The sequence below is a fragment of the Mytilus edulis genome, chromosome 1 (assembly GCF_963676685.1).
Source record: "Mytilus edulis chromosome 1, xbMytEdul2.2, whole genome shotgun sequence".
NCBI classification, from domain to species: Eukaryota; Metazoa; Mollusca; class Bivalvia; order Mytilida; family Mytilidae; genus Mytilus; species Mytilus edulis.
In genome coordinates this window covers 111,043,782-111,096,981 of record NC_092344.1, presented here as the reverse complement: position 1 = coordinate 111,096,981, position 53,200 = coordinate 111,043,782, and the positions used below count along the sequence as shown (strand labels likewise).

Below are 53,200 nucleotides of genomic sequence, written 5' to 3'. Positions count from 1 at the left end.
AGCTCACTTGGCCCAGGTGAGCTAAAAAGCAAAGATCATATAGAAAAATGAAAATGTTTTATAAATAGAACTGTTTTCATTTGTACCAGTAGGTTAAATTCAGTTTTTTTTATCAGCTTGGAGATGGAAATACACTTTTACAGGAATATAATTTTAGTCCAATATGAAAAAGGGGAGATAATCAAATTTACTTACTTCGTTACATGACAGCATTAATGTGGTGGCGGGGGTTTATCCTGTTGTGAGTTCAGTTAAGTTTAAGTTAACCCTTTCCTCCATAATGACGCCTTTTGACGCCACCCCCATTACTCCATAATGACGCCTTTCGACGCCTGTGTAGTGCCTCAGTTGAAACATATTACCTAGGATAAAACTTCATCAGACTTAAAAAAAAAATGAATCTAATATAAAAAGGATATTCATGAGAACATCTGACTGGAATTTCATTGATGAAAAATTTGTTTTCGCAATGCATTAATACTTTAAACCTGTTGATTATTTTTCATTGAAAAAATCCTATGCGAATCAATAAAATTGAGAATGGAAATGGGGAATATGCCAAAGAGACAACAACCCGACCATAGAAAAAAACAACAGCAGATGGTCACCAACAGGTCTTCAATGTAGCGAGAAATTCCTGCACCCGGAGGCGTCCTTCAGCTGGCCCTTTAACAAATATATGCTAGTTCAGTGATAATGAACGCCATACTAATTTCCAAATTGTACACAAGAAACTAAAATTAAAAATAATACAAGACTAACAAAGGCCAGAGGCTCCTGACTTGGGACAGGCGCAAAAATGTGGTGGGGTCAAACATGTTTGTGAGATCTCAACCCTCCCCCTATACCTCTAGCCAATGTAGAAAAGTAAATGCATAACAATACGCACATTAAAATTCAGTTCAAGAAAAGTCCGAGTCTGATGTCAGAAGATGTCAGTATTTAAAAAAAAAAATTCAATGGAGGAAAGGTTAAGAGGTTATTTTGAATTTTCTGAAAGCCAGCGGGTGCTCTTGAAATCTCATAAATAAATGATAAGGAACAGAAATTCAAATCATAATGGACATACCATATTAACATGGATAGTATGCATCTGTTACTTTATATATTGGCTAGTGTGTCCATCAAAGAGACCTGAAGTCAATCTCACAAATAACTAACAAAAAAACCCAGTTTTCAAGAAAGATGGGTGCCTATGCAATTGGGCAATCCAAGCTCTATATCACAAAATTCCCCAAAAAGTTGAGAACAGATAGCCTCTCAAAGATATGTCAAAAGACAACCATAAAAGATGTTCCTGACTTTATACAAGAAAATAAACAACTTGTTTCTTGAGATCACACATTCTTTTCCTTTTTAGCTCAATTCAACCAAGAGGTCTTATGTGAGCTTTTGCCATAACTGAGGTTCTGGCCTTGTATCACAATTATTATGAATTTTCCTTGTTTATATTAGTCTATTTGAATAACATGAGTGCACACACAGGAATGTCTCACCTTCTTTACTAACCATTGATATTATGTTGATAGTCCTAAATATAAATTTAACACATAAACACAACATAATCCTAGAAAATGAGGTCAAGGTCATATAAACCAAACGAAAAGTACACCTAACAATCATTCAATACACTAAATATAGTTGACCTATTAATAGTAGTTTCAAAGAAACATACTAAACTTTGAAAATGAGGCCATGCCAGGAAGACGTGAACAGTTTACAATCCTTCCATACAACAAAAAAAGTTGACCTATTGCTTATAGTTTAAGAAACAGACCAAAACACAAAAACTTAACACTAAGCAATGAACCCTAAAAATGAGGTCAAGGTCAAATAAAACCAGCGAAAATTACATGTATGTACACCATAAAATATTTGCATACACTAAATAAAGTTGACCTATTCAATATTTAGTATTAGAAAAAAAGACAAACTCAAAAACTTAACATTGACCACTGAATCCATGAAAATGAAATCAAAGTCAGATGACTTCTGCCAGTTGGATGTACACCATACAATGATTTCATACACCAAGTTTAGTAGACCTATTGCATACAGTTCGTTCATTGTGTGTTTATTTGTGATTTTTTATTGAGTAAAGCCTTACAATTGATATTTTATAGCGTGTCTTTCTATGGTGTGATGTTATACTATTGTTTCAGAAAAGGGAGAAGGTTTGGTATCAATAAAACATTTAATCCGGCTGCAAATGTTTGCACCTGTCCTAAGTCAGGAATCTGATGTACAGTGGTTGTCGTCTGTTTATGTAGTTCATACGTGTTTCTCGTTTTTATATAGATGGTTTTACACTAGTAATTTTTGGGGCCCATTATAGCTTGCTGTTAAGGCCGTACATTGACCTATAATGGTTTACTTTTATAAATTTTTAGTTGGATGGAGAGTTGTCTCATTGGCACTCATACCACATCTTCCTATATCTATAGTATAAGAAAACAGACCAAAACACATAACTGAAATATAACCACAGAACCATGAAAATGAGGTCAAGGTCAGATGACACCTGCCAGTTCAACATGTACACCTAACAATCCTCTATACACCAAATATACTAGACCTATTGCTAATAGCATCTGAGATATGGACTTGACCACCAAAACTTAACTTTGATAACTTTTTTTTCATGTAGTCCCTGACCCATAAAAATGAGGTTGATCAATGGACATGTGTGACGGAAACTTTGTAACACAAGGCATCTATATACAAAGTATGAAGCATCCAGGTCTTCTTCCTTCTAAAATATAAAGGTTCACTATCCCTATGTTGTTCTTTCTGTGACAAAAGTCTAGACAGAGTTCGCATGACATTGACCTCATTACATGGATCAGTGATCAAGGTTAAAGCTAAGTGACTAGGTTCATTTCTCAGAAACTAGAAGCAATAGTTCAACTATATATGGTGTATTGAATGATTGCAAGGAGTACATGCCAGCTGGGCAGGTTTCATCTGACCTTGACCTCATTTTTATATTTCATTGGTCAGTGTTAAGACTTTAGTGTTTTGGTCAATTTTTAGGGTACTATAAGCAATAGGTCTAATGTATTTGGTATGAAATTTCTGTTGTACCTTTACACCACTGTCCCAGGTTATGGGGAGGGTTTAGCAAAGCAAACATGATTAACCAAACCACATTTTGTATGCATCTGTCCCAAGTCAGGAGCTTGTAATTAAGTGGTTGCTTTTTGTTGCTGATCACCAGTCGATAAAATGGAAGTTGTGGTCAAGTGATTCCCATCTGACAAAGATGTCTAAGAGAATTTCAGCTGATAAATGTAGATAAACTAGAGGCTTTCTACGAGCCTGTGTCACTCACCTTTGTCTATGTGCATATTAAATAAAGGACACTGATGAATTTATGACAATTTGTGTTTTGGTGATGGTGGTGTGTTTGTAGATCTTACTTTACTGAACATTCTTGCTGCTTACAATTATCCCTATCTATAATGAATTTGGCCCAGTAGTAACAGGGGAAAATATTTGTAAAAATTTGTAAAAATTGACTTTAACCCTTTCCTCCATGGAATTTTTTTTTTTTACATACTTGATTTGCATAGGATTTTTCAATGAAAAATAATCATCAGGTTTAAAGTATTAATGCATTGCGAAAACAAATTTTTCATCGATGAAATTTCAGTCAGACGTTATCATGAATATCCGTCATTATGGAGGAAAGGGTTAAAAGGGCAATAACTCCTTATGGGGTCAATTGACCATTTTGGTCATGTTGACCAACTAGTTGTCTTACTTTGCTCTACATTATTGCTGCTTACGGTTTATCTCTATCTATAATAATATTGAAGATAATACTGTGAAGGTACTTTGATTCGTGGGTATCAAATTTCGTGGTTTGAGCAATATTTACATGTTCGTGGGTTTTTAAATTTGTGGATTTGAGTTTTAAAAAAAATAATTGAAAAATTAAAAGAAACAAAGGTTACAAATAGTCTGGATTGAAGGAAATGGCAAAGTAAACATTGACTGTGTAAATCGTAGTGATAACACTAATTAAACCATGATAAAATGATCAACAGATTAAAGACCATCAAAGGACTTAGGTGTTAATTAGGCCATAAGCATGTCAACTAAAGAAAACAGTAACATAAACCAAGGAGGTTATATGAACTCCTTACAAAAACAAATGCTATAAATGTATCTTGAATTTTTAAATAATTCTTATCAAAATCAAGCCCAGCATGAAATTATTATTTCCCATGTGTACGAGAAGGATATAAAATAAACACTTTATCATACTAGCATATCAATACCGAAAATCTTACTTTCATCGATCAAAAATATTTTATGAGAATTTAAAGATCAAAAGTTATACAGTTTAGGTTATTAAAGATTAAATGGGTATAATCCTACATGCAGTTGTAGTTCTGTGACTGCTATTAAAGTATTCTAAGATTTGGCATTATTCAATATATCCTCTAGATCATATCAGTAGTCAAACCTACCAACACAACAATGAGGGTTGCACGATTGGTCTGGAAATTTCAGGGCAGATAGATCTTAACCTACTATACAATTTTACCACAGTCAGTTTTGCTCTAATGCTTTGGTTTCAAAATATGAGCCAATAACTGCATTTTACCCTATGTACTATTTTTAGCCACACCGGCCATCTTGGTTCGTTGTTGGGGTTGTCAAACACATTTTTTAAACTAGATACCCTAATGATGATTGTGGACAAGTTTGGTTAAATTTGTCTCTGTAGCTTCAGAAGAGAAGATTTTTGTAAAAGATTATTAAAATTTACGAAAAATTGTTTAAAAAAATCACTATAAAGGGCAATAACTCCTTAAGGGGTCAACTCACTACTTTGGTCATGTTGACTTATTTGTAGATCTTACTTTGCTGAACATTATTGCTGTTTACAGTTTATCTCTATCTATAATAATATTCAAGATAGTAACAAACCAGATGCTCTGCAGGGCGCAGCTTTATACCACCGCAGAGGTTGAACCCTGAATGGTTGGGGCAAGTATGGACACAACATTCAAGCTGGATTCAGCTCTAAATTTGGATTAGGTTTCTGACACAGAATGAATGTGGTCTAATAAACTTAAAATTTGTTTTTTGCGTCTGAGCAATTCACTATGCTGTTGAATATTAATCCTCTTAAAAAAAAGTTTGAAGAAATTTTCTTTTTATTTATGAAATCTGAAATGAGAAAAATTTCCCTTATTCCAAAACTGATCTCAATTGAAATTTCTACAATAACTACTCATTTAAATACATCATAAAATATCAAAATGTAAAAAAAAGTGCTTGTTATCACTGAATGGTAAAGATTGTTTTAATTTATCAGTTGGTAGTACATTTAACAGTGAATATACATTGTATATTGTATAAAACAATGATTTAAGTTGATTCAACTACTATTCTGGACATAGAAAGATAACTCCAATTGATAATTTCTTGCTATTGCGCGATTGAAAATACTTGCTATTGCACAATACTGTGCAACTGAAGATTTCTTGCTATTGCTGAATACTGTGCAATTGAAAATTTCTTGCTATTGCACAATACTTAATATAATAATTTTGAATCCTGATTTGGACAAACTTGAAAACTGGGCCAATAATCAAAAATCTAAGTACATGTTTAGATTCAGCATATCAAAGAAGCCCAAGAATTCAATTTTGTTAAAATCAAACAAAGTTTAATTTTGGACCCTTTGGGCCCCTTATCCTTATCTCTCAAAATCAATCCCAACCTTTCTTTTATGGTCATAAACCTTGTGTTTAAATTTCATAGATTTCTACTTACTTATACTAAAGTTATGGTGCGAAAACCAAGAAAAATGCTTATTTGGGCCCTTAATTCCTAAACTGTTGGGACAAAAACTTCTAATATCAATCCCAAACCTTCCTTTTGTGGTCATAAACCTTGTGTTTAAATTTCATAGTTATAGTGCGAAAACCAAAAGTCTTCAGACTACGACGACGACACCAACGTGATACCAATATACGACCAAAAATTTTTCAATTTTTGCTGTCGTATAAAAACTGCAAAATTTCCTTAAAATTACCAATTCAGGGGCAGCAACCTAACAACGGGTTGTCCAATTCATCTGAAAGTTTCAGGGCAGATATATCTTGACCTGATAAACAATTTTAACCCCTGTCAGATTTGCTCTAAATGCTTTGGTTTCAGAGATGTAAGCCAAAATATACATTTTATCCCTATGTTCTTTTTTATGCCATGGCGGCCATCTTGGTTGCTTGGGCGGGTCACCAGACACATTTTTTAAACTAGATACCCCAATGATGATTGTGGCCAAGTTTGGTTAAAATTGGCCCAGTAGTTTCAGAGAAGATTTTTGTAAAAGTTAACAAAAAACGGACGCAAGTGATGAGAAAAGTGAGCTAAAAATGGTCACATGCTGATTGTGCAACAAGTCTTTACCCAACAAACATATGGCAATATTTAGAGACAATTAAAATGTTCTTAATCAACTAACAGAAGTTCCAGAGTATGTTTCTTGCACAACTGTTGGAATGTCAATGTATATTTTCAGTTCCTGCTTCACAAAGTTTGTGAGCTCTAGACGCTACCATTTTTACACCTATGCACGAAATAGAGTTCAAGTACTACAATTGGTAAAAAATAATGTATTTTCAGAATAAGTGTGATTTTTATCAACCAATAGTTTGTGCAACATTGTTTTCACAAATATTCGCTTATTCTCCCAAGGCTGGAGAGGAGGAGACTGGATTGTAACCCTTGGCAAAGGAAGATGATATGAGGTCATGGACAATAAACATTAGACATGAACTAGATGTGTCAAAGCGACACGAATGGCCCCTTCTCAAAAAGTTGAAAAATCTACAATTTCAATAACACATGTGGACACAAACATGATGGTAGTCTCACATATAAAAAATCAGCTCAAAATCTGGAGGCATATAGAAAAAAAAGCCTGTATAACTATGATTTTCAACAATTTTTAAAGTTTGTAAACCCTTAATTTTGGCAAAAATTAGCGGAGCAGAACAAAATTTAAACTTGATCTGTAACTCATCATGAGTAACTTACATACCAAAAATCATCCCAATATCTGAAAGCGTTTAGAAAAAGTCTGTATAACTGATTTTCAACAATTTATCGAAGTCCATAGCCCTTAATTTTGGCAAAAATTAGCTGAGCGGAACTAAACTTAAACTTGATCTGTAAGTCATCTTGGTTAACTGACATGCCAAAAATCATCCCAATATCTGAAAGCGTTTAGAAAAAAAGTCTGTATAACTGTGATTTGCAACTATTTATCAAAGTCCAAAGCCCGTAATTTTGGCAAAAAATAGTGGAGCAGAATGAAACTTAAACTTGATCTGTAACTCATCATGGTTAACTCACATACCAAAAATCAGCCCAACATCTGAAGGCGTTTAGAAAAAAACTCTGTATAATGGTTTGTTGCGGAATGACGGATATACAGAACTACGGACAAGGGTAAAACTATATGGCACGGACAACTTTGTTGTGGGGCCATAAAAATGTAGACTTAATGTCCTCAAAATCAATATAGTTATCTTCCTCACAATACCTGTGATAATACAAATTAGGTTGCAATAGACAGTATTTGAATTAGACAGAAACTGGCTGTTAACTTTATAAAGATGGATAAAAGCCTATATAACCCTAGATTCATTATATGGTTGAATATAAAAAGTAAAAGCATCTAGTCATGGCAATATGTAATGAGCTAGAAAGGCATAAAATAAGCATTTTCTATTTATATAATTTATTTAACATGTAGGTTTTAAATTAACAATTATCCTGACTTTTCTTCTAGTTTAAAATCAATATTATTGTCAGTACATATATAAAAAAAAAAATTAACATCTTTTGACAATAAAACTTGAACTTCCACATGTACAATAAAATTGCATAAAAACTTTTTTTTTATATCTTATGTCAAAATCATAACTTTTTACCTTGATTTGTCTTAATAAAATTGTTCCTTTCATTTCTTTAAAATAGCTTAACCTCTTTCTATAAAGGTTTCAAGGTTTTTTTTAAATAGATTGCAAGTCCTTTTCACATGTTTTATAAAATTTACTCCATTCCAAATAAGCAATAACATTTTAAACTTACAATTGAAACTAATAAAAAAAATATTTATTTCTTTCATATTCAGTTCACGATTTGAAACACGATATATGAAACATTATTTTATTTTTAAGTTCAAAACTTGCTTGTCAATATCTATTAATAGGTTTTATTTTTAAAATGAACAGATGGTTCTTTCATACATAATTATGAATAACACACATACATTTATTATACAAAAGTACTACACAATTGCTGGTACCACATGATCATAATAGCTTGTACCACATGATCAATATTGCCCTGATCACATGATTAGAATTTTCCAGCTAAAATAATCCTACTTTGTCTTTAAGACATGGTAATTTGATTCATGTTTCTTCTATACAATGAATAATTGGTGACACAATGACATGAACGAGTAAAATGATGAATGAGAATGATAAGCTGATGATGATAAAACATTGGTTAAAAACGACAGATGATACAATAAAAGCTAAATGTATAGCACAAATTTACAGAGTTTGCTGCCCCCTCAGTTCATTCCTCTTCAGTGTAATTTCTCTCTTTGACGAATTGTGATGTATGAACAATCTTCACTGTTTCACGATAAAAACTGAAGAAAAAAAAACATTCAAATAATCGTGAATATAAGCATATCTTAACTTATAGTCTACCCTGTAAATAATAATTGCATGTGTTGTTACAACAAAATTTGGAAAGCTATTTCAATGCCGTTAATGAAATGGTGAGGAAGGATGAATGTTTATTAGTCATGGGGGGAAAAATCAGATAATCTTGTGTGAAAACATTTCTATTTTCTGCATTTACCTCAAAGGATTGACCAACTGATGCAGTTTGAAAGGGAACCATATTTGCTAGAATCTTGCTAATGTGTTTCCCTTTAAAACTTCAAGATTCTTGCCAAATACATGAAATTGATTAATTCAATAAATCTATATAGTTTTAATTGTTATGTTTCAAAACACTGTCTCTAAAACACTGAATCAGAATGTGAATGATGAATAGGTATCCATTGCACCTAATCAACGACGGCGTTTTGCATTTGCGCCGATCTGCATTTCATTAGCGCAGATTTTTTCTTTCATTTGCGCCAATTTTTTTACAGGTAAATTACAGGTTATTACAGGTGAATAGATATAATAAGATGTGTTATGAGTGTCAATGAGATAACTCTTCATCCCAGTCGTTAAAGGCGCACTAGATACATCTTCAGACTTTTTCCTTGGCCGTACCCGTAGTTCTTAAGCCTTGGTCTTTCGGTCAACAGCACATGAGTATGTTCTTTCTGTGTTTTGACAATGGTCTTCCCATCAGAATTCGTTGTGTCTCTGGCTTTACACGATTTGGTGGTACATCGGTAAGATATGTTATTTTTCAGGACACTCGCCTTCCGATATGTATGGCCATCAATTAAAAAAAAAAAGAAGAAAAGAATTGACTCCTCGGCCCGTTTAAGTGAACAATATGTCCATCGTGTTACAACGAAGTTCCAGAACAATATGAATCAAAATAAACTTTAAAATGGTTTACTTTTATTAATAGTTACTTGGATGGAGAATTAACTCATTAGCACTCCTACCACATCATCCTATATCTATTTAACATAAGTGAACAACATTGATAACCAGATTTACCAATATACCATCAAATTATAGTTCATGTAAAAGTATTAAAACTTACCTGTAAATCCAATTAGGAGAAATTATAAAATCGGCGCAAATGAAAGAATGAAAATTTTCAAAATCGGCGCAAATGTCATACGCCCATCAACGAATGGTTGAACTAACTTTGATTAAATTACCAGTATATCATGCGTCTGTAGGACAACATGCCCATGTTCAGTAAACAATAAAATCTTGGTTGAAACCTTCTTTGACATTTATTTTCTAAAAGTTCTGATCAAAATGAACTGAACATGCACACTTTGTTTCAATTTGATGCAACCACACCTTCAAACTACTTTGAACCCAAACTTGACCCTGACACAGGATGGAGAAAGGGAAAGAATGCATAGACTAGAAAATTTTAAAATATACATACCTGTTTTACTGTGCTTTTAATGAATTGTTTCCTATCCGACAGATCAAAAGTTGGAAATTTATCATAAACCTAAAACAGAAATCAGCAAAATATATATTGTGTTTGGATTACATACAAATACTTAAAATGAAGTGAGTATAATTATTTACAGGTAAAATGAAGGCTAAACATGAAGAATTGAATTCAATAGCTCAAAAGGGTTTCTCATTCTTATCTAAATACATAACATTTCATAACTGTTGGAGCTCTACATGGCAATCTAATAAATCTGAGTAACTGTTACTACTACAAGTGACATGGTCTCTTCAAAGTATTTTTTAGAGATGCTATAAGATAAACTTTCTTCAAAATGTGTAAAATGATATAAAAGCGTTAGATGTTTCTTTTTTAATAATTCCGTGAAAAGTGTAATAGTTACTGTATTTCAACAAGTTCTATCTTGTTTCTAAACAAGGCTTTCCTGATTATAACTGAATTTATGCTAAACCTCTAAATAACTTTCTATTGTCAATGATTCAAGAAAATAAGTGCAAGTTCATTTGAACCAGATCAGACAAACATGCACATTTATAATGTTACAAATATAGTTGACTTAACTATTTTACAGTACTGCAGAAACTGATGATTAGGAAAATCTTGATATTGAGACTGAGGTCTCAGTCAGTGGCATGTTTTGCCAAAGCAAAAGAAATAGAATATAAAAAAAATCTGTAAAAATTTTGCCACTTTCCCAACTAGTCAAAGAGCAATAAAGCTATCTCATTCTAAAATCAAAGCCTTAAAGGCTGTTACAGCGGATTCCATTGAGTGTGTAGCCAAAGGTAATATATTTGGTTAGCTTGCTTGTTAGCTGAACCGTGAAGTCATTGTTAGGTAAGGTAAACAACCCTACTTTAAGAATAGACTCATCTGACAGAAAATCAATCGATCTGTCTGTTGGACTATGCTACTTCGAAAGGAGGGTAGTATACCTGACCTTATAACGGCTTCACGGTTCAGCTAACAAGCAAGCTAACGAACGATATTACCTTTCGCTACACACTCAGTGGAATCTGCTGTAAAGCAATTGCTGCCAAGTTAATGTTTTTGAGACTTAATTTTTTTCATCCACATGCATACACCTAAAAGGTGTCTTGTCTAGTTAGAAGTAAGAATATTTTAACTTTATATATCAATAAAAAACTTATCCAGCAGAAAGTCATTTTAAAATTGTTTTACATTTCCCAAGGAGGCGGCATGTTTACCAGGCTAACAGTGGATACAAACATATGAGCGGAAACAGGAAAGATAATAACTCAATGAAGAAATCATAATAATATACAATCCCCTGCAGTTTGTAAAGAGTGTATACAACTGGGAAATAATTTCCAAGCTTCCTTTTTCTTTAAAATGCATTATAATTGTCATTATTTTTAACTTATCTTTGTTCGTTTAAATATATCCATGATTCAGTTGAAGTGTTTCTGATTTTTCGCTTTAATATAGATTAGACTGTTGGTTTTCTCGTTTGAAAGGTTTTACACTAGTAATTTTGGGGTCCTTTATAGCTTGCTGTTGGTTGTGAACCATAGCTCCATGTTGAAGGTCGTGCCTTGACCTATAATGGTTACTTTATAAATTGTTACTTGGATGGAGAGTTGTCTCATAATTGGCACTCATACCACATCTTTCGATTTCAGCTCAATTCATTCCAGAAAAAAAATAACCTTACACGAAGTCATAAGTATTTAGACTAGGATTTTTTCATAGAAGCTGAGACTACTATACTTGTATACTAGTCTCAGTCAGATATAAGGCACAAAATATGGAAAGACTCTGATCAGACAGTGGAAAAAATCCAAAAAAGACATAAACATGTAACAAGTAAATATATATATTTAGGCCTACTAACATTTTGTTTTATAATGCTACTTTGTCATTATTTCTTATATCTAAGTCCCAAATATTATTGCTCAGATATAAAGCTGATATGTGCAATCATCATGCAATTTAGCAAGGATCTTACTATACAAATACTTGAATTTAGGAAAGACATGAAGGTGTATTTCAGGAGCTTGAAATCCTATCAATAACAGGATAAATAAATGACAAACTCGACTATCACAGTAGAGTTTTAATATTATCAACTTTCAAGAACGTTGCAAATAATTATCTCCAAGCTCGAACTAAAATTGCAAAAGCATCAACTTTACTTGTCCGAGATTATTCTGACACCCAACGGCTGACTACGACTTCAAACACGAAGTACTTGTCCACTGGGAATACGAGGATATAATATCGGTTTTATCATTTGTCATTAATTATAAGTTTTAATATCCAAATCCGTCAAACTTTTTTGGTCTTCTAATTTATGAGACCAGATAATTCTAAATTAATTTTTTTGTGACTATCTCTTCCTCTTTTCTTGTACTTCACGTATGGACGGGTCCATTTTTTATTATTAAGGTGATTGATAAATCTTACAGAAAACGAACTTATTATTATGTGTTATAATACGGGGTTCTTTCTAATCTGAATAATTAGGTCGTAATATTTCACTCACTTAGTTCGCTACATTAACTCCTCTTGAGAACAATGGACTTAAGTGGACGCTGTAATAATTCCGGTTAGCCTCTTTCCACAAAATTATTTGCGCAAATAAAATAACAAGGTTGATCAGTTCAGTTTGTCTATTTTTAGATTGTACAGGTAATCATTTGGGTTATATTGACATTCGACATCGTTATGCATTACTGTAACATGCATATTGATTTATTAACGATAAATTTATGAATGAACAATGATTTTATAAATGAACAAGAGCAGAAAATTGTATTGTATGTCTCTGACAAGAGCAACTTGACCTCTACCAGTGAGAAACACAAACTGAACAACATCAAACCGTGTAAGAGATAATTCAGTCAATTTTTGATATTGAAACCTAAATCTGAAATTATTCAATATTTTGTTGTAATATCTCAAACAGGTATAAAAATGCACTTTTTTGGCTCAGACTTTTATCTTCTATGATAGAAAAACGTTTGTCCCTTCAAAAACAAATATACATATACAAGAGCATATGTTGAAACTTTTCAAATCCACTAATGCTTTTCAACAGTATCAAGCTAAGTGTTGCATTAAAAAACATAAATCAGTGTTTAATAATTACACGAGGAATCTGCCTAATTGGCTTAATATGGACGGAGTTTCTGATCTGGGTCACAAAGATGGCCATACACCACAGCATTAAAGCAATTGCTTTAAAAACTCAGGTTGTAAGATGTGATATGAGTGCCAATGAGACAGCTCTTCATAATAGTCACAATTTGTAAAAGTAAACCATTATAGGTCAGTCAGCCTTCAACACAGAGCCTTGGCTCACAATGAACAGTAAGCTATAAAGGGCCCATGTTTGTAAAAAGTACAGACTTCCAGTAATTTCATATTTGCAAAATGCCCAAATGTAGCTCTTCAGAAAAATGCAACAAAAATTTCATGGAAGGGATAGACTGCTGTGATATTATAGACCTTATTGGCATTTGTGAATCTTTGACACTTGGACTATTGATGTCTTGCAACAATCACTTTTCCTTTGTGGCTACAAGACATTTTCTATTGTGGTGTCAAAATTTTTGGAAAAACCTCTGTGATGTTCTGTAATAGCAGACAATTTGCGATAAGGTGTATTCTTAGCCTTGATTAATAAATCAGGTTTATATTCAAATATATGGTTCATTATTTATATACAGAAGGATTAGCTATGTGCACTTAAACACACCTTCAAGATAACTAATTACCTGTTTTACTACAGTTTTCATTGTAACCTGTTCTAAATTGGCCCCATCTAAAATTTTCTTTACTAATTTCTTTAATTCATCATTCTGTAAAGAAAAAATAATTTGTAAGTATTCAATTTTTATTTGTTATAAAGCAGTAAATTATAAATTATTCAATTTTTATTTGTAATAAAGCAGTAAATTATAAATTATTCAATTTTTATTTGTAATAAAGCAGTAATTTATAAGGGATACACATTCTTTTCATAAATTCTAATTTTGAATTGTGTAGGCTTTAAAAAATTCATGAACTTTAAATATGTTTTAAAGTGTTTGTATCAGTAATCAATGGGGTTCTTTCATTAAAGTTTACTAAAATCTGTTCAAACTAATATTTATTAAAGACTGAATTGGAAATCCAAGTCTCATTTTTCACGACCACATTTGAGATGACATTTCAGTTTAATGACTTACAATTAAATATAAAGATAGACAAGAAACAGATGACCACTGATGGTCTTGCATTGGAAGAAGGCTTTGTTTCATTTTTAACTTATACAGGCAATTGTATATATAAATTTTTGGTAAAATTAAATTGTCCCCAAATGCAATTACAAGCACAACAGGCCGCTTTTTTTCATTTTACTGCAAAGATTTAATACTTACTGTTGGCGCTGAGGGTGCTTTTTTAACAAGTGGTTCTTCATCATCTGAACTCTGTTCACTTTCCTCTTCTGATTCTGATTCTTAAATATAAATACAAATATTCATTTAAAAAAAATTAGCATGTTCAAAAAGTTAATAGATTTTGTAACAGATATTTTAAACAGAAAAATGTTCTTATTTTTTTATTTGATTTTTTGTGTCTTAACGCCACCGCTTTTGGGTCATTTTGTGGAGGCTAGTTTTTATTGCAGGAGGAAGTGGAGTGTCAGAGAAAACCACAACCTTCTATAGGAAAACTGACAATCCTAGTCAATTAAGATTGAAGTTGAGTGCACCCACAAGAATGGGGTTCATACTCACAACCTCAGTGTTGATTGGCTAGTGATTATAGTAGTAACTACTTAGACCATTTGGCCACCGAGGCCCATCTTATTTTTCAAACCTCAGTACATATCTTTATTGTCCAAGGACAATTAATCCATAAAATTTGCAATTCAAATGCAAAGATCCTTTAGGTTTACTAAACAATGCTTAATAACCTGTGATATATTTTCAAGAAAAATATAAACAAGAAATCTCCATACATATTCATAATATTTCAAACACATTCTTGAGTGTATTTTAGATAGAATCACCTGGATTTGTAATGCAAAAACTGACAAAAATGAAGCAGTGTGAGTGCTTGTATTAGTTTAATTTTCATTTCTAAGAGGCATAACTCCCATCAAACATTTAATCTTGTTTTGAGAACTTGCTGATACATGTATATAGTCCCCTCCTTTAGAATCATCTTCAGAGTTAACAAATGGGAATTAACCTTTAGAAAATAGTAATATCTTGCCTGCTTGATTTATCTGATCTTTCAATTTGCGAACTTTCTTGAATTGTATATATCAACAGCTATTCCTTTTAATCCAAAAGTACACATACCTTTTTTCTTTTGAGGTGTAGGTTTTTCTTTTTTCTTTGTTTCCTTCTTAGCTGGAGCTGGTTTCTTTGCAGGTGTTTCTTTCTTTGCTTTTTTCTTTTTAGGTGCCTGATTTTGATAAAAAGCTACATTAATACTAAAATAGATCACTAATGATATCTTGTAAACTTTTGTTTTGTTATGAAACAATTGATAAGAGCATACACAAGCTAGCATACTTACTGTGAAAATTGTGGTAAATCTGATTTGTTTGAGGCATTTATATTAAACAATTCACTTTGTAATAAACAAGTGTACTAAGTTTCTAGTAAATGTGACCACAAACTAATGGATTCATTACTATTCCCTTGATATCAATTTTTGTGGATATTTTGAGTACAGACAAACAATTTCAAATGTTCAACGAATGACAAGCCTTGTATGCAGAGATTGACAAAACCTGGAAAACAGGTAAATTCATACCCATCAAAAAAATGAATCCACATTAACCCAAACCAATACTTTGACCTAACTTAGACAGAGAGACAAATGAACAAGGTGAATGTAGTAAACCACCCACTCCCTAAGTTGGGATATATTAAAGATCTCATGAAGTTTTCTACCACTGCTCAGACAGTTTGTGATTTTTTTTTATATCAAATAATAACATATATCTGACATCATCCCATCCCATCAATTGTAAGCTCATATGTACAAGAGGATTTATAATTCCTCTGGTAGATCCACTCTCGATAGTATTTAGGATCTACTTAGGTGAGGTTCTAGAATTTGTGTTAGATTTTCTTACTCTTTCCCCCCCCCCCCTACGATACAAGGTAAAATATGTTGCCCCATAACACCTTTTATTTTAAAATAAGACTTCAATATCTCATACAAGGCTATTTACCAAAATAAAGGAGATTATAGATGGTTGGATTTTTTTCCATTTCAGACCCAACTAATACCAAAGTCAAGAGTAATAAATAAAATTGAGAATGGAAATGGGGAATGTTCCAAAGAGACAACAACCCAACCATAGAAAAAAAACAACAGCAGAAGGTCACCAACAGGTCAGAGTAAGTCTTTTCCCACCACTTTTAAAAACTCATATATCTCGAAAAAGAGCTCCAGAATCTATCAATGTTTTTAGCTTATTATGTTCTTTTACTAATGAATGCTCTTTCGACCTATAGTATGAATTTTAAATTCTCGATTTTTTAAAATTACACCTAAGTACAATGTACATCCTTAACTGTGATTCTCAATTTTACCTCTTCAGGTTCCTCCTCCACCTCTTCTTCCTCACTTTCCTCTTTTTCTTCTTCTTCCTCCTCATCCTCAACCTCCTCTTCCTCTGATTTCTCTTCTTCCTCCTCCTCATCGTCTTCATCATCTGACCCTTTCACTTTTTCTTTTGATTTCTTTTTCTTAGAAGATTTACTGTCTTTCTTGGTTTTTTTCTTGTCACCTTTTCCTTTTGTTTCTGATCCTTAAATAAATTTTTGAAAACAATGATCAAGTTACTTTCTCTGATGTATATACTGATTTTTAAGGTTCCAATAATTTGAATGTAAATTTTGATCATTCTTGATGGCTCATTAGAAATTAAGATCAGCATCATAAGAAACGACACTTCAAAACAGAACTGTCAAATTAGATATCATTCTGTCTTGTGGTTCTCAAGAATTGAGTCATTTCCTAAGTTAAGGTAACAGAGGCAGTAACTGAATTGAGACATCGAAAGCAAAGCGAAACCCCTGCTTTAAATAGATATAGGAAGATGTGGTGTAAGTGCCAATGAGACAACTCTCCATCCAAATAACAATTTAGAACAGTAAACCATTATAGGTCAATGTACAGCGTTCAACACCAAGCCTTGGCTCACCCTGAACAACAAGCTATAAAGGACCCTAAAATTACTTGTGTAAAACCATTCAAACGGGAAAACCAACGGTCTATATAAAAAACGAGAAACAAGAAACATGTATAAATTACATAAACAAACAACAACTACTGTACTACATCAGATTTCTGACATAGGACAGGTGCAAATATTTACTAATTTCGTGGTCATTCTGAATAAGGCGGACTACAGATTGCTTTTGATACTGGGAATGCATTTGTCTTGGAATAACTTGTAATTCTAAATATAATATTTTTTGTTGAAATCTTATTACAAAAATGTTTCTTAAAATAAGCAATTTGTTTAAATCAGAGTTTCATCATTACAGCATTCTCTTACAAACTATGGGGTTTCTTCATCCTTAATGTGGGCCCTTATAAGAAGACAACACAAGTCTAAATGGTATTTGTTAGCACCTGAAGATGAACAATATCCAACTATTTTGCATTAGGTAACAAGGAATGATTAATGAAAAATTCTACACAATCTTCTAAATGAAAACATACGTTTTCGCTTCTTTGACTGTGGTACTTTCTTCCCTGTGGATTTTGGAGCCATACAAAAAGCCATTACTCTTTCAGCTACTTCATCTTTTGTTCCTTTCTTTTCTAAATCTAGTACTTCACAAACAACTTTCAACATGGGCATATGGAAATTTCGACTGAAAATTTAAAAAGAATATTATCAGGCAAATATATAAATTTTAGGATAATGGAATAAAACACTAAGAACATTAAAGTCTATTTGAAGATACATTTTTGCATATTTGTAAATGTTTCTCAATTAATGAAACAAGATTACTATGTAAAATGTCTAATGTCTATTAGTTTTCAACTCCTTTGAATTTCAAGTCTGTCCTACCTTAAAAATTCCCCCTGATAACCAATCAGACAATAAATGTAAATAATAATGCTAATTATATAATTAGGTAGAAGAAATTGTTATCTCTCAAAGTACAACTTTCAAGTGAAGAATAGAAATAATGTGATGTGAATATTTAAAAGATTTTCATGAGCTACCATGACACCTTTTCATCTCTACAACAGATTGAAAAATATTTTAAAATATGTACAATAGACCATTTTTATATTAATGAGGTAAAAATCTGCCTGTACTGGCAAAAATTGACAGCACATTAAGCAATTAAATGATAAAGAGCCGAAAAAATAGGTTTCATATCATAATGCCTACTTACTTAAGGAGCATATCTCGTCTTTTTTTATATTCTTTGTCATCTTTCTTAAATTCAAATCCAGTAAATAGTCGTATATTTTTCTTCACTTTTGTTGCCTTTTAATAAAAAAAATGATATAAAGAATTAGCATATTTGAGCAAACGCTATATTACTTATGATCAAAATGGATGTGCTGTTCCATGATCACTTGATATAAAAGCTTAAAATATAACTGTTTTATATAAGGACAAAAATGTACACCAGTTGTTTGTTTCACTTGCTTATGTGGATTAAATAAGAATTAAATGATGTACATGTAATTGTGAAACTTTTTTTAATTCTAAAGGTCCCAGCTTTTTTAAAAGTGGATTAAATAAGAATAAAATGATGTAATTGCGAAAGTAAGGTCCCAGCTCATTAAAAGCTATACTGAACTTATCCCCAGCCTAAGAAGTCTTCAAAACACAAGAGCATATATAAAACAAGTAATGTGATTTTCAGGAGCCATGAGAAATGTTCAACAAATTACAACTTTCTATTGTGTTGTATGCAGAATTACGAAAAACTGAAATCAAATGAATAAAATTGAGAAAGGAAATGGTGAATATGTCAAAGCGACAACCACCCGACCATAGAGCAAACAACAGCCGAAGGCAACCAATGGGTCTTCAATGTAGCGAGAATTCCCGCACCCGTAGGTGTCCTTCAGCTGGCCCCTAAAATATGCATAATAGTACAGTGATAATGGACGTCATACTAAACTCCGAATTATACACAAGAAACTAAAATTTAAAATCATACAAGACTAACAAAGGCCAGAGGCTCCTGACTTGGGACAGGCGCAAAATTGCGGCGGGGTTAAACATGTTTATGAGATCTCAACCCTCCCCCTATACCTCTAGCCAATGTAGAAAAGTAAAAGAATAACAATACGCACATTAAAATTCAGTTCAAGAGAAGTCCGAGTCTGATGTCAAAAGATGTAACAAAAGAAAATAAATAAAATGACAATAATACATAAATAACAACAGACTACTAGCAGTTAACTGACATGCCAGCTCCAGACCTCAATTAAACTGATTGAAAGATTATGTCTTCCTCATATGAATATCAGGTACAATCCCTCCCGTTAGGGGTTTAGTATCATACTATCATAAAATATATGAGAAGAACATAACCCGTGTCATGCCAACAACTGTTTTTTTTTTAGAAATAAATGTGTTTAGTTCCGATGCAAAGACCCTATCAGTGAATCAATGTTAAAGCCAAAATATGCAATCTTTAATGACCTGACAACAGTATCGTAACTATATCCCCTTTTAATAAGTCTATTTAAAGGTTTTGTTAGTTTCTGAGGAGAATACTGACATTTTTGTGCTTTATAAAGAATATTTCCATAAAATTTTGGATGTGAAATACCTGAACGTATAAGATGTCTGCATGTTGAGTTATATTTACGAATTATCCCTATTACCCTGTATTACTGCATGCATAACTAAAATGCAAGATTCCACAAACTACTAAGATTCATGTGTAATACTTACAGCTGTAATTTTTCCGAATAGTACCCGATGTAATGTCTTCAGATCTTCAGCTTTAAATTTGTTTATCTGAAACTCAACTAAAACAAAAAAAATAATCAAAAATGTAAATACAGTAAGGAAATCATTTCAAAATTATTTTTTAATGAATAATATGTCAAACTTATGTTCTAGGTTTCAAATAATATCTTATAATCAAAATGTAAATAATAACTAAGATTGACCATGAAATCAGTCAAGAGTAAGTTACCATTACCAAAATTGGTATTAGTATAAACAATTATCTTCTATGTTCTTCAATGTGTTTTGTGTTTTTGATTGCTGTCTTTTTAAGTAAACTAGCAGAAAAAAACATTAAAATAAGCAGGTCTTTTCTGTTAATAAGTGTTCTGACAAAAAACAATTTCCCTGCGCTAAATAAATCAACAGATAATAACTAATAAAATAAGGTCCCTTCAGAGAACTCCTTTATGACAGATATTTTGCAAATTAAAATCATTTTATAGACCAATCATAATAGACCTGTGAACAGTGAAAATAAGAAACTTACAGACTGCCAAGTACTAAAGACCATATATAAAGGGAAAATGATAATCGGGTCAAAATCATGTAACTATTTTCACGACAAATATGTATACATTACAATGCTCCTCTTGATCAATTATAATAGACCTATGTATGTAGCATGTAATCATGGTAAATAGCAGCAACAAAGATTATCACTGAGCATAGTCATGAATGGCGAGAACCCAAGCACAAAAACTTAGCAGACCATTGAAATGTAAAAAAAAAGTGAGAGATGAAGAACAGCAATACAACTATAGTTCCTATGTTTTTTGCATGTTCTTGAAGGAATTTTGTGTCAAGAATCCTGGAATGAATGGACTAAAATGCATGATTATTATAGCCATTTAAGGAAAATCTGCATACAAATATCTGTATCAAATATCAGAATGACTTCTTATCATTGTGATAAGCACATCATTCATATTAAACAAATAATAAATACTCTATACTCCCTTTACCTCTTGGAATATCTCCCAATTTCTCTCCAACACCCTCAGGTATATCCACTTCTTTAGGTTGATTTGGAGTGTTATAAGCTTCTGTCATACTTAGTCTTTCTACTTTCCTTTTCTCTCTTTTCCCAGATTCTATTACTACTGGCTGTTCTAATAAACCCACTAAAAAGTAATATTACAATATAAATGAACTATATATAATATATTATAAAGACAAATTAAAGACATGAATACATAATTAATTTGGGTCTATTCATGCAAAATAACATCCCTGTACATAAACAACTAGTTTTATTTTGGAGTTAAAATGTTTATGATCAATTTTGTCTGCTGCAATGCCAATACAACTCATTTGTTGATCCTCTCTTGAAGATGGTTATTAAATTTTACAGTTCTCACTATCTATATTAGATATAGTTTTTCAGATATTAAATTATTAAAAGCAAAAATAACATAAGAACAATAATTGAAACAAATTGCCATTTTAGAGCAATAACTTCTTAAACCTGATAAGGGACAAATGAACGGACAAGAGACACAGACCAAGACATAATGTGTAATATCTGTTATTTTTAGTTGTTCAATTTTTGTGGTGGACTCAAAGCAAGACAAAAATCTAATGTCATTAATGATCAGAACTAGCACAAATCTTAACTATCCACCATTCACAATTTAACATATTATTTACACACAGAAAAATAATAATATTCTTTTTACACCTTTCAGATATACTAGTTTTCAGAGAAATTGTAAAAGTAAAAAATAACCATATACATTTTGGTTCTGAATCTTCATCATCTTCCTCATCCTCCTCTTCTGATTCTACTTTCTTCACTTCTTTTTTCTTTTTACTTTTAGTTTCTTCAGTTTTTTTGGTAGATTTTTTAGGACTATCTGTTTCCATTTCCTCTGAATTATCATTTATTTCAGTCTTTTCAGTTTTACTCTCTGATAAATCCTCTTTTTTAGATTGTACAGTGTCTTGTTTTTCTTTTTTTTCAGTTTTATTTTCACTGATATCTTTATCCTCACTACTATCACTTCCATTCACACGAGAATTTTCATTATCACTTTCTTGATCCATTTCTTCTTCCTTCTTGTCCTAATCATTAAAAAAAACAAACATTAGACAATTATAAAAAGATTATAAGACTAGTCAGTTTTTAAGACCGAAATCTTCTGTCCCTATAGTGCATATATTTCCTTATTTAATTGAGAAATTTTTACTTGTTAATGGGCCAGGTGAGCTAAAAAGTAGCCTAATTTTTTTTCATTATGGTTCTTCTATATATTTCAACTGCTATTTATTTTCTTTTTTCCTCAAACTAATTTTGATCTTATGTTTCCTTGTTGATTTTTTGTGTGTATTTTTTTCTTATTTGTTTGCATAAAATTTTGAAACATATTTTTATTCTATTTCTGGAAGGTTATTTTTGTTTTACTGTCAGATTCATTTTCCACGTAAATCCATTGATTAGCAGAATGCTGTGCAAACTGCTGCTGCATATGTTTTAGTTAGAAGCGGTCACATGCAAAGTATTTCTAATATTTTCTATATTAATCACACTACATTTGTATTTAATATTCAGTCTGTAGCTTGATGATTCTTTATAGTTGCAAATTTACTTTTAACTGTAAACAAATATTGTCTGAAAGTTGGAGATGTATATAACTGAAATAGAACGCAAATAATAACACTAGCAGAAGATAATTTGATTCTTCCTGAGCATTAGGTTTATTTTAATATTTCCGTGTTTGTTCAATATGCTAAATTAATTGCCGTTGACATGACTTGACATTCAAACTAGAACCATTAAATCGTTTGATGACCAGTTAATTAAATATTTACTAAATTTGTAAGTTTTTGTAGTCTGAAGTAATGCAATTACTCCCATTTAAATAATTTAATGGTGCTGCATTGACTCTTAATTGCATAAGTTTACGCACAATCCATGTAAACTTGTGTTATATTTTTTACCGCAATCTAAAAAAATTATTTGCTGGGAAAAGACAATTCCATGATACACATATTAGTGATCAATAGCGTGTGAACATGGTTGAAAATTAAAATTGACTTCACTCACAATATTGAATGCTAAAAATAGATATTTAAGTTCGATTTTGTCCACTGTACACGATTTTTATATGACGGGTAAACACAGGTGACCTTACTGAACGACCGTGGGGAAATCCATTCATGATTAAATTTGATGTGGAATGATTGACAGTATTGTGCGTTAGTTCTGAGGCTCTTGATCGAGATCCATTAACAATTGATTTACCAGAATAGAAATTTAATCGATTTACAAACATGTTTAATCAAAACAAGCTTTAGACTTCTTTAACTATTTTATGTATTATATTTATCAGTCATTTCCCGGTTTCCGATTCACGAGCTTTAGAATGACTAGAAGTATGACAAAAGAGTGAAGACAGCTGATCATGACTAGTGTAAAACTTTGATTTTCGTGTATTGATTGACACAATTCGTAAAATATGTTTATGATAAAAACACCGGTGATTTTCATAAAAATTTCAAACATAAAAATAGAAAGGCAATATCTTTATTATAATACAATGAGTGTCAACAATTTAAAAAAAAATTAAAACTAGGAAATGAAATATGATCAGGGCGTTATAAATTTATAAAAAACCCAATTGTTTGAAAGAGATTAACGGGAAATATTTGTCAAAAAGGAAAACACAAGGGATCTGTCTGACCAAAATGTTTTACTTGCGAGAAATGATTGACAGGTGTGAATAGACGTAGAGGCTCCGAGGGGGAACCTTGTATCAAAAGGAAAATAAGTTTATTCACATTGCCTATATTCAATTTGTTTACATATTTTATAAATACGATATGTTGGCCCTATACTTAAAATTGTGTTTCTATTAATAACATATATAAACGTTAAAAGGAGGAAATATTATAACCATCAACGAAAACTCGTATAATTTACGGAATCTTCAAAGTTTTAGTCATACCAAGCTAAATATATGCAGTTATGTACATAAAGCACGGTTAAAAGACTTAAAACAACAATCATGATTTTTTAACACTAAAAAATAACACCAAATTAGGTTGTGTATAAATACCAATTAGCAGTACTCATACATATGTACATAATTGACATTTAATAATTAATCATTAAAATTAAAATAAAACAAATATATGATAATTCGATTCGACAAATAAAATTAATTGATATATACATATAAAAAAGTATCTAATAATTCAACTGAAATTCTAATACAAATTGGGCACGCAAGTGTAGGGTGCGAACAGACTTCGTGGGTGAACATGCGAGTTGTAAACATGTATTATACTGCAATCAGCTATTTTACTATACAGATAAAGCTATACGTATAAACGTTAGCTTTATACGTCAATGACCTCAACTCACCTATAAGCCCCGCCTACTTACAACGTCACATCACAACCATGACAACATGTAGTAACAATGGTCAAACTTTTATGAATTTAAACCTGTTATGTCTTCAAATAGGTAATTTATATACCATGTTTATCAAATGTTATTAATTAAATTCATTTTCCCTTTCTAATTCCTTAAATTGTCAATGCTTACCGCCTAGACTACGCTCATAGGGAAATACCCCAAAATGGTACCCCAAGGGGGAAATTCCAAACACTTTTTTTTAATAATGTTGGTTTCATATTTTTATTATTATTTTATTTTTTTATCGATTTCAGAATAAAAACAGTATACGTATAGTGTCTTGAAATATGAAATTTATTTGTATTCGGCACGAAACGGGAAAATGCTCGGTAGAACCGAGCATTTTCCCGTTTCTAAGCCTCATACAAATAAATTTCATATTTCAAGACACTATACGTATATTGTCTAATTATACTGCAAGCAGCTATTTTACTATACAGATAAAGCTATACGTATAAACGTTAGCTTTATACGTCAATGACCTCAACTCACCTATCAGCCCCGCCTACTTACGTCACGTCACAACCATGACAACATGTAGTAACAATGGTCAAACTTTTATGAATTTAAACCTGTTATGTCTTCAAATTGGTAATTTATATACCATGTTTATCAAATGTTATTAATTAAATTCATTTTCCCTTTCTAATTCCTTAAATTGTCAATGCTTACCGCCTAGACTACACGCATAGGGAAATACCCCAAAATGTTTGTTTCATATTTTTTTTTTTTTTTTTTTTTTTTTTTATTGATTTCAGTATAAAAACAATATACGTATAGTGTCTTGAAATATGAAATTTATTTGTATTCGGCACAAAACGGGAAAATGCTCAGTAGAACCTCGCATTTTCCCGTTTCTAAGCCTCATACAAATAAATTTCATATTTCAAGACACTATACGTATATTGTCTAAGGGTGCGAAAGTATAAAGGGCACGAGCAGACCTGATACCTAAAAATCTATGTAGCACTTCGTAGCCGCTGTGATATAATTTGAACGCAACATACTGCAAACAGGTAAAAGCCTTAAAAAGGTGTATCGTGCAAATGACTGGATGTGATTTTGGAGCAAACAGACCCGATAACCTAGCCTACTGGAAAATTAAAGGCCACTAAAGTATAATCATTAATTAGACTTAGCTGTATGATGAAAAAACAATTAAAATGCATGACATATAGACTGAATAGAAGAAAATCTTATGTTTACAGTGGTCTATAGTCTAGAGTTTAAACGTTCTGGAGTCACAGCGAATGGCAGGAAAGTTACCCTGCCGCAAGAGGTCTTAATAACCTGCATTTTACGATTTTAGTGCATAAATGTAAAAAAATATCATTTTGTTAGTTGAAATTCACTATGTTATTTAACCTCTATTTTGGGAGAAGGTACAGATTTATCTTCAGAATCCGACATGGCTTTGTGTTCAAACTTTCAAATGGCGGCAAATGGCGTTGAGGGCACCTGCATCCAATGGAAAACTTTCTTTATAAAGTTCGGGTCAACGAACAGAAATAAGAAAGACGTTTTGATTCGTTGAAATAGTCTTTCTCTAGAACTTACCATTTCATTAATGAAATTATTAGAAAAACCCGAATAAATCAAACGTCTGAAGCACCGTGATTTTTTTGTGATTAACTATTGTTATATTTTTGGACCTATATTTTTAGACATTTAAAGTCCCATTGTTTAATTTAAGAAAATACCAATGTTTTCATTCTCTTCTAGGAATCATAATTGTCTGATATTCTAGTTTTATTTTCTTGAACATTTGCAAACTATCTGATTTCAAACATTATAATAACCAAGATCATTTTGAAGAATATGGACTGAAACAAAAACCAAAAAGAAACGTCGAAGCAGTTAGAATCCCCATGAGCTACCATATGTCTATTCCGTTTTGTATGTAAATCTTTAGTGTCAAATTCTGTCATCAGTCTGTGTCCCTAACCTTTGACGTTGTAGTCCTATCTTTTGGATGTCGTATATAATGAGGGTATTCCGTAAATGCCCTTTGACGTCAGGCGTTAAACAGTCATTTTCAGCTACCGTTAGCGTTAAATTGGTTAAAATTTTACCATAATTTGTGAAAATGTCATTATCGTGATTTGTCAGAGATCTCAAATAATTATCCTTTCTGCCATTTTTGGAAAAAAAATAGCGTGATTCGTCAAAATGAGTCGACGTTGTTATCGTCTAATAGAAAGAGTACATTTTATCATCATACACCAAAAATTACCGTTAACATTATTTGGAAAGAATTTTTACCGTTATTCGTCATGAAGGTATCCCAATTATGACCCGCTATAATTGTGTCAAGTTGTGAAGAATCATCATGACGTTATAATGTTTTGCTTTCTTCAATGAGGCAGGTGTTGTTATGAAAGAGGACAAAGTGAATGAGTTAATATAACAGTTTGTTGTTATTAATTAAATAACTGCAATGGCATTAATTATTTTGATATTGACATTTCCACAAACATTCCAACCACATAGAATGTACATTAAAATCATTTTGCAATGCCTTTTTGTATACGACCACAAAAAAAATTTTGCGTCATATAATTGCAATGCTATCATGTTGTCGTCAGCGTCATCCGTGTCCGTAGACGCATTTAGTTTCTGGACAATAACTTTAGTTTAAGTAAAATGGATCTCTAAAAAATTTTACCAGAAGGTTCAATACCATTAAAGGAAGGTTGGGATAAATTTTGGGGGTTTTGGTCCTAACAGTTTAGGAATTACGGGCCAAAAAAGGGGCCCAAATAAGCATTTTTGTATTTTCCAGTCAAACCACTTGTGTTTAAGTGTATAAATCTCTTTGAAATTATACCAACAGTTTCCATACTACAACGGGATGGTTATGGGGGGTTATGTCTCAAATCATTTAGTAATTAGGGCCAAAAAAAGGGGAAAAACAAGGGTTTTTCTGGATAAAGGACAATTTAGACAATTTAAAAGCAGTGTAAGGGAGGTAATCCAATGGTAACCCAATTCCATTTAAAAAATACTGTTATATATATGTTTGAGTACCTCCCTTACACTGCTTGAAATTTATGTATTAAGAAATGATGATTGTCTTGAGATGATTAGCTGTAAATTTATATTTAGAAGTTGCAATAAAACCCTAACCCTAACCCTAAGCCTTATTTTTAGAAGTTGCAATTAATTAATTAACTACTATAGTATACATGTATATAGGATAAAATTATTAATTTTAACCATGACTATGTCATTTTATATTTTAACATTTTATGATGTATTTTAATGAGTAGTTATTGTTGCAAACTCCATTAGAAATTTGAATTGAGATTATTTTTGGAATAAAGGAAAGGGGGAGGTGAGAAACAAAGGGGGTTACAAATTTTCTCATTTCAGATTTCAGAAATTAAAAAGAAAATTTCTTCAAATACTTTTTTTTGAGGGGATTAATATTCAACAGCAAAAATAAATGCAAGTTCAATAGACCACATTCATTCTGTGTCAGCATGGTCAGAAACCTATGCTGTGTCAACTTTTTTTTATCACAATCCAAATTCAGAGCTGAATCAAGCTTGAATGTTGTGTCCATACTTGCCTCAACTGTTCAGGGTTCGACCTCTGCATTTGTATAAAGCTGCGCCCTGTGGAGCATCAGGTTTCACCAGTATTAAACATTGTATTCTAGGACCGTATTGTATTGTTTGTTTATATTGGGTTTTTAAAGTGTTGGATTGTTTTGTTTATATTTATATGTATCGACTAATTAAAGCTTTAAAATAAGGCTAAACATTTGCACCTGATTTAAGTTTACCTGTTTTGCAACCTCTCTGTATGTAGGTATTGTCAGCAGTACGGCAATCGAGGTGGCATCTGGAAAAACAATATAACTTTTATTTTGTGTTCATTTTGTGCCATATATCTAGCTTTCTCGCTGCATTAAAGACCCATTGGTGGCCTTTGACTGTTGTCTCTTTGACACATTCCCCATTTTCATTTTGTCAATTTACTTCTTATTTTAGTCATTATTATATATTTATAATCATGATATCTGTGATAATTAAGAAATTAAGACCAAACTGGATTTTTTATACGCTTTTTCATATCAATCTTAATTTGGCAAAACTACAAAACTTTTGATTACATATTACTATAACAGCAGTAATAAGCGTCCAATGAGTATAGAAAAATTTATTGATATACAATGTATTTCAATTTTACAGCTAATATATAATACATGATATATATATAAAATGACTGAATAAATAGTCAACGATTAATCTTACAGGGCGATGGATCATGTAATATGATTCTGTACACTACAAAATATAATATATAACAAGTCAAAACTATTCTCAGTTTGAATATATTGACATGATTCATTTGACATCGTGCTATTATTGAAGAAGGATATCTGTAATTTGAAATATCTAATATTTGTTCATTTAATAGTTATTTAATGGGGATGTTGTACCCTTTTTGACTTGTTTAAATAACCCAGCATCTTGATATGAGTATTAATCAAATAGCTTTTAACACATCCTATCATGCCTATACTTTTCATTTTCATTGTGGTTGGGAATATTACTACAGCTTAATAATGCACTGTTCAAGACGCTGTCAAGAGGAGCTCTGTCGATTTACCAGTAATCACATCAGCTTTGCAAAGGGACATAGAATACCTGGTGTCCGTCCATCTGGTCTTTGTTAGTGCTCTCACATGTACAATTCTAGCCAGATTTTTATGAAACTTATATCAGAGGTATTCATGTATCAGCATTGTCTTAAGGTTGGGGAAGTCGAAAATCAGTGCCAATAATTCTTTGTAAGGCGTTAGGTCCATTGGAAATATTAATTTTATGGAAAATTGCATTGCTTGCACTGACTGGGGGTCCAACTTTGTTAAACTAGTACAGTGTGTACATTATTGTTTATTGAATCCTGCTTGAAGGTGCAGGACACTCTTACTGAAATGAAGACCCATCAGCAGTCTTGAACTGTTTTCTGCTATTTGGTCTGGTTGGTGTCTCTTTGACACTTTCCCTGTTCACATTCTTGATTCTATTAGCATTGGCACATCTCATTGCCTTGTTGATTAATCAACCCAGTCCCCTCAGTCATGTTCTATTGACTTTGAATCTTTTGCTTACTTAACATGTTTTAGTTTGTAATTAGACCTGTTTAAGAAAAACCACTAATGGTAAGTAAATGATATTTGGTATGTACAAATGTAGATGTATACCTGTAAGCATTGTCACATCTTATATTTTTCAAATAATATGGCTTCACTCCCTCAGTCATGGTGACTTTGAAAGTTTTGCATTGTTTCAAAGTTAAGTTTGTGATGAGATCAATTTAAGAGGAACTGCTCATGTTAATGTAGGTCAATGATATTTATTATGTAGTTGTATTAGAATTTGTAAATTTTGAAACTTTTATATTGTTTACAAATTAATGTTACATTATACTATTAAAAACCCAAATTTGTCAACAGTTTATTTTCATTGGGTTGCTCTTTATTGATGCAAATTCCTCCATATCTTATCTCTTGATGTCTTTTCCTTATCTTACAGACATAATTCCATGATATGGCAGCTTATTCTGCAAGTCGGAACTCAGTAGATCTAGCTATAGATCCTTTGATTACATGTCGTCTTTGTCTTGTGGAATGTAGTTTGCAAGACATGTATGAACTAAGAGATTGTAAATGTCTGTACTGTGAGAAGGTAAGTATAGTACATAATAATTACAATATGCAACTTTTCTTAGAATCTGGCATAAGTGAAATTTCAAGATATTTTATTAGTTATTTTGTTTGAAACTATATAATCATGAATATGTACAATAAGATGATTTTTGGCATTGATAATTCACACATTTTTCACTCTTTTTTGTGTCAAACTAGCAACTGAGCAAAATAGTCATTTTTGGCTGTTGTGAGTCCAGCATTAAGAAGATGAAATTAATTGGACTCATGGAACTGCTTTAATGAGAACTCTAAGATTATGTTTTATTTTAATTTACACCTTTTCTACCAAATTTTGACGAATGCAATCAGAATTCTTTGCAAGATATCATGATAAAAAAAAACTCATTATAACAGGATTTAGAATCCCAACACTTGGAGTGGGAGCTATATTGCAATGACCTTTCATTAGTCCATCCATCCATTTGTTCTTGTTGTCAAACAACTATTTTCATCACAGTTTTTTGTTGTTGAGATGACTGAACAGAATGTTTGATGAGCAACTTGACAGCGATGAGTTGTTATGTGTTAGCACATTTTCAAATACCTACACTCTGTTTACACTATATTATCCAACACTTTGAATTTTCATTTTTTTTTGTATGAGCTCAATTTCTTCACATTTTACCTATACTACTGAATAAAATTACTTCATATCCAACCAGAAGCTCAACAGTGATGAATTGTAAGCTTTTTATGCCCAGTGGAGGGGGTATTTAGTTTTAACCTTGTCTGTCTGTACGTACGCACGTACGTACATACATATGTCCAAAATCTCTCTAACTTTAGTTTGCTGCAACCAACTAATATGAAACTTATACACAACGTATACTACCACAAAAGACAGATCTTGATTGAATTTTGGTGACGTCATTTTTACCGTTCCAGAGTTATGCCTCTTTACAAATAGAAAAAATGCAGCATTGTTTGTTTCTTTTCTCTAACCTTTAGTTTGCCTCAACCAAATGGTATGAAACTTATACACAATGCTTTTACCACATCATGGAAAAATTGCAGAAATTTCATTTCTGTTCTCTAATATAAAAAAAGAAGATGTGGTATGATTGCCAATGTGACAACTCTCCACACGAGACCAAATGACACAGAAATTAACAGCTATAGGTCACCATACGGCCTTTGACAATTATTTAAGCCCTCATCACATAGTCAGCTATAAAAAGCCCTGAAATCACAAATGTAAAACAATTGTAAAGAGAAAACTAATTGCTCAAAAATTGCTGAATTTTTTGTTTCCGTTCTCTAACTTTAGTTAACCCCAACCAAATGTTATGAAACTTGTGCACAATACTAATTACCTCATATTACAGATCAAGTTTGAATGTTGATGGCGTCATTTTTACTGATCTAGCATTATGTCCTGTTACAAATGGAAAAATTACATTTAGTTAGCATCACTTTTACAGTTTTGAATTATGTCCCTTTATAACATTATATGCAAGCAGGTGCATCATCTGTGTCCCAAGGACACATTCCCTTTTTATTTATTGTATAGAATTTAAAAAAAAATATATAATTTACAGTTAATATTATTTCATATTTTTTCACCTTCTTCCTGTTATTGATGCTTGGAATTATGAGTTTGGGTATTCTTTGAAAGACATGACAACATGTGCATTCTTGTAATACATTTGACATTACTCCAAGGGTTATTCATCATTTAAGAATGGCTCAACTCTTAGTGGCGGATCCAGAAATTTTCATAAGTGGGGGCCCACTGACTGACCTAAGAGGGGGCCCGCTCCAGTCACGCTTCGGTGATTCTCTATATTAGCAACCAAATTCCCCCCCCCCCTAAATCCACCTCTGACTCTTTTTCATGAAAAAAAGTAAAAGTTATGTCAAATTGAATACATTTTTTTAGTCGCATATTCAATAAATGTATTAAGTTATGTATATTATTTTTTCAGTGTGTGAGGATGTATCTAAGTGTTTTGATAACAGATGGAAATGTTTTATATATAACATGTCCAGATGCTATGTGTAAGAAATCTGGACAAATTCAGCCATTAGAGGTGAGTAAACATGCTGAAAAAAAACTACATATTAAGGGATTTCAAAATTATTTATGCTCACATTCTTTTGAAACAATATCAGCCCTTTGAAATACGCCATTTAAAAAAAAGCAGTCAATTTCACTATCATTGCAGATATTCAGCAGATAATATACAATTATGGCTCGTAGAAAAGGTGAATATCCAAAATTGTCAACACGAGAAGGTTATTTCAATGAGGGCGCAGCCCGTAGTGAAATAACTTTTAAGGGTTGACAATTTGAATATTCATTGATTCTAAGGGGCCACAATTGTTATACGACTGCAAAATTTTTCGTATATTGGTATCACGTCGTCGTGGTCATCAGCGTCGTCCGAAGAGGGATGGTTTCCGGATAATACCTTTAGTATAAGTTAATAGAAATCAAAAATATTTCAACACAATGTTTATGACCACAAAAGGAAGCTTGGGATTGATTTTGGGGATTATGGTCCCTAAGGTTTAGGAATTAGGGGCCCAAAGGGGCCCAAAACAAGCATTTATCTAGTGTCAGTACAAAAAGTTGTGTATAAGTATTTCAATTGTTCTGAAATTGTACCACAATGTTTAATACCATAAGTAGAAGGTTGGAATATATTTTGTAGGTTATGGGGCAAACAGTGTAGGAATAAAGGGCCAAAAACAAGCATTTTTGTAGTTTCAAGACAATAAATTGGAGTTATCTTTCTTTGTCCAGAATGGTTGTTGAATCACCTAAAACCAATGCTTTATGATATCTTCTTTGAAAATTGGAGTTATCTTTCTTTGTCCAGAATAGCAGTTGAATCAACTTAAATTAATGCTATATACAATATACAATGCAATATTCACTTTACTACCAACTGATAACTTAAAGCAGTCTTTACCATTCAGTGATTACAAGCACTTTGATTACCATTCTAGGGTTATGCCCCTTTACAAATGGAAAAATTGAAGAATGTTTTCGTTTCTGTTCTCTTAACTTAAGTTTGTTTCAACTAAATTTAATGAAATGTGTACATAATGCTTATTACCTCTAAAGTCAGTTTAAGTTCAATTTTTGGCAGCTTCACTTTTACAGTTCTTGAGTTATGTCCCTTTATAACGTTTTATGCTAGCGGGGGCATCATCTGTGTCCCTTTGGATACATTCCCCATTTATTTTTTTAGAAGTTACTCTTAAGTTATATTAATTTTAACCATGACTGTATGACACTTTATATTTCAAACATTTTTTTTTATTTGAGAGGATTAATATTCAACAGCATAGTGAATTGCTCAAAAGCAAAAAAAAAAAATTAAGTTCATTAGACCACATTCATTCTGTGTCAGAAACCTATGATGTGTCAACTATTTAATCAATCGAAATTCAGAGCTGAATCCAGCTTGAATGTTGTGTCCATACTTGCCTCAACCGTTCAGGGATTGACCTCTGCGGTTGTATAAAGCTGCACCCTGCGGAGCATCTGGTTGTATTATATTGCTATAAATATTAAATGGAGAAGACTTCATAAGTCTGTTTGACTTGTGTCTTATCCAATTTGTACTTGAACAAATAAAATATGTTTAAACTAAAACCCATTATTTGTAGTTAGCTATAAAAACATAAACAGGCTCTCACATGACCTTTTTATGGTAATTTGCTAGTTGTGAATTAAACTTGATTTTATCAACCTTAAAAAAAACATTTTTCACTATAAAATCAATAAATAGTAGGAAAGATTTACATTGAATATTTATAAAATTATATCTATTTTAGATTGAAAGTTTAGTTGAGCCAAAGATGTTTGAAAGATATAAAAGATTAAAATACCAAAAAGGTAAGATGATCTATAGGTTTCAATGTTATGCAGCCACTATACAGTTTCTAATTTATGTAAATTGCACTGTAAAGAAGTATTTTGAAATTTAAATCTCATTTTATACTGAAGGTAGATCTGTACTGTTAAATTGAAAATATACTGTCATATTATATATTTCACTTATTCTATTAATGTCATATAGACTTGCTGCTAATTGTTTTCTTTCCAGAAAATACAGTGGTTTTAATAATTACATTGATGTTTTATATTAAACTTTTTTCAGAGATAGATTTAGACCCAAACAGAACATTCTGTCCAGAAAATGGTTGTGAAACAATTTGTCATGTGTGCAGTACTTCTACAGGTGAAACAAGTACTAGACCTACTCCAGTGGAATGTCCTTCTGTAAGTCATTTAGAATAAATATAATTATTTTGAATATAAGTGTGTATATATATATATACAAATTTACAGATCTAACATTGTTGGGTTGATGTTTAGACGAGTTTATATACATAATGTACACAGCCATGTATCACCAAAATATAATTATTTTCTGTGACTGTATATTACATTAATTTGTAAGATCCTTTACTATAGATAATTTAGCTGATCTGTAACAATAACATCTTCATGCCTTATATATCATGTACTGTAGTACGCCGCTAGATTAAAACTGACGAGGAAAGGTAACACACGGCCAGCGAAAGCTCTTTTTTTGAGAGCCCAGGTGGTCGTGTGGTCTAGCGGGACGGCTGCAGTGCAGGCGATTTGGTGTCACGATATCACAGTAGCATGGGTTCGAATCCCGGCGAGGGAAGAACCAAAAATTTGCGAAAGCAAATTTACAGATCCAACATTGTTGGGTTGATGTTTAGACGAGTTGTATATATATACATTATGTACACAGCCATGTATCACCATCATTGATGGCGATCCGATGGATACATCGGTTGTAGAGTTGTCACTGACTCAGACGTACTTATATATATATATATATATATATATATATATATATATATATATATATATATATATATATATATGTAAAGTCTCTGAATGATTGTATAATAAAAACTATAACACAAATTCCCATACGTTTCGGCCATTACGGCCTTCTTCATTGGAATAAATTACAACATTGAAACAACAATTACATTGCTTGGATACATTACGTTATAATAACTTCTATGACGTTCATTTGCCGCCTTTTTCGCTTTTTTAATATAAATATTTTTATTATCATTCATACATTGTGTTGAGTCCTTCAGGTTCTAAAGTTTTTAATTTTTTTATCCAAAAGGCTTCTTTTGTTTTTCTGTAAGTTTCTGTCCCAAATACTCTTTCTATGGCGGTAACTTTTAAATTTGTCATTGAATGATTGTTCTGAATGAAATGGTTGGCTACTGGATCTTCTGTTTTCTGTGTTCGTATTTTTGAAAAGTTCACTAGCATTCGTTGATATAGTGTATCACCCGTTTGTCCTACATATATAACCTTTTCACATTTTGTACAATTAATTGCATGTACCACGCCTACGGTTTTACAATTTATTTGTGGACCATGTTTAACACATGGTCCACATCCATTAGTTTGTTTATAAAATAGTAAATTATGCTTTTTGTGCACTAAAATGTCTTTTATGTTGTTATCACGTTTAAATGCCACGATAGGCGGATCGGGGAATATTTTCTTTAGTCTTTCGGATTGATGGAGAATTTTAAGATTTTTTCTAAGAATTGAATGTACATTTGGAAGCGCTTTGGAAAAAGTAATTACTAAAGGTACCCTGTTGTTTTCTTTCTTCGGTTTGTACTGTAATAGATCTTCTCGGTTTAAATTGTCGACTTTTTTCAATTGAACTTCAGTTGACGAGTTATTGTATCCACGTTTTCTTAGGTGCGTTTTTATTTCTTCTCTTCTTGTTTTGTAATTTTCTTCTGTTGAGCAAATTCTTTTGACACGAATACCGAGTCCATACGGTATAGCATTTTTTACGGAGTTTGGATGGCTTGACGACACATGTAAGTACTGGTGTTTATCTGTTGATTTCGTATAAAGATCTGTTTAAAGTTGTCCGTTTTCTATGTGTACAAACACATCAAGGAATTCAATTTTTTCAGTTGAGTAACGCATTTCTGTTTTAATTCGCGGATGCAAACTGTTTGACATTTCGTGAAATTCTTTTAGTTTATCTAAACCATGTTCCCATATTCCCCAGATGTCATCAACATATCTCCAATATGAAAATGGTTGTAAATTGCTGTTTTGAAATAAAATTTCTTCCCATTGTTCGAGGTAGGTGCAAGCATAATTCATGCCTAGATGGGAACCAATAGCTGTTCCTTCGGTTTGTAAAAAGTGTTTTCCGTTGAAGCTAAAATTATTGTTTTCAATGACTAAATCCATCATTTTAAGAACATCTTCAGTTGGGATTGATGTGTTAGTTCGATTTTCTAGTGCTGATTTGCATGCTTCTCGCGCTTCTTTTCTTGGTACGCTTGGATATAATTTAGTTACATCTAAACAAAACATTATTGCGTTGTCTGGTAAAGGCTGTTGTATTGCATTTAATTTGTTTAAAAAATCTGTTGTGTCTTTGATATAGGTGGGCAAGTTTCGAACATTCTCCGAAAGCTCGTTTTCGACTATTTCCGCGATTTTTTCTGTGGGATGGTTCCGCCCATTAATAATTGTTCTAACTGGGTGATTTTTTTTGTGTAATTTCGGATTGGCTTGTACCTTTCCGGGACATGTTCCTTTCGGTAAGAGATATTTTTTCATGTCTTTGTCTATTATTTCTCTTTTACATAAATTTTCTACGAGTTTTTAGCTCACCTGGCCCGAAGGGCCAAGTGAGCTTTTCCCATCACTTTGCGTCCGGCGTCCGTCGGCGTCCGTCGGCGTCCGGCGTCCGTCGTCGTCCGTCGTCGTTAACTTTTACAAAAATCTTCTCCTCTGAAACTACTGGGCCAAATTAAACCAAACTTGGCCATAATCATCATTGGGGTATCTAGTTTAAAAAATGTGTGGCGTGACCCGGCCAACCAACCAAGATGGCCGCCATGGCTAAAAATAGAACATAGGGGTAAAATGCAGTTTTTGGCTTATAACTCAAAAACCAAAGCATTTAGAGCAAATCTGACATGGGGTAAAATTGTTTATCAGGTCAAGATCAATCTGCCCTGCAATTTTCAGATGAATCGGACAACCCGTTGTTGGGTTGCTGCCCCTGAATTGGTAATTTTAAGGAAATATTGCTGTTTTTGGTTATTATCTTGAATATTATTATAGATAGAGATAAACTGTAAACAGCAATAATGTTCAGCAAAGTAAGATTTACAAATAAGTCAACATGACCAAAATGGTCAGTTGACCCCTTTAGGAGTTATTGCCCTTTATAGTCAATTTTTAACCATTTTTCGTAAATCTTAGTAATCTTTTACAAAAATCTTCTTCTCTGAAACTACTGGTCCAAATTAAACCAAACTTGGCCACAATCACATTTGGGGTATCTAGTTTAAAAAATGTGTGGCGTGACCCGGCCAACCAACCAAGATGGCCGCCACAGCTAAAAATAGAACATAGGGGTAAAATTCAGTTTTTGCCTTATAACTCAAAAACCAAAGCATTTAGAGCAAATCTGACATGTAGTAAAATTGATTATCAGGTCAAGATCTATCTGCCCTGAAATTTACAGATGAATCGGACAACCTGTTTTTGGGTTGCTGTCCCTGAATTGGTAATTTTAAGGAAATTTTGCTGTTTTTGGTTATTTATCTTGAATATTATTATAGATAGAGATAAACTGTACACAGCAATAATGTTCAGCAAAGTAAGATTTACAAATAAGTCAACATGACTGAAATGGTCAGTTGACCCCTTTAGGAGTTATTGCCCTTTATAGTCAATTTTTAACCATTTTTTGTAAATCTTAGTAATCTATTACAAAAATCTTCTCCTCTGAAACCACTGGGCCAAATTAAACCAAACTTGGCCACGATCATCATTGGGGTATCTAGTTTAAAAAATGTGTGGCATGACCCGGTCAACATACCAAGATGGCCGCCACGGCTGAAAATAGAACATAGGGGTAAAATTCAGTTTTTGGCTTATAACTCAAAAACCAAAGCATTTAGAGCAAATCTGATATGTAGTAAAATTGATTATCAGGTCAAGATCTATCTGCCCTGAAATTTTCAGATGAATCGGACGACCTGTTGTTGGGTTGCTGCCCCTGAATTGGTTTTTTTTAAGGAAATTTTGCTGTTTTTGGTTATTATCTTGAATATTATTTTAGATAGAGATAAACAGCAATAATGTTCAGAAAAGTAAGATTTACAAATAAGTCAATTTTGAACCATTTTTGGGGAAAGACGGCTTCAAGCCGTCAATTCCCTAATGGGGTTGGCCAGAGTATCATTCCCTCACGTCAATCATTTTGTTTTGATAGTTTAGAAACCCCCTCAAAATGTCATACTGAAATTGATGACAAGGAGAACAGATAGACTTTAAATACATTTTTTACACATTTCCCTTCTGTTTCTCGTGAAATTATCGTATATTGAGCTTTCCCTTACACTATATACATTTCTTTAACAGTCCGGAAAAATCAGTATTACGAAATATTCTAAATATATCTAACCTAGTGACGTCATTGTTGGAATGCCACACAGGGATATCCTTTATTCATTATAAAAATCATTCACAGTATTTGTATACTAATTATCTGATGCAGGAAAATTGGTACCGTTAATGTTATTAAAATCCGTATTTGTTAAATGTTAACCTAATGATGTTTGCTGTAGTGTAGATCATTCACACACCAACATGCAATGCTTTAATCGGAGGCTATAATCAGATAATTTGTAGGTTAACTTTCGCGGTAAACAATGGGATACATGAGATTGGGGAGAGAAACGACAGTTTTCATTGTTTCTTTAAAGTTCTGTTTTTAGAATCTTCCTCCAATTCAGGAGCACCTCCATTGATGAGTAATTATACACTAAAATCAAAGTAAATGTTTCTGAAAACTTAAAATGTGACATTTAGTATATGATAAGTAGTCTTCTATATAAAAAAAAATTTGTGTACCAACATAATTATTGAAATGGTAAAAAAAAAATTAGAAAAATTAAATGTTGCTTTATGTAGTTTATACCTTTTGAGATTGGGAAGAGTAACTGCAGTTTTCATTCTTTCTGTAAAGTTATGTTTTTAGAATCTTTCTCCAATTAAGAAGCACCTCAATTGATGAGTAATTACCCACTAAAATGAAAGTTAATGTATCTGAACACTAAAAATGTCACATGAAGTATATATATGATAAGTAGTCATCAATTAAAAAATAATTTTGCGTACCAACATAATTATTGTAGTGGTCATTATTTTTTTCATTTTTTTTTAAATATTGCTTTTTGTAGTTTAAAGCTATTTATTTATGAATTTTACAGATATATATCAAAATGTGGGATCTGGAAACAAACTTCACACAGCTTATATCAATCATATTTGATTTTATAAGTACATGTATCCCTGTGATGAGAGTTGTAACTGGGAACTTTATCAATGGAAAATTAAAACTGAATAGATTTTTCAGTCCTCACTTTCTTGAGAATACTGTCACAAAAAATTGAGAATGGTCTTAGCCTGCCGTTCAGTTGTACATAATTAAAATTCTAAAATATATTGTAGTAGTTGTTAAATTCAATGGAATTTTAGATAATTAACTCCCAACTTTAATCAAATGTTTTGATTTAGAAGGTGCAGATCTCATTGGTCCAAATTGTCTCTATGATGAATTCTTGACTAAGGAAATGAAATAACAATAAACAACAATTAGTTTCATTATTGTTAGCCTTTCTATATGTTCTAGCTGTTCTTTTGCTCATTCTTAGTATGTAGACTATCAAAAGATATCCCACTAAAAATTGAAACAATGGCCGTCTTTTCCCTCAGAGCTCTTCAGCTCTTTGATTCGTAAATCTTAGTTATCTTTTACAAAAATCTTCTCCTCTGAAACTACTGGGCCAAGTTCATTATAGATAGAGATAATTGTAAGCAGCAAGAATGTTCAGTAAAGTAAGATTTACAAACACATCACCATCACCAAAACACAATTTTGTCATGAATCCATCTACGTCCTTTGTTTAATATTCACATAGACCAAGGTGAGCGACACAGGCTCTTTAGAGCCTCTAGTTTTACTTTATTTTCATTTTTCTGTGTTAGATCCTTATCTATTGCTTTGTACGTATCGTTGTTATCTAATTCCTTTTCTACCTCTAATTTATAATCTTCTGTGTTCATTATTACAACTCCGGATGATTTGTCGCTTGGTCGTATCACGATGCTTGTATCATACAAAAGTTCCCGCATTGCTTTTTCTGCTTCAATAGTTATATTCATTTTGAATTTTCGACTTAATCTACTTAAAATTTCATCTTTTATGGTTTGTATATACTCATCTAACCATCTTTCTTTTCCTGGGGAGGGTGTGAACGTACTTGATTTTTTGAATTTAGTATATTCGTTTTGGTAATTTTCTTTTTCCTTGTTTTCTTCGAAAAAATGTTCGCGAAGACGCATTCTTCTTTCCCATATTTTGAGATCGGCTATAAGTTTCCCCATCTCTACTTTTCTTCTAGTTGGAACAAACTTAAAACCTTTTGACAATAATGTTTTCTGTGCGCTGGTTAATTTTTTTGAAGATTTATTAATAACCTCACATTTTGGGTCGCGGTTTTGTTTATTAGAATTATCTATTGACTCTTCTGATTTGTTTTTGTCTTTTGGTTTTGAATTTGTTTCTTTTGCTAAATTAGGTTTCATAATTGGATTGCATGAACACGCTCTTGGTATATTTGTTATAAGCGAAAAATTATTGTTTTCATGTAGTATTGTGATATACGGCATGCCACGGTTGCAATGTTTATTTCTTGAAAATTGGTTCCATTCAGCTATGAGACCGACTTTAGTTTTAATAAAAAAGTCCATATTATATGTTTCACTAGCTGCTATAATTTCTGCTTCCGTAGCCCAGGATGTGGAGTGTCCATTTGTTTTTGAAATGTTATTTATATGGGTATCGAAATCACCGTCAATAAATTCCGTATAAAAGTTTTTGTCTGTTGAAATTGTTGTTAGAATTCTGTGACGGATATCTTGATGTCTTTCTTGGGTGTCGAATAAATATTTGTGTAGCACATACCTTTATACTTTCTTTGATTAATTGATATGAAGAGTTGTCTAAGATATTATTCACATTTTCTTAATGACTGGCGTCCACTTTACCTAAGTTTAATGTCCATTTTAAATTAAATCACTTTGGTATGATTTTAAGTCTATCACAGGTTTCCAAAAATGAAAGATGACTTCCGTAGCGGCATTTTTTTTCACATAGTTTAAAAAGTCTTCTACTCCAACTTTCAATGTTTCCAACAGATTGCAATTGTGTGTATTCCATGCTGTTTACTGTTTATATGTAAAGTCTCTGAATGATTGTATAATAAAAACTATAACACAAATTCCCATACGTTTCGGCCATTACAGCCTTCTTCATAGAGAATTGTACCGTAACTTGTTTTGTTTAATTTAATAAGTAAGTTGTTGATAAAAGCTAAGTAAAGAACAGCTGATAACACACCTCCTTGACGCACTCCTCGTTGTAGTTGAAACCATCTCGACAGTTTATTATTGAATAAGATTGAGCTTTTTATATTTTATATATATATTGTAATCTGTATACTTTAAAATGAATGCAAATTTTTTTCTTACTATGAAAGTGTCAAAAAGCAACCAAACAAACACATTATAGTGCCTAACAAGATTTTGTGAGGTAGACGAAATTGACTTTAAAACGATCGTATTGACTTTTGATGTTCAGAAATAGGCAGATCGAACATATTTTGACTTTATTTACTGACTTCTTAAGTTTGGGATTAATTGTAATTAACACTTTCCAATGAGACTGACAAATGTTTTTTTTTGTTATGATAAATAATAATTTTACCTGCCTAAGTCTTGCGTAAAATATATTTCGGCATTTCTCTTAAGAAATGACTTGTTTAATGGAAAAAACGTCTTATTTGTAAACTTTCTCTTTTATCTCCACAATAGGCTTTTAAAAAATAATCTTTCAACTGTGTATTCAGAAAATTTTGTGAAAATAGAAGAAGTGGCAATTCTTACCTTTCATACCTTAACTTTCATTGATAAAACATAATATTGACTCGTCCAGTGTCCAGTTTGAAGGTAATTTTAGTTACCGTGCACATTCATGCACGTTCTAATTAATCAATAGTCATGTATGAAAGGCATAAACAAGTTTGAAGGTAAACTAATAACAACTTAATCCAATCAAATTGCCTACGATTCAATAACAATGACCAGTCCACATCATAAAAATGTATAGGGGTAAACTGGGTAGGGAGAAAATGTCAGATATTTTAAGTTCATTATTTTGCAACAACGAATAAAAATTTATTAACCAATAGATTTGCTATAATTTCATAAACATGTCATTCTGTATTGGTATAGTTTTTGGGTCTTTTATTTGCGTATTTAAGGCTGTAAAAAGTTTGGCCTTCAAAAGTCAACATAATCATTGACTTTATACAGAAAATTCGCCTTTTTAAAACATTGTATGTATCACGAATAATACGCGACAACAAAGTAAAATCATTTCTTAAAACACTGCAAAAAAAATCATTCTGATTGATACAGTGGTATTGTCATAAATTGCGCTGGAGTGAACAGTGGTACAGCAAACGTCGAATTCCCTCACACAATGTTATCACACACTATAGTGTGTGATTAGGTCAGTTTATGGTGATTCACTAGCTGTAGTAGGTCATTTATATTTAGCACAGTTGTATTAGCATTAATAATACATCTATTTTCCATGATGCTTATTTGTCAATAGACTCCATCCCCTTCAGTCATGGTCTATTTACTTTGAAACTTTTGCTTAGTATACATGTATCCGTTTGTGATTAGGTGAGTTTATGGGGAATCTCCAGTGGTAGATCTATGGTATGTGGTATGCATTTGTACTAGCATAGACACATTATCTGGCCCTGTTCCTTCAGTCATGGTTCATTGACTTTTAATATTTTGCAGCTATCTTGCATGATATTAGAGTACAAATGTATTGCTATTTTAATTTCAACATTTGAATTTTACTATCAAAATAACAAAAAGGTGAGACATAGCTCTGTGTGAATAGTTTAACTTGTAACAGATTATGGTGTATATTTTATAATAAACTTGTCAATAGCATTAGAAGAAATTTTGCAGATTTGAATTTGAGGTTCCATCCTACTTTTTATGTAAGTTATTCTTAATCTGAATGAGTTTATTGATAATCTGGTCATGACACATAATGTTGCTGATATAGTTTACAGACAAAATGAATTTTATTTCCAAAAAAAATGCATAAAAAAAATTATGTATATAATTATCAAAATTTGTTCAATATTTTTCAGTGTGGTTTACAATTTTGTTCTATATGTAAATCAAAGTGGCATGGAGCACAAACTTGTGATGAAGTTATGTTACATGGGAAACATGAAGACTTTGGGTAATTATATTAACCTGTCTGACATTATACTTTATACACAATATTTTATATATTTTTGTAGTTCATGAAACAATAGATCGAACTCATAAGCTACAGCTCTCATGCTCATCTAACATATGGGCACATGTGTGCCATTATCTGTCTTTCAAGACAATTTACATTTTCATAATATCTTCTGAAATCAGCAGGCCAAACTTGGCAGGATTAATATAAGTAATCTACGTTCATATTTGTAGATATGGTTTCACCTAAGGACATACTGGGGTACTTCAGGATGTTAAATACCCATATCTATTATTATTTAAACTTGATATTTTCTTTTATAATAGTATTCCATACACCAACACAGAAGATGCTAGTATAAAAAGATGTCCTGTGTGTCATGTACCAATTGAAAGAAATGATGGCTGTGCACAGATGATGTGTAAACGATGTAAACATGTATTTTGTTGGTATTGTCTTACATCTTTAGATGTAAGTTAAACTAAAAAGTCAATATATATATAAAAAGATGTGGTATGAGTGCCAATGAGACAACTCTCCATCCATGTCACAATTTGTAAAAGTAAACCATTATAGGTGATTGTACTGTATTCAACACAGCACCTTGGCTCTCACTGAACAGAAAGCTTTAAAGGGCTCCAAAAATGACTTGTGTTAGACCATTCAAACAGGAAAACCAGCGGTCTAATCTAAATACATAACAAGAAACACTTATAAACAATCTCAACAAACAACAACCACTGAACATCAGCTTCTATACAGCAGATAATTTAATCATGGACAATCAATTCTTATCAAGAAAATAAACATATGACACTTTAAGAATATGATTTTGAGTAGTTTACCCACAGGCAATCAATTGCCACAGACAAACCTTTGATAATCATGAACCCTCAACCATTCCATGTTGTAAATTAAAAAAATAATTGAGATTGACTTCTGAAGAGGTTGATACAATGACTTCTCTAATTCTTCGTCAATTTATCCCTTTATGCACCCATTGTATCAAAAAATTTAATCAACGTGTGGTTCGTATGATCTTAGTTCTTCATTGGTTAAAATCCGATTATGACGTCAAATTTTCTTGTTTTCCTCTAAATTTCCTATTGTGACGGCATTAAAAAATGCGACCATGCCTGATGACGTCACATAGAAAGAACACATCTTTTAGCAGATCAGTCGCAAAGAAGGAACAAGTTTGCCTGCACATTGTTTGAAAATCATTAGAGAAACAGATTCCACCACCAAATCTCGTGTAATACGATATTTATCCACTCTCAACAGTTAAATTTGAAATATTTAAAACGCTTGGCGAGCATCGCAATTTTAGATTTTAAAATTTGACTGTCTCGAGTGGATAAATATCGTATCACACTCGATGCAGTGGTAGAATCTATATTTATCAACCCCGGAGATATGATATTCACTAAGGCCAAGCATGCATATTATCCATATTAAAACCTATAAATACATTTTTATGTGATGAATTCAGTATTTGGATGTTAAAATTATTTCAGGATGATTTTTTATTACGACATTATGACAAAGGACCATGTAAGAACAAACTTGGTCATACCAGAGCATCAGTTATATGGCACAGAACTCAGGTTTGTATTGGTTTATTTTTGTAGGAAAAGGTTCATAAAGTAAATGTCCCATTGTAAATGTCCCATTTCTCATTTCCAGATATCCTATTGCTCCCTGATTTAAAAAGTTGGATTCATTTACTATCAGTTATGTATAAGGATTTTTAATAAATTATAGCCATAAAGTCTTAAAATAAATCTTAGGTTTTATATATATTCAGATGTGTGCTTAGTAATTGCCTCCTAGAGAGGTAAAGAACAGGGTTTAAAATAAATGACAAGGTCAGAACCAGACAATATTTGAAAAAAACTTGATTTAGATTTGTTCAGCTAAGTTGTTGTAAGATTTTCAATAGTGTCAGAGTTAAAAAAACATAATTTCGATCAAAACTCAATACTTTCCATTCAGAAATTTGTGTGTGAAGTTATTGTTATGAACACAGATAGGAGATGCTGCAGACAAATAATGGATGTAATTTTTTATTTTTTCATCACATAGCTGTCACAGGACATGTAATACAATCAGTGCAATAAATTCTGAGTTAGGGATATTTGAAATATACATTTAAAGTTTTAACTGTGTAAAAAAGGGTAGTTCCACCAATTATTTTAAAGAATAATACCAATGATTTCTTTTTAAAATTAATTTATTTGTTTTTTCAGGTTGTAGGGATATTTGCTGGGTTTGGAGTTTTATTGCTAGTTGCCTCCCCTTTTCTTCTGTTAGCAGCTCCATGTATATTGTGTTGTAAATGTAAAGTATGTAAATGTTGTGAAGAAGAGGATGAAGTTTTACCAACATGATCAAGAACACGAACAGATGAAAATAAAACCATATCATATATATATTATTTTTAGCCCAACAGTAGGGAACTTTGTAAACAGCTGTGATAAACATTGTCTAATAAGCAATATCATAGGAGATATTACAGTTGTGTGTTGGAGAATATTCTTACAGGCTTATAACTGTAACAACACAACATTGAAACATTATAAGATATCATTATTCATTCATATTTTCCATGCTGGTCAAGGAATTGTATGTGATGTACTGTTTTGATATAAAGATTATTTTATGCTGTTTACATATTGTGCTAATACTCATCACATTTCATATGATATTGAACAGGAGTAACCATTATTGGTTGTTAAACTTTTTAGATCTGATATTCATAACAGTTCTTATATGTGTCACAGATAATAAGATAATATTGTAATGGATGTTATTGGGTTTGTAAATGTCCTTGTTTACAGTTGATAAATACATTGTTAAGAATTAGGGAATTTAAAAAAAAGAATAATGCATTCATTGTTAAAAGACAGTTTTGGGGTCATTTAAAGCTGTGGTTACGTAACTATATCTTTGATTATAAAATCAATTTAAAATGGTAGCTGTCAAACTATTTTGAAACAGAATACTGTAAATTCAGAAATTATTGCGTGCATTTATTATTGAGATTTTGTCATTTTAGACTTGAATGCGATTTTAATTATTACGATTTTGAGAAAAATCCTGTTTAATTCATATAAAACATTTCAAAATGCGAGTTTAAATTATTGCGAATACAACTCTGTCGCATTTTTCGCAATAATAAAAACCTCGCAATAATTTCTGAATTTACAGTAATGTTATACATTTGCAGACATTTTTAGATGAAATTTTACATAATTTTGGTGTGTAGAATTAGAGGCAAATTTTGAACAAACATTAAAAAGTATTATTTTTAATTCAATATACTCACTTTCTGTGTTATTTATTTATTTATTTAAGTCCTTAAAGAAAAGTTTTGACAGAGAATGGAATTTTAAGGTCTTTTTTTAAGCTTTCCCTATCAAGTAGAATAAGAAATATAACCATAACTTAATTTATGTTAGTATATTTGTTTGCCAACTTAAATGCCAGTTAATTAATAAATGATCTAATTTTTAATTTAATACTCCTACATATGCAGTTCAAATACTCATTTTTCTGGATCATATATATTCATTTCTGTTTGCAATATTGGTTGGAAAAGTTTAAATCATAGTAAAACTGCTTAATTTTTAATGCGCCTCTCAACAATTTAATCAATTATGGCTATGAATTAATTGCGAGACTCTTAATATCCAACAGCATCTTTTTTATGTAATCGATCAAATGTTCATACAATATAGCTATTAGTGTATATATACAGCATATTATAGTTCACCAGAATATAGCTGTATCTCTTCTATTAATTTCTTTCAAATGACTATTTTTCCAATAGATATACTGAAAGGCTTTAGAAACGCAACACTAGATTATTCTTTTCAATTTTCATTTTTAATTATGCATTTTTTTGTAAACAAACTTATGAATAGAAAGTTCTGTCATTACTTAAATGTTTGAAAAAAAAATGCAGTTCGAAAGTTGAATTGATTACGTCATTTTCGATGTTCAAATATTGTGGTATACACTGAAACCCTGGTTTTCCCCTTACCAATGAACGTGTCACCGTCAAAAGCAATGACTGCCTGTAACAAACGCCAAAATGATTGTCAGAAAGGTCAACCATTTCTGTTCGGCACGTTTTGGTTTCTGTTTTGCACCTTCTGATTTTGCCGTTGTTCCACACATTACAATGTCTTTTGACAATTATGCGGTTTAAACTTTAAGGCTCTAAATGTTTTTCTGCAGTCGATTCTTTGCCAGTTCAGTTAATGGGAAACATTTATGGCATTAATCTGTGCAAACTTTCATTCATCAATTTGGTTAGCAGTTGACGTTGCGGTCGTAGATCTGTCTCATAAATGACGTTGTCTGATCAAATTCTATTGACGTTGCATTGTCACTACATGTTGATCTAGTCTTTGATGGTCTTCAACAAATCCAGTCTACCGGTATCATTGTCGGAAGGACAGTAAGACGAGTTTCTGACGTCAATTTTTTGTGTTGCAGCACGTTCACGTTTTCCTGTTTGTAGAATTCTAATGAGTTGATTCAGCTTTTCATTCCTGAGTTTTGGCAATATGGAGATGCAACATTTTTTAAATGATTAAAGTGTGTCCAAGGATTGAACGAACTGTTTCACGAAGAAAAAAAACCGGAAAAAATCTTTTATTGGCTCGAAATTACTCTTTCTGAAATTTCGTGCGATCTAAAAAATCTGGTATGTTCAATAACCACAGGTAAGTCAAATGTTTATTTTTCGAAAGGGAAAGACATATGATGAGCATGAATAGTAGTTGTATGAGGATCAAACATTATTTGGTGAAAAAAAATCTACAAAATGAGTGTTGCGTTTTTAAAGCCAGTCAGTATATTATGTCCAAATGATAATATCTTTCCTATAAATTGATGTCCAAAGGACAATATCTTTCTTACTGTTACAGAATATTATTTCCAAATAACTTTATCTTTCCTATAAATATCATGTCCAAATGAAACATTAATCACTCTGGTCTAATACTGATATGATTGTATAGTCAAGTTTGTCTAAGATATAAAGACTGCCGAATAGCTTCATATCTTAATACCCTGTGGCAAACCTCAATACTTGGAAATGGCTCTATACACAAGTAACTATTTTTATGAGTTTTTGTTTGTTTGTCCAGCCTGCAACAATACAAGTGACGGAATTCTAGTCCTACTAGTGCTAATAAGGAGTGTCAGATGGTGTTAAAAATAAGTGGTGTCAGATGGAGTTAACAATAAGTAGTGTCAGATGGTGTTAACACTTTGTACAAAGGTACATATCTTGTACATGTATACAAATGCCCTATATCGTGAAGTTTCAGTCTGTCATACATTTTTTATCCTTGACCTCATAATAGGCTCATTTTCATGGTTCAGCAGCTGCTTAAATAGTTTTTTTTATCTTCAATATATTTATGTGCTGTGCCTTTTCATACGCCCGTCAAAATTTTGACGGGACGTATTATGGTATACAAATGTCCGGTGTCCGTCCGTCTGTCTGTCCGGCGTAAACATGTCGCACCGTAACTTGAGAAAGACTTATCTAAATTTCATGAAACTTAATATAGTTGTTTTTTATGATGGTCAAATGATCTGTATACTTTTTGGTGAAAATAAGATTTAAACTTTTTGAGTTACGGCACTTTGTAACTAAAACAGGGGTGTGTTTTTTTTCACATGTCGCACCGTATCTCAAAAACAATTCTTGATTATTGCTTAAAACTTTACACACTTCTTAGTTTTATTAATCTTAATATCTGTATACTTTTTGGTGATGATTCAAAATATCATTTTTGAGTTATTGAGTATTTTGTAAAAAAGGGGAGGTTTTTTTTTTACATGTCGCGCCGTATCTCAAAAATAATTTATGATTATTGCTTGAAACTGTACACACTTCTTTGTTATATTAATCTAAAGATCTGTATACTTTTTGGTTTGATTCAAAATTTTATTTTAGTGATATTTGTAAAAAAAAAAAACAGGGTGGGGGGGGGGCTGGGTTCACATGTCCCGCCGTGTCTCAAAAGCAATAAATGGTAATTGCTTAAAACTTTCTCAGAAACTATTTATGATTATTGCATAAAACTTCCACACAAGAAGTTAGGCGTATCATACGCTCATGGCGCAGCTGTTTATTTAGGTAGGAGTATACTACCATCACTCTATACATGCTTAGTCTATTTTAGATTGTAAATTCTATAAATATTTTTGACATTCTTTTTTTCAACTTACTTGTTGCTTTTGTCACTACATTGTGTATTAAAGTGCTATGCACCTTTGTGAACAGTTTTCTACTTGTTTTTAAGCTGATCTGCCATTAGGCAAGTTTAAGCTTTCACCTGTCATCCATCATCCACACTTTTTTCAAAGATAATCTCCGAAAAAATCATAAGACTAATTGAAATAAGATATGGTACATACTTAGGATCACATGACAATTGTTGTTTTTGTTTTGTTTTGGTCTATCATCCAGTATGGTTAAAAAGAGTCAGTAAGAGAACAAGAATGATTGTATTTATAAGTTCAATAATTCTGTAATTTATAAAGAAATTAATGGAGTTTGAACATATCTATTGTATATAATGTAAATTTTTGTGATGTTTAAAGCAAAAATAGCAACAATAGGTTTCGCAAAAATAAAAAACTCCCCCTTAAAATTTTTGAAGACATTTTTTGTAAAAGATTATTTTCTAGAATAGCCTTAATAACAACTTCATTTTGGTCATTTGTTCAACAATTGCTTATTCAAATGCTCACAAAAAGTTCTGAATTTTCAGTTTTCATCTTTCAAAACATCCACATGAAAAATATGTTGGATCTGTAAAAGTCAGAATGGTTTAATTTGTGTCATCAAAAAACACAAATAAATGTTTAGGAGAAAAAAGCAGTAAATTCTTCTGAGATACAAATAAAACCAATCAGAATATAACAGTGCCATGACCAAGCCTCAAATGTTGCTATGAATTCATGTGATGTTAATTTGTGTATGTTTGATGTATATATGATTATTTATATGTGACACTTTATCATCATAATACTATATCAACTGTTTCATTAATATGAACCAGACATTGTTTAAAAAAGTCGAAAAATTTCCAAACACATGTCACTGCATGAGGTCATTTCTCTATAAATAATTTATAAATGTTATTTTTAACAAGGTTGTTTTCCTAAAATTCTGTCTTGATCTTTTTGTGTGTTCATTTTCCAAGTAACTAGACTGAGAACTATTTTTATACCCCTGCTTTAAAAAGGGGGGGTATTCTGTTTTAAATTCTGTCTGTCCATCCATCCTTCCGTCAGTCTGTCAGTCCGTTCCATGAATTTTTCGCATTTTTCTCAGAAACTACAATACAAGGATTTCTGAAGTTTGGCTTCAGGGTTTATATAAGTCAGCTTTGCCATGTGATGCGTTTTCAGGTTCATCACTCCACAACTTCCTGTTTACCGAACATCTGTATGATTTAGACTGAGAACAATTTTTATACCCCCGCTTTAAAAAAGGGAGGGTATACTGTTTTACCTCTGTCTGTGCATCCATCCTTCCGTCAGTGTCCGTCTCATGATTTTTTTTCATCGCATTTTTCTCAGGAACTACTATACAAGGATTTCTGAAATTTGGTTTCAGGGTTTATATAAGTCAGCTATACCATGCGCGATGTGTTTTCAGATTCATCACTCGACAACTTCCTGTTTACCGAACACTTGCATATTCTTACACTATTAATATTATCCACTTGCAGGGGGTATCATCAGTGAGCAGTAGCTCGCAGTTTCACTTGTTTAGTCAAGTAGATTAAGGGACAAGATAGTGACTATATTAAACACCCCGCTTTAAAAAAAGGGGGGGTATACTGTTTTTCCTCTGTCTGTCCATCCATCCTTCCATCAGTCAGTCTGTCCGTCTCATGATTTTTTACACTATTAATATTATCCACTTGCGGGGGGGGGGGGGGGGGGGGGGGGTAGATTAAGATACAAGATGGTGACATCTATGGTCTATTTGGAAGATTCTGAGCTACATCTGATCTCAGGGCTATTGCCCTTTAATGAAACAGTAGCATAAAAACTCCCTCTTTTCAAAGCTATAAATAATCTATTTACAAATGATAGAGAAGGAAGGATATTTTTTTTTGCATTTATAAATCATTTGTTTACTTAAGAATGTTAATAATTATGCATTGGATGCCAGGATGAACAATTGCTATTATTTTGTATTTAATTTTGGGTTGAAAATGTCATGTAAACTCAATTTAGTCATTTCTGAGTTCAATTTATATTATTGATGTTATGGTAGCTATCTCTTTTATGTTATTTAAGGCACAGGATTATGTTTAAAAACTGATATCTCAGATGTTTTGAAGTGTTGTCTGAACAATTACATTATACATGTATATCCTTTTATATATAACATGTCTGCTTGTAAGAACCAACAGGAACTTTTCTTATCAATTGTCTGGTATCCAGAAATCTTCCCTCTAAAACCTGACTTCAGGTAAAATATAGAATAAACCCAAATTAGGCCTCAAATATCCAGAGGGTGTTTTCTTTCAAAATGGTTTATGATAGACTGACATGAAAGAAATAGCAGATGAGCTGAATGAGTACAAACATTTTCTTTATAATTTCCTGTTTGTTTGACATACATATCTTCAAGTTATGCTAGGTAAGGAAAATTAAACTAGGTGATTTTTTTCTGATTTTAGTTCCAAATGGGTTTGCTTCATTTTTGAAACAAAGTAGGTTACAAATGACGAATTAAAATTAATGATTTTGTATTTTTTCTAAATTGTTTTAACATTTTAAATGATTGAATAGCTCAAACTGATAAAACTGTCAAGCTACAATTTGTTTTCCAGGAATAATATTGTATAGTTAAACAACAAAGCTGTAGTATTAAACACATTGGGATCATCTATGTCATTATTCTCATCACAGTTATCTGTAACTCATTGAAAATTAAATTGCATCACAAAATTCAAACTTGCACAGATTTCACTGCAGGACAAAAAGTTGTTGACTGTGTCAATAGATAAATTGAAGTATCAAAAAAGATTAATTCAAGGGGCATGTCTATGAATATCTTTATATATGAAGACACACACTCCTTTGAAGATTCAAATAGTTGATTTGGTGAATACAACTCCAATATCTAGCTGATGAAGCTTTTATAACCTATATGACATAAATATTAACGTAAACTAGTAAATATTTGAAATTTCTGAGATATCATATGTGTTTGGTTTAGTATTTAATTCAAACTGATATACATTATACAAGTAATTTATTTCTTTTATAAGAATGGTTGAAAGTTTTCAAAATCACTGTCACTGATTTTGCCCATCTCTCACTCTCTTCTAACATTTTCATCTAATATCATAAATATGTTTAAAAATTCATGCAAACACATATTATTTGTGCATTTAATTTTATCAAATTCAGTTTTTAAATTACAGAAAAAGTAATGTGGGAATATGTGCAAT

At 31.8% G+C, this 53,200-nt stretch overlaps 2 protein-coding genes across 2 annotated transcripts; one reads left to right on the top strand and one right to left on the bottom strand.

Moving 5' to 3' along the window:
* Nucleotides 1-7,748: 7,748 nt before the first annotated feature.
* On the bottom strand, nucleotides 7,749-26,085 carry LOC139499658 (protein DEK-like). The gene is made up of 12 exons (XM_071288415.1): nucleotides 25,929-26,085; nucleotides 21,880-22,207; nucleotides 21,109-21,267; nucleotides 20,087-20,163; nucleotides 18,564-18,658; nucleotides 17,875-18,029; nucleotides 16,737-16,954; nucleotides 15,489-15,594; nucleotides 14,559-14,638; nucleotides 13,914-13,997; nucleotides 10,138-10,206; nucleotides 7,749-8,689 (listed from the first exon to the last, which is right to left on the bottom strand). The coding sequence occupies exons 1-12, from the start codon at nucleotides 25,971-25,973 to the stop codon at nucleotides 8,678-8,680; spliced, it is 1,428 nt and encodes a 475-aa protein (XP_071144516.1). The 5' UTR covers nucleotides 25,974-26,085; the 3' UTR covers nucleotides 7,749-8,677.
* Nucleotides 26,086-26,330: 245 nt separating this feature from the next.
* Nucleotides 26,331-46,227, top strand: LOC139499651 (probable E3 ubiquitin-protein ligase RNF144A-A). Its single transcript, XM_071288404.1, has 9 exons — nucleotides 26,331-26,459; nucleotides 30,110-30,262; nucleotides 32,211-32,315; nucleotides 34,072-34,132; nucleotides 34,398-34,519; nucleotides 43,600-43,694; nucleotides 44,024-44,168; nucleotides 45,215-45,304; nucleotides 45,947-46,227. Exons 2-9 carry the CDS (start codon nucleotides 30,125-30,127, stop codon nucleotides 46,085-46,087), a joined length of 897 nt encoding a protein of 298 aa, XP_071144505.1. The 5' UTR covers nucleotides 26,331-26,459; nucleotides 30,110-30,124; the 3' UTR covers nucleotides 46,088-46,227.
* Nucleotides 46,228-53,200: the final 6,973 nt, after the last annotated feature.

Excerpts from the sequence above, each read along its gene's own strand:
- LOC139499658 (XM_071288415.1), bottom strand. The coding sequence starts at position 25,973 with ATGTCGGATTCTGAAGATAAATCTGTACCTTCTCCCAAAATAGAG. Across the intron at positions 18,659-20,086 it reads TATTCGGAAAAATTACAGCT|GCAACAAAAGTGAAGAAAAA; the intron begins GTAAGTATTACA and ends TTTTATTAAAAG. Across the intron at positions 10,207-13,913 it reads TGAAAACTGTAGTAAAACAG|GTTTATGATAAATTTCCAAC; the intron begins GTAATTAGTTAT and ends TTTCTGTTTTAG.
- LOC139499651 (XM_071288404.1), top strand. The coding sequence starts at position 30,125 with ATGGCAGCTTATTCTGCAAGTCGGAACTCAGTAGATCTAGCTATAGAT. Across the intron at positions 32,316-34,071 it reads GACAAATTCAGCCATTAGAG|ATTGAAAGTTTAGTTGAGCC; the intron begins GTGAGTAAACAT and ends TATCTATTTTAG. Across the intron at positions 34,520-43,599 it reads CTCCAGTGGAATGTCCTTCT|TGTGGTTTACAATTTTGTTC; the intron begins GTAAGTCATTTA and ends AATATTTTTCAG.